The 70,723-nt window shown below is 50.1% G+C and overlaps 2 protein-coding genes across 2 annotated transcripts in view; both read right to left on the reverse strand.

Annotated features, from left to right (window-relative positions):
* The window catches only part of SRXN1 (sulfiredoxin 1), a 7,352-nt gene extending 4,992 nt beyond the window's left edge, over positions 1-2,360 (reverse strand). Inside the window, exon 1 of the mRNA XM_040247637.1 lies at positions 1,913-2,360. Within this exon, the coding sequence (XP_040103571.1) occupies positions 1,913-2,125 (213 nt within the window). The 5' untranslated portion in view covers positions 2,126-2,360. The remainder of the gene's footprint in view (positions 1-1,912) is intronic.
* Positions 2,361-12,989: 10,629 nt separating this feature from the next.
* Positions 12,990-26,718, reverse strand: SCRT2 (scratch family transcriptional repressor 2). Its single transcript, XM_040247635.1, has 2 exons — positions 26,586-26,718; positions 12,990-15,665 (listed from the first exon to the last, which is right to left on the reverse strand). The coding sequence occupies exons 1-2, from the start codon at positions 26,716-26,718 to the stop codon at positions 14,878-14,880; spliced, it is 921 nt and encodes a 306-aa protein (XP_040103569.1). The 3' UTR covers positions 12,990-14,877.
* Positions 26,719-70,723: the final 44,005 nt, after the last annotated feature.

The raw sequence follows: 70,723 nt of genomic DNA on the forward strand, positions 1-70,723 counted from the left end.
CAGGATAACGGCCCCCAAAGATGTCCACATCCTAATCTCCGGAACCTGTGAATATGTTACTCCCAAGGGATAGGAACTTTCCCTTGGAATTAAGGGTATTAAGTTAAAAATTTTGAGATGGGGATATTATCCTGGGTTGTCCAGATGGGCCAAAAGTAATCACCAGAGACCTTAAACATGGAACAGAGAGGAGCAAGAGGAGATCTAATGTTGCTGGCTTCCGAGGTGGAGGAAAGAGGTCATGAGCCAAAAATGTGGGTGGCCTCTAGAAGCTGGGAAAGACAAGAATATGAATTCTCCCCCAGAGGCCCCAGAAAAGAATGCAGCCCTGCTGATACCTTGATTTTAGCCCAGGAGACCCATTCTGGACTTCTGAACTATAGAACTATAAAGTAATAAAATCTTGGCTTTAAGTCACTAAGTTTCTGGAATTTGTTACAGTAGCCCTAGAAAAGTAATACATGCCATAAGCAAAGCCAGGCCTGGTTTTTGCTTCCCAGAAGGTATGGTGCTGGTGTGGAAGACAGGTGTCTGAGGCCATTACACCCTGGTTGTACGGGATCAGAGATGTGCTGACAGGTATGGAGGTGGTTGGGGGCCCACAGGAGGCCCCTAACCTTACAGGGGCTGTCAAGGAAGACACTAACACTGACAGAAGACCAAGAAGGAGTTAGAAACAGTAAAGAAGAGATGAAAGAGTGTCTCTGGCAGGGGGGGAAAAGCTTGTGCAAAGGCCCAGGAGTAGGAGAGAGTATCCTTGGACAGATCTATCACAAACAGCCAGGCACCGTGCTGGTGCTATGACCAGACAAAATCCCAGCTCCTTGGAGTTCAAATGAGATGGGGAGGGGAGACAATAAAACACCAACAAACACACGGATAACATAACTCAGGCGTTATCCTGAATTATGCTTTCAAGGAGAACTACTCAGGTTAATGGGAGACCTAGAGAAGCCAGGGCTGCCGGGAGGCAGGCACCTGACCCAAGCGAGGGACCAGTCCCTGCGGCTCTCTGAGAAGCAGTTCCAGACAGTGGAAGCAGCAGTGTAAACTCTAGGACTGAATCAACAGGCAAGCAGTAGAGAGGTTTGGTGGGGCCTCGGGGTCTCCTGGGGCCACTTCTGAGGGTCTGGGGGCTGCGGACATGATGCTGCGCAGGCCTAACCTGACACTCATGTCCCCTCCCTCCAGGATCATCCCGATCTTCCTGAGCTCTCTCTCTGAGATGTGGCTGACCCCATTCTCTCCCAGTTCCAGTTCAAACAAGGTCTTCCCAGCAGACAGGACACCCCCAGTCCCACTGCCACAGCCAGAAGTGACCACACAGGTTATGTGCTGGCCATGCAGCTGGGCACTGGGGCCAGGCTGTGCCACTTTCTAAAATGCTTGACCTTGGACAAGCTGCTTGGATCCTCTTGGGCCTCATTTCCTTGTCTGTAAGAGGAACAATAGTATTATCTGCCTTACAGGGTTGGTATGAAAAAGCTGCTGCTGCTTAGTCGCTTCAGTCATGTCAGACTCTGTGTGACCCTATGGGGTGCAGCCTGCCAGGCTCCCCTGTCCATGAGATTCTCCAGGCAAGAATGGGTTGCCATGTCCTCCTCCAGGGGGTCTTCCCGACCCAGGGATGGAACCCAGGTCTCCTGCATTGAAGGTAGATTCTTTACCGGGAGCCACCAGGGAAGCCCATATCAAGTGCTACCTTTATAGGAGTCAGAGACAGTTATTTTAATGACCTCCTCCAGTCTCCTTGCTCCATGACGAAATAGAGGCCCAGGGAGGCCCAAACTCTTGCTCAAGGTCACAGAGCAAAGGCTGAGTTCCAACTGACACTGAACTAGACCCTTCTCGCATCCAGCACGACCTCCCTCCTCCGAAGCCTTCCCAGCAGCCGGCTTCCCCGGGGCCTCACCCGGATCGTGTCCACGAGGCTTTGCACCTTGGCCTGGTCCAGCACAGACGGCAGAGGCCGGATGAGCACGCTCAGCGGCACGTTGTGCACGGCGGTGATGCAGCCCGAGTGGATGCTGCCGCCCTGCGCGCCGCCGCTCGGCCCAGGTCCCTCGGGCGCCCCCCGGCCCGCCCCGGCTCTGCCCAGCGCTCCTCCCGCGCGGAGACCCATCATTCCGCCGTCGCCGCCGCCTGGGCCGTCGCGGGACGCGCCACCTCCACCCCCGGGCTTTAACCTCGGCCGGGCCGTACCATTCCGCGCGGGCGGAGGGGGGCGCAGCCGGGGAGCGCGGAGCGTCTCCCTCTCCTGGCCCCAGGGTGGTCCCGCCCACGAGCGAGTGGCCCTGCGGGACCTCTGCTCCGCTCGCCCCCGGCTGCCCGACGCGCGCGGGGCTTCGGCCCTCCGCTGGGGGGCGCCTCGCCGCCTGCCCTCCGCCGCGCGGCGTCCCGGCAGTGGAAGCGGCCGGGCAGGCTGACTCAGGGTGAGTCTGCAGGTCGTGGAGTGGGAGGGGCGCGGGTGACGCACATTCCGGGGTGACTCAGGCCTATGGCGGGGGCACAGGGTAGAGGGGGCCGGACGTGCCCAGCGAGGGTGAGTCGGCATAACTCGGAGCTTGGCCGCCCAGCCCTTGGAGCGCTAGTGGTGATAGCCGCGGAGGTGATACTAATACCAAAGACAGTAATACTAGGAATCTGCTGAATGTGGTGCTGTGTCAGGCACTGTTCTAAACACTTTGCATGTACATTACCTTATTTAAACCTCAAACAACCCTACCAGCTAGGTATGATTATTATTCCCATTTTACAGATGAGGAAACTGAGGCACAGCGAGGTTTAAGTGGTTTTCCCCCAAGGTCAAGGGCCTAGTAAGTGGCTGAACCAGGGTTCCAGGGAACATTTTGTATACATTTATTTGGCTGCTTTGGGTGTTAGTTGCAGCATGCGGAATTTAGTTCCTCAACCAGAGATGGCCGGACCAGGCCCCTGCATTGTGCCCGTGGAGTCCTAGCCACTGAACCACCAGGGAAGTCCCAGGGAGCCTTTTAGAAGAGTGCTGACAGTGTGTGGGCACTGCCCTGAACCTCCACAATAACTGCTTTCATCCCCACAGTGCCTTGAGAAAGTTGACATGGTTGTTGAAGCACTTGTCCAAGGTAGGGCCCTGGAAATGAAATGCTGAGCTCAGAGTCTCAGGCCACTAAACACCTGCTTACAGATCGTGACACCCAGGCTGCAAGGGGTGGTGGTGATGTGAAGTGAAGTGAAAGTCGCCCAGTCATGTCCAACTCTTTGCGACCCCATGGACTATAGAGTCCATGGAATTCTCCAGGCCAGAATACTGGAGTGGGTAGCTGTTCCTTTCTCCAGGGGATCTTCCCAACCCAGGGATAGAACCCAGGTCTCCTGGATTGCAGGTGGATTTTTTACCAGCTGAGCTATCAGGGAAGCCCATGACTTAGGTCCAAACATGCCGACTGCTATCCCCACTCTCTTCTGTTTAAAGCTCTCTATTCCCTTGATCCCAGGTTCAGCACCCAGTGTGCTCTGGAGCCAGAGGGAGGCAGGCAGAGGCTCCTGGTTTTAATCTCTGGTATTTTAGCATCTGTGGCAACATTAAGATTTTGGCACAGACTGGCCTGGGTTCAGATCCCAAATGGCCACTCTCTGGCTATGTGGTCTCAGGCAAGAGGCAAGAGCATCAGCCTTCTCTTTTGTAAAATGATAGTGAGGGAATTGTGAAAACATTTGGAGATAATGGCTGTTAGAGGGCAATGTGCGTGCTAAGTCGCTACAGTCATGGTCGACTCTGCGACCCTGTGGACTGTAGCCTGCCAGGCTCTCTGTCCATGGGATTCTCCAGGCAAGAATAATGCAGTGGGTTGCCATCCCCTCCTCCAGGGGATCTTCCTGACCCAGGGTTTGAACCCGCATCTCCTGCATTACAAGGAGATTCTTTACCACTGAGCCACTGCTGCTGCTGCTGCTGCTAAGCCGATTCAGTCGTATCCAACTCTGTGCGACCCCATAGATGACCTCCTACCAGGCTCCTCTGTCCCTGGGATTCTCCAGGCAAGAACACTGGAGTGGGTTGCCGTTTCCTTCTCCAATGCATGAAAGTGAAAAGTGAAAGTGAAGTCTCTAGGGAAGCCCAAATCAGTGCTTACATAGTGATAATCAAGGAAGATGACAGGTTTCATCACAACACCCAGAGTGCTGAAGGAGAACCAGGAAAGACTTCCTGGAGGAGGGGTTATTCATACTGGAAAGTGGTCTTGGTTCTGGAGAGGGGAAACAGGGAAGAAGCAGGTGATGGTTTAAGATATATGATCTGGAGTCACTTGAATGGGATGGATTTAAGTCCTGGCTCCACCACCGACTAGCCAGTGTGATGTGTGTGTGTGTGTGTGTGTCTGTGGTGGGATACTCAATTTCTCTGTATCTTGGTTTCCTTTCTCAATTGCCAGGGAGAGTAAATGAAAATAACACACAGTGTTTAGGAAGGAATCTGGCACATGTGTGTGTTCACTCACTCAGTCATGTCTGACTCTTTGTGACCCCCATGGATTGTAGCCCATTGCCATTTCCTTCTCCAGGGTGTCTTCCCAACCCAGGGATCAAACCTGAGTCTCTTGTGTCTCCTACACTGGCAAGTGGATTCTTTACTGCTGAGCCACCTTGGGCTTCCCCTCAGCCCCCAAATTACTGGTAATTAGAGAATTTCATCAAGAGGGAAGTTGTTCCCTTAGAACCACTTCCTCCTTTCAGAAAGTAAGAAGAAAGAGGGAACAGCTCCTGGGATGGAAAAGTGGAGAGTTGTCCTGAATCTTTCATCATAGTTTGCCCAGTGAGAACCCCCACTCCTGGCAACAAATTCTGTATGTTGAGATACCTATGGTTCAACTCAAAATTGAATTTTAAGCCTTAAGAAGACTTGTATTTCCACATAATTAAGATTTCTGGAGGCAGGTATATCCATGATTGGTGAAGAGGTAATTGAACAATGTCAGGTTCTTTCCAGCTTTTTGTACCATCATCCTCCGTGTTCTTGTCTTTATCCTCATGCTTGCCCCTCATGGTCCCAAGATGTTTTGCTGTAGCTTCAAGCATCGTATACAGCAGCTTTCAAAGGTGGAAGTTAGGACATTGACATCTCTTTGCCCCTCTTTTTAAGACTGAAGAAGCCTTTAGTAACCATCCTCTGCCTCCGCACCCTTCTGCCCAGGAGTGTTTTCCTCATGTCTCATCATACTTCCATGCCTAAACCAGTCCCTGGAAAGGAGAGTGGAATTACCCTAATTGTGTGCATGCATGCTCAGCTGCTCAGTTGTGTCCAACCCTTTGCAATCCTGTGGACTGTAGCCCACCAGGCTCCTCTGTCCATGGGATTTCCCAAGCAAGAATACTGGAGTGGGTTGCCATTTCCTCCTCCAGGGGATGGCAGGAGGAGGTATCTTCCAGACCCAGGGATTGAACCTGAGTCTCCTGCATTGGATTCTTTACCCCTGGATTCTTTACACCTCGGAAGCCTTACACTGATTGGTTTAGCTTAATTGGTGTTCACCTCTGGGCTCAAGAAGGTTTACCCTCCCCTGAAATTCATGGCCTCTGATCCCTGAACAGAACTGGCAAGGCCTGGTACTTCAACCTTGTTTTCCTATGTGGTTTTGGGGAAGATTCCATAAGAAAGGAGGACTGATGGGGGAAGAGGACCTGGCCAGTCAGCAGTTCCATTATTTTGGCCCATCTATCCCTAAACTATCCATGGCATCACCAATGCAATGGACATGAACTTGGGCAAACTTTGGGAGATGGTGAGGGTCAGGGAAGCCTGGCGTGCTGCAGTCCTTGGGGTCGCAAAGAGTCAGACACGACTGAGTGACTGAACAACATCACCCATAAACTAATGACATGAAGACCTGACCCTTGTGTTGGGATTAAGATCTGGTACCTTCCACTGCGGCTAAGGTAAGCGTGCGACTGGAAGCTGGAGAAATTCTGGGATCTAACGATGTTCTTCTGTTTTAGCTTCAGTTCAGTTCAGTCACTCAGTCGTGTCTGACTCTTTGCGACCCCATGAATCGCAGCACGCCAGGCCTCCCTGTCCATCACCAACTTCCGGAGTTCACTCAGACTCACGTCCATTGAGTCGGTGATGCCATCCAGCCATCTCATCCTCTGTCGTCCCCTTCTCCTCCTGCCCCCAATCCCTCCCAGCATCAGAGTCTTTTCCAATGAGTCAACTCTCCGCATGAGGTGGCCAAAGTACTGGAGCTTCAGCTTCAGCATCATTCCCTCCAAAGAATCCCAGGGCTGATCTCCTTCAGAATGGACTGGTTGGATCTCCTTGCAGTCCAAGGGACTCTCAAGAGTCTTCTCCAACACCACAGTTCAAAAGCATCAATTCTTTGGTGCTCAGCCTTCTTCACAGTCCAACTCTCACTTGGGTTCTCCCAAGAGTAGACTCTGAGACGGACTTGTGTGCAGGTACTTTCTTGGGGAGCTGCTCTAGTTATTATATCACTGTGACACAAACCACTGCAAAATGCAGTGGCATAAAAACGACCATTTTTATTATCTTCACAGATTCTGTGAGTCAAGAATTCAGGCAGGGCACCGTGGGCACTGGTTTTCTTTTCTCTGCAATGTCTGGGCCATCAGCTGAGAGGTGATTCAGTGGCTGGGGGTGACTCGATGGCTGAGGCTAGAATCATCTCGAGGTGTCTTACTCACACATGCACTGGCCCATCCTGCTTGTCAGCCGGAACACCTCCACGGGGACTTTCCGTGTGGCCTGGGCTTCCTCATAGCATGGCAGCTGGCTTTCAAGAATGAGTGTCCCAAGAGAACTTGGCAGAAGCTTCATGGCCTTTCCAGTCTAGTCTTGGAAGTCCCGTGGCATCATTTCTGTGGTGTTCTATTTGTAGGAGCTCTCACACTACCACCCTGCCCCCAACCAGGCTCAAGGGAAGGTACAGAGGTTCCATGTCTTGATGGAAAGAGAAGCAAGGTCCTAAAAGAGCTTGTTCCCACAAACGAGATATTGTTGGGACCATCTTTGGAAGACAATCTGCTGTAGGAAGTGAGCCCAGGAAGGACTGGGGAAGGGAGAAGTGCCAGTATAGAGGACACTGATGAGCAGTTTACATGAGGGTTAACTGGAATCCCTTCTGCTGGAGACCCTGTGAAGAAACATTGTGCATCAGAATCATCCCACCCTCAGGACCAAGTCACCTCCCCAAAGTCCTACCATCAGCTACCAGCACACTAGGGATCAGGCTTCAACATATGGACTTTGGGGGGATATAAACATTCAGTCAGGAAGCAACAGTTAGAACTGGACATAGAACAACAGAATGGTTCCAAATCTGGAAAGGCTTATGTCAAGGCTGTATATTGTCACCCTGCTTATTTAACTTATATGCAGAGTACATCATGAGAAATGATGGGCTGGATGAAGCACAAGCTGACATCAAGATTGCCGGGAGAAATATCAATAACTTCAGCTATTCAGATGACACCACCCTAATGGTAGGAAGCGAAGAGGAACTAAAGAGCCTCTTGATGAAAGTGAAAGAGGAGAGTGAAAAAAAAAAAAAAACGGGCTTAAAACTCAACGTTCAAAAAACTAAGATTATGGCATCTGGTCCCATCACTTCATGGCAAATAGATGGGGAAACAATGGAAACAGTGAGAGATTTTATTTTGCAAAAATTTTTATTTTGAGAGATTTTTATTTTGCAAAATCTCTGCAGATGGTGACTGCAGCCATGAAATTAAAAGACACTTACTCCTTGGAAGAAAAGCTAATGCCAACCTAGACAGAATATTAAAAAGCACAGACATTACTTTACCAACAAAGGTCCATCTAGTCAAAGCTATGGTTTTTCCAGTAGTCATGTATGGATGTGAGAGTTGGGCTATAAAGAAAGCTGAGCGCCCAAGAATTGATGCTTTTGAACTGTGGTGTTGGAGAAGACTCTTGAGAGTCCCTTGGACAGTAAGGAGATCAAAGCAGTCAATCCTAAAGGAAATCAACCCTGAATATTCATTGGAAAGACTGATGCTGAAGCTCCAGTACTTTGGCCATCTGATGCAGAGCTGACTGATTGGAAAACACCCTGATGCTGGGAAAGACTGAGGGCAAAAGGAGAAGAGGATGAGATGGTTGGATGGCCTCACCGACTCAGTGGGCATGAGTTTGAGCAAACTCTAGGAGATAGTGAAGGACGAGAAAGCCTGGCATGGTGTAGTCCATGGGGTCACAAAGAGTCAGACACGACTGAGCAACTGAACAACAACCACCAGGGACGTTACCATGTGCTGAGTTGCTTAAGTATGGGTGCTGGAACCTGTCACCCACTGGGATGACTCTGATTGGGTTGGAGGAGACCAATCAGCCACACCCCTGGGGTCAGCCCCCTTTGAGCCCCCTGGATGGGTTGAGTAATGAATACATGTCTGAACAAATGTGAGCTTTGTGGACCAAAGACCTGGATATCAGTGGCACGTCCCCTTGGCCTACCTTTGATCTCAGCTAAAATTGTGGTGGGAAGTATTGTGCAAATCCAGACTCACCTAGCACGGCTGGCTTCCCAGCCAAGGCTTCCAGTGTCTTCCATATTTTCCATCCCTGTGGGAGTCTCCTAGAGATGTTGAGGTGTTCACCAGTGGCAACGAGAGCTGGTGAGTAAAAGTGTCTTACGTTGTCACAGGTAGAGAATTGTGAGAAACATTCCAGACCGTTTGGACCTTTTTTGGATCCTTCTCAGAAAATAGCAGTACCAGACCCATTGCTACAGCAACAACCCCACTAACACACCGTCTGTCTCATTCTTCTTGCCCCTGCACTCCTGCTTCCTGAAATCACCTCCCAAATAAACTACCTGCACTCAAGACTTTGCTACTGGGAAGTCAAAACTAAGGCAAAGGGGGAATTTCATGGATCATCTTCAATAGTTCTGAACCTTGCCTGTGTTAAAATTATACTTGTTAGACGACCGTGGACCAGGCACCTGTCTGTGCCTTAGTTTCCTAACTTTCAAAATGGCCTTCATAATGGTGCCTAACTTGTAGAGTTGTTGAAAGAATAAAGAGATGATATAAGTAAGTTCCTTAGAACAGTGCCCAACGCACTGTAAGTACTCAATAAATATGATATGTCGGTATCATATTGTCAAATATCAAATCAAATATGTTTGATAACATTTTAAATTTATAATAGATCTCAAAGGTCTCTCTGTGTTGGCACTTCTAGACTAGTCCCAACGTATTAGCCCAGGCTCTTGTTTGCAGGTGTAGAAAGCCAGCATGAATCAGCTTAATGAATTGGAACACTTGGCTACTCCCTTGACTGTAGAAACTAGGCCTCAAAGAAAAGTGGGTTCAGAGACTTTTTTCTGTCTCTCCCTTGGCAGAGGGATTGCCTCCATGTGATAGGAACGCGGCTACCAGCAGGGGTTATCTTTGGCTTTTAGTAATAGAAACTTGACAAGAGAGGCTTAAAATGCCCCAACATGTTTCCTCTCAGGAAAGAGAATCTGGAAGCAGGAAGTCCAGGACTGGGGTGGTTCCACTGTCACTAGAGGCACAGGCCCTTTCTGTCAACTCCATCATTTTAGAGTAGGGTCACCTCCTAGTTCAAGGGTGCTCCTGAAATGCCAGCCTGGAAGAAGGTGAAAGGGAAAGGATATGACCCCCTCCTTTTTCGGGGGTTGTCTCAGAAGTTCCATATAACACTCTCCCTTGTGTGTCATTGACCAGAATTTGATCACATGGCCACCGCTGGCAGCAGGGGCAGCTGGGATATGTAATCTTCATTCAGTGTGGCAATGTGCTCAGCTAACAGTGCAGTTCTCTTACTAAGGAAGGAGAGGATGGATATTGATAAGTAGTTAGCAATCTGAGCCACAGCTCTCAAGTTACAGGTCTTATGATTTGGAGAGAAGGAGAGAGGAAATTTCCAAGTTCTAGTCAGATGCCCAAATCTGAACCAATCATCTATGGCCATAAGGGAACAAGACTCTTTACAAAAAAAAAAAAAAAAAAGCATGCTGCTGCTGCTGCCAAGTCACTTCAGTCGTGTCTGACTCTGTGCAACCCCATAGATGGCAGCCCACCAGGCTCCCCTGTCCCTGGGATTCTCCAGGCAAGAACACTGGAGTGGGTTGCCATTTCCTTCTCCAATGCATGAAAGTGAAAAGTTAAAGTGAAGTTGCTCAGTTGTGTCTGACTCTTAGAGACCCCATGGACTGCAGCCTACCAGGCTCCTCCATCCATGAGATTTTCCAGGCAAGAGTACTGGAGTGGGGTGCCATTTATTGATTATGACTTAAATGTGTGTAGTTCATTTAAAAAAATTACTGGTTAGGTGCTATTGGCTAGGTACTGTGGTAGACCCAGGAAATTTAATGACAAGCAAAAAGACTGTCAGTCATTTTCCCATAAAGCTTCTAATCTAATGGGGGATACAGAGAATAGCCAGACACCACAGTAATTAATGGAAAAGTGTACATTATTGGTACGTGCTGTGAACCAAGATCATGTGGTCCTTGAGGAAGAAGAACTCCCATCAAGCTGGGAGATGAAGACTGAAAAGAAATAACTAGTCAACAGTGGTGGTATTGGCATTGCAAATGAAGTATGTTACTGGTGGTCAGAACAGCTTATGCAAAGGCCCTGTGGCAGTGGGGAAAGCAGAATTGCTAAACAGAGGTGGCTGTAACTCAAACAGCAAAGGGTCTTATGTCTGGAGATTCAGGCTAGAGTGATGGAAAGAGTCAGACTGGGTAGGTCTTTGAAAACAGGTTCTTCTCACCACCCCCCACAGTGAGAAATCACTGCAGCATTCAAACATAGAAGAGGAACAGGAGTGACATAATCGATCTGCATTTAAAAAAAGATCCCTGTGGTCACTACAGAGAGAGGAAGAGAGGTAGAGAGAGGAAGAGAGTTGGAGGCAGAATGGATCCAGGGTCACCGGTAAGAAGGTAAGAGATGATGGTAGCTATGGTCTAGGGTGGAGACTGAGAAGACAAAGAGGAAAAAATAAACAGAACCTGATGGATTAGAGGGAAGGGAAAAGGAGACAGATGCAGGAGAGAACCACATCATGGCTTCAGACTTGGGCTGGTCTGTGGTACTCTGGGGATATCCATGTGGAGGTGGTTTGCAGGGAGATGTGGATTTGCAACTCAGAGAGGTCAGAATTGAAAATGTAAATTTGCAAGTCATCTGCATGTGGGTGAAAATTGAAGCTGTGGGTGTGATGAGATTGCTTCATGAGAATACACAGTGAGAAGAGGAGTCTAGGAGAGACCTTGAGGAGCACAGACCAGGACAGAAGAGGGAACAGGAAGTGGGTTCCTTACTTAGGCACAGGAAGATGAGTCTGCAATGTCACTAAGGGGAGCAGCCAGACAGGGCAGAGGAGAGCCAGAGTTGTATCCCAGAGGACTTCTTTTGAGAGGACTGTGAAAAGCAGACTGGACATATGCTAATTGAGGTGCTCTGGGCTGTAGGTGGAGAAGGCAATGGCACCCCACTCCAGTACTCTTGCCTGGAAAATCCCATGGGCGGAGGAGCCTGGTAGGCTGCAGTCCATGGGGTCACAAAGAGTCGGATACGACTGAGCGACTTCACTTTCACTTTTCACTTTCATGCATTGGAGAAGGAAATGGCAACCCACTCCAGTGTTCTTGCCTGGAGAATCCCAGAGACGGGGAGTCTGGTGGGCTACCGTCTATGGGGTCGCACAGAGTCGGACACGACTGAAGCGACTTAGCAGCAGCAGCAGGGCTGCAGGTGATGGGGACATGGGCTTTCCCATGTCTGTTCTGCTATCCAGGCTGTGGGCTTCATGTAAGGCTGGTTCCCTTTAAGGTCCCTTAAAGGTTCCCTTTAAGATGATACATTAGATGCTTATTAATAAAAATGATATCTAGAGTGGGTTCTGGTCCCTGGACCTGAAACAAATGTAGCGAATGCAGTAACCAGTCAGGAGCAGTGTGGATGGCCAGGGAAGGCGTCAGGGGCCTGGGCCAGTCAGACTCCCTTTGGAAACTTTGTGGGGGATTTCCATACTGCTGTCATTGCTGAAGATACCTAGCACATAGCTCAGGATGCAGTCAGCCTGTCCAGAGGTGTTTGAAAGGAAAGGTGGACAGGCACCAGGTTAAGGGTATAAAATTTGAGCGCCCTGTCTATATAAGGAAGAAAACTGAAAGGTGACTCAAAGGGAGATGCAGTTCCAGCCTACAATCCCAAGCCCCCAGCCTGGCATTGGGTCCTCAGAGCACACCCCCACCCTGTGAGTCTGTGCTGGGGGTTGGAGTTAAATGGCACGATGCTAGTGGTCCCCAGTGAAGTTGTTTAGTAAGGTGAGGAGAGATTTGCATTTTGAAAGCTCACCAATCCAGCTGGCAAGTGGAATGGACTGGTGCTCCACTGGCTTACTGAACACTTTTGGTGACAGGTAGCCCACAAGCTCTAGGGGCAGCTCCTAGCTTTGGGACAACGTTGCTGAGCCAAAGTCAACCTTTTTGCATGCCTGCATTTGCCACTTGTATGACCAATAGGACTGGCCAGAACCCCTCCTCCCCACCCTCCCAGAGAGAAGGGTGAAAGTGGGGAAGAATATAGGGGTTGTAAACTGGCTGTCAAGGGACAAATCTGGTCCACAGTTGTATTTGTTTGAGAGGTGCAGTTAATTTGAATTGCAATGCTTTAAGGTGAAACATGCTGTTTTCAGGTGCTAGCATCCCCTAATGTCTTAGGGCAGCCTGCCTCATTCACTTATGTTATTAATCTGGGTCTTGAACCCTTTCAGTTTGCAACCCCTTTAGATGAGGACCATTTAGGACTGAGGATGCCTGGAACCTTGTGGATTTCAAAAGAATCCTTGAGCTGTGTTACTGCTGGGGACAGCTACAGGCTGGTCCGGCTGGTGGGGCGGGGAAGGGATTGAGTGGAACAAAAATCTGGCTGCTTCTTAGATGTCCCTCCACCCCACCTGTCCCCATCACAAGGTCTAGAGGCACTGATGAGTGGCCAAAGTCCCTTTAATATCCCTGAATTGCCTTACAAGTAATACTGCTGAAGGTGAGGAAGGGATGGGAGTCTGGGGTGGGAGATGGGGGAGGAGAAGGGAGGGAGAGCGCCAAGCGCTCATACAAAATATGGCCAAAAGGCTTAGCATGCATGGAAAATTATTGCTGTCGGAAGTTCCTATTTACAGGATCAACACCCTCCTTAGTTGCTTCTGCACCCCCTCTCCCTCCCCTCGTCCCTGCCGCCTCCCTTCCCAGGTGGGCCTGGAGCTGGGAAGCCCTAGAGAAGTGCACCTGCTCCCGGTGGGGGCCCCCCTCCAGGCTCCACCCTCATTTGCGGCGTAGGGAAGAGGGCGGAGGGTCAGAGATTCTGTGACTCCTGCCCCGGAGCTGGGCGCCTAGAGATGGGGCAGAGGCGTGTGCTTAAAGCAGACGGGGCCAGGGCCCGCGAGCATGGAGGTGTGTGCTTCGGTCCTCGCCCGGGCATGCAAAAGCGCGGCGGGGGAGGTAGTGGCGGCCAATGGGGGGCTGCTGGGAGCCCCGGCCCCTCTGCCCGGGAGAGTTGCATAGACGTGGCGGGAGGGAGCGCTTCCTCCCGGGGAGCGGAGCGGAGCGGGCCGGAAGCCCCAGCGGGTCCGGGGCTCAGTCGGTCCCTGGAACTTGGGGTTCCTCAAGAAGAGGAATGAACAGGAAACATATCGGGGAGGCTCCTCTCTCCTGTCTCCCTGCAGTGGGAATAGAAGGCTCAGGAGGGCGGGGACCTGCCCCAAGACTGACCTCCCGATGTTCCCCCCACCCCCGCCCAGTTGAGGGTCAGCAGGCTGTCCCTCCCATTCTCACGCCCCCTTCCCCAGCAAGTTCAGGCTCTGATGAGGGTAGGGCTTCTCCCCACTCCCCGAAATGGGGTGTGTTGGGGTGGGGGACAGCCCTCTATGGCCTTTGCTGTCCCTCTCTTTGCCTGGCTCCCTGACCTCCCAGTCCAGCTGGGGAAGCCAGACCATTACTGGGTGAGGGCAAAAGATTAATTAGAATAATAAATAGATAAATAAATACACAAATAAATACACTGGAGAGGCCCAGCCGGATGGGGAGAAGGGCATTTGAGAGGTGCCCCAGACCTCCCCCCAATACATAAAGAGGGTACCTGTAGTCCTGTGGGTAGGGAAAGTGCTCAGAGAATCTGCCGGAGAGGCTGGAAGCCCAAGGAGGGGCTGTCTCAGGGTGAGAGAGGGGCTACATTAGGTGGCCAAGCCCTGAACTGGCCCTCATGTCTGCCCCAGGTCAGGTGAACTCAGAGGGTTGAGAGCTGCTAGTGGGATGAGGGGTCTGGAGAGAGTAGGGGGTGGGAATGAGTGAGAAGGTCCCCCAGAGGATGAAGAAGGTGGTGGGTAAATGGCTAGACTAAGGCCAAGGTATGGGCAGGCTGGGGCCTCCGAAAGTGAAGATTAGATTCCTAAGGCCTGCGTCCTGGTGTGGATGGGGAATCCAGGGCAGGCGTGAGTCAAGGGGAGGTTTAAGCCTTAAGAGTTGGGGGCTCCAGTAGAGAACAGGCCTGAAACGCAGTTGGGAAGTGAGAGGAAAGGTCTGCAAGTTAGGGAGGCTGCAGGGCATGGACGGGGGAAAATTCCGGCTAGGGGGCCCGGCAAACGTGCGGACCTGGTGCCTGAGTTGGGAGCCTTGAGGGCGCGGACAGCGGGTCAAGGTCCGAATCTTGGTAGCCGGTATGGACGAGGAGGGTCGCGATGTACTTGGGGAAGACAGTGGTGAAAGCGAGTTCTGGGTTTGGGGGTCGGAGAGAAAAGTTCCGGTCTGGGAGCAGGGTCCCCAGGAGGGCCGTGGGCAGGGGGACACAGCTGGGGGACCCGGGAGCGCGATGGGAGGCTCAGCTGGTGGGGCCGGCGGGCGGCGGCGGCGGCGGGGGTGGCTCGGCCCCCTTGACGCAGGCGGCCTCGCAGTGCTTGTGGAGGTAGGACTTGAGCGCGAAGCTCTTGTCGCACTGGCGGCAGCGGTAGTGCTTGAAGGCCGAGTGCGTCTGCATGTGCGCGCGCAGGTTGGAGCGGTCGGCGAAGGCCTTGCCGCAGTGCGCGCAGCCGAACGGCTTCTCGCCGGTGTGCGAGCGCATGTGGCCCTGCAGCAGCCAGGGCCGCGAGAAGGCCTTGCCGCACACGCCGCACTTGTGGCGCAGGTTGTGCGTGAGCACATGCATGGCCAGCGCGGGCATGGACACGTACGCCTTGCCGCACGTCGGACACTTGCGCGCCAGCTGGCTGTCCAGGCTGCGGTGCGTCTGCTTGTGGCGGCTCAGGTTCGACGACGTGGCGTACGTCTTGCCGCACTCTGCGCACGCGTGCCGGTGCCCGCCGCCCGCCGGCGTCCCCGCGCGCCCCGCGCGCCCCCCGCCGCTCCCAGCGTCCCCCGCGCCGCTCGCGTCCCCTCCGCGCCGCCGCCGCGAGCGCCCGTCCGAGATGAAGAAGGCGTCCATGGAATAGCTGTCGGTCACGGCCGCCTCCCCGCGGAAGTAGCGCGCCGACAGGCTGGACTGAGGGCTCTCGGGGTCGCTGTACTCTTCCGGGGCCGCCGGCGGGTACGCGGGCTCGGCCGGCGCCAGCTCCAGGCCTGGCTTCTGGTCCGCATCGTAGCTGCTGGGGGGCAGGCAGTGTGGCGCGTAACCTGGAGGGGATGAGACAAGGGCGAGGAAGGTGAGGCGCCCAGGAGGCGTCCCCGTGGCCTCTCTTGGGGAACTGAAGTCTGCTTGTATAGCAGCAGTCGCTGTCCTGCTTCTGTGCTTCTGGGGTCAGGATGCCCGGGTTCAGATCCTAACTCCGTGGGCCGCAATAAAAACCACCAACTCCATCCTTGTGGAGCACGGTGAGGTCAAATTCTACTAATTTGGTGTTAACTATCTTCTTAAGTGCGCAAGGCCACGCAGGGAAGATATTGTTGTATGATCTGTAGAGAGAGAAACTGAGGTATATAGTCCAAGCCCACAAATATTTGGTGGAGCCGGGATCCAAACCTTGGCAGCCTGATCCCGAAACCCAGACTTTGTTTCTTCCAGCAGCATTCTGCCATTCCAGTCCTTTGACTCATCTGAATCTCAGCTTCCTCATTTGCAAAATGGAGCTTATGATCGGACACTCCTTCCCAGGGTCTTTGGAAGGACTAAGTGATGAAAAGAGCCATGCATTAATTGTTCCTGTGCACCAAGCTCCACCTCCATGCTTTACTCTTGTTAACTCATTTAGTCATCACTGACCCTATGAAGTAGATCCTGTTTTAATTCCCATTTTACATATAAGGAAGTAAAAAAAGAGCACACAGCAATTGCTATATAAATGTTAGCTGTTACAATTATGCTTTTTACTTGCTTGAAAAAGCGACTTCGCTGAAGATTGTTCAATTGCCCCCGCCCCCCAGGGTGAGATCTGTGTGCCCAGCACTTGCCTGGTTCAAAGGAGGTGTACAAAGAATAGACATTGCATGAAGGAATCACAGTCCTGTTAAACCCATCTCCCAGGGTTGCTGGGGGATTTAAAAGAGGTCAAGTATGTGGCATGTAATAAATGCTCTAAGAAGGGCATGTCCTTGTAACTTGTTCCCAGGTGCGTTTTGCTCCCTGCTCCACTGGAAGATTTCTGGAGTCCCCTTGTGAGATTCATCCCCGCTCTGAGCCCCTCTTTCCTCTCTAGAGTTGGACCAGAAATCCTGTCCATTTCAGGATCTAGTGACTGTTGGGTGGGTGGGCTGGCACCCTCCCAGGACATTCTACAAGGGCTTTCCAAGGGCAGGCACCACTCTGATTTGATTCTGCCTCCCTGGGCCTTGCCTGGTCCCAGCACCTTCCCTGAGGGCCCTGGGGCCTGGGCTCCCAGGAGAGTTTCTGGCAGATATTATACAAACTTACCAACCTGGCACTGAAATACCAAGTATTTCCCTTGTCCTTTGATTGCAAAAAACAGTGGGGGTTAGGCTTCTTTACCCAGAGTGGCAAAGCTGGAAATATGACCCTCCACCACCCCCAGCGTCCTTGATTCAAATGAGCAGGTGGAAGAGGGCTTTGTAAGCAGGGAACTGGATTCAGAGCTTTCATCCCCTGAGATAACCTGCCTGATTCAACCTTCGTGCTTTTGCCTCTCATCTGGCCTTTGGGATGGTCACAGGGTGAAGTCTGTGCAGAAGGCACCCTGGCCCAGAAGGTGTACCTTTATTTTTTAACCCTGTCCCTTCAGCTGCCCAACAGGGACCTCTACACACAATGACTTGGGGTTGTGGAGGTGGAAGACTCAGTAGAGAGGGCACTGGTCAGATGCAGAGAGGGCAGTGGTGGTGGCAGTTTTATAATGGGACAGGTGTGCAGCCTCTCAGCACCCCATTCTCCCCTCTTGTCTGCCTTTGATCAGGAGATTCCCCTTCCTCCCTCTCCAGGAATCAGGCCTGGTACTAAAGCCCCGAAAACTTTCAAGGAGTGTTGTTTCAGACTGAGTCAAATACCTGTTAGGCATGCCTAGACTCCCTCTTTCTTCTGTGTTTCTTCCTATTGTGATTATTGATGATAATACTAGCTGATATTTACTGAGCACTTACTAAGTACCAAGCTCTGTGCTGAGTGCTTCACTCCCATCATCTTGCTGAATCACCACAAAAATACCTGTGTTACAGATAAAGAAACTGAGGGGCAGAGTGGCGGCGGTGCTTGCTCAAGGGTGGGACAAGAGTTGAACCCACTGCACTGCTCCTCTTCCACACGCCGGGAGGAAGGGGCATGGCTGGGTTGTTCATCTACTGGCGGAGCCCCAGCTAGTGAGCACTTGATAAGTATTTGTGAAATGGGTGGTGAATGGGTGATAAAGATTTGCTAGGCCAGTCTCAATCCCTAACGCAGCAGGGTCTGCCAGGACCATTCTGTCTACCAGATCTTGGGACAGCTTGATTTCCTGACACTGATTCTAGCTGGGTGACCTAGAGCAAGTTGTATGTCTTCTTGCATCTCTGCTCTGTTCTCTGGGTATGGGGATAGTATAGAATCCATTTGGATGGGGTCACTGATCATGTGACCTTGGATGTGCTATTATTAAGGAACAATGGCATATTGGTTAAGAGCACAATTTTGGTCCCAGACTACCAGGATTGAGTTCCAGCTTTACTGTTCCTGGCTGTGTGATCTTAGACAAAGTGTTTGACCTCTCTATGCCTCTGTTTCCCCAGCTGTGAAGTAGGGGAAAATAAAAGCACCTAACTCACACAGTTTGTAGTACAGAGTCCCTGAATAAACAAACAGTAAGTGAAAAGTGAACAAATAATAACCAACATTCCCAGAGGACTTTTGTGTCTGATACAGTTTAAAGATTTTAAACACAAATGCATCCCACCTTCATGGCTCTGAGGTTGGTACCATCTTACAGATGAGGAAACCGAGGCATAAAGCAGTTCTTAAGCAACATGCCCAGGGTTGTGCAGCTAATAACTTACAGCAAGAATTCCAACCCAGTGCCTGGCATGATACATGTTGGCTGTTGCTCTGAACAATAACAATCTCCCCAGGTGGGTTTCTGTGCTGGAAACCCACAGTTTTCTTGGCATCCGCACAGACATATCTTGCACCTCCAGCCTGGGCCACTGTTTCCTCACCCAAGATGTGTAGGTTCTGGCTCACACTCTGATGAGAAAACTGGTGATCCAGAAAATTGGTAGCAGCTCAATGGTCTGGGCAGTCCTCGCCCTAGCGGGACTCTCTTTCTGTGGTGCCCTCTGGTGGTGACTTGCAGTACTGCAGCACTCCGGTAGCTGGGGGTCTCTATATAGAAATACTGGCACCTCAAAGGCTGAGCCTCCGCTTAGGGACAGATGTGGAATTGCCTTCCGGTCAGGAATTGTGGGGCCAGACATGGTGGCCAGCAGCTGCAGAGTTTGGCATGAATTGTGGGGTGGGGGTGGAGGGTTGTATGAGAGTTTATGTGGTCATCTTGGTGGAGGTGGTTCTAACTTGCTTTGTGATCGTGATCAGGTTGCCTAACCTCTCTGGACTCTGTCTCTACCTGTAGAAGGTTGACTGAGATGCTCGAAAGACCCTTGTTGCATCATGGCTGAACCAACCCCTCAATGATGCCCATTGTCCTGTCCCCTACCCCCCAATCCTTATCAGCTCCATCTCATTCTCCTCAGACTCACAGACCTCTCCCTAGCTATGTGACTTTGAAAGTGAAAGTCGCTCAGTCATGTCCGACTCTTTGTGACCCCATGGACTATACAGTCCATGGAATTCTCCAGGCCAGAATACTGGAGTGGGTAGCTGTTCCCTTCTCCAGGGGATCTTCCCAACCCAGGGATCAAACCCAGGTCTCCCGCACTGCAGGCGGATTCTTTACCAGCTGAGCCGCCAGGGAAGCCCATCTGACCTTGGGCAAGGTATTAACCCTTTTTGTGCTGCATCTGGATAAAGGAACTTATAAAAGGACTGACTGAATTAATGGTGCATAATGCTTAGTACAATGCCTGGCACACAGTAGCCTCTCAAGCTGTTATTTAATTGTCATTATTATTGTTCCTACATTTTCTAGTGATACCCTCTAATCTGCTAAAGAGTGAAGGGGACACACATGGGTCATCTCAGGCTGCTGTGTTCCCTTGGGCAAACCACCTCACTTCTCTGGACCTCAAGCCTGGAGAATCCTTTAGGACACTATAGGCAGCGCTTTTCTGATTCTGTGCATGGAACTCACACAGGTTTTAGATGCCTTCCTCTGTCCTTCAGGTGACTATAGAAGGATGAGTTACCTGTCTCCCTGCTGACAGGGTGAGATAGGCCTCTCTTGTTTGGAAACAGAGGCAGGGAGGGCCAGGGACCCAGGGAGAAAAGACTGACTCTTACTCATATTCCAGCTGTGTGACCATGGGTAAGTCACAAAGCCTCTCTGGGCTCCAGTGCCCCATTTGAGGGATAGAACAGAGCCCCTCCAGTCACATGGGGCTATAAGGAAGGCTCAGAAACACTTAGGAGAAGTGGAGATGTCATGTACATCACCCAAGAATGACTTCGGATTTTCCCTGCTCAAGAGTTTTGATATTTTAGACTGAAGGTCCAGAATACATTTAAAAAAAAATTTGCAAGGGAATTTTATGAGAAATCAGGTACTGGGCATTTCACAAACATTGTCTCTTCCAGTTGTCTGACCCCCTGGGATGAGGGTGGGGGATTCTCTGAGAAGCACTACTGCTTCCAGCTACCGGTGTGCCCACCCCCTTTGCCAGGCACTGCACTAAGTCCAGAGGCCTGGAGAGGGCAGAGGACTTGCTCAAGGTCACTGGAGGAGGAGAGTAAGGCTTGAAAGCCTCCAGAATCTGTTTTTTTCCCCAAACCCCTGAGCAGGCATGGAGACCTGTTGAGGGAGGGAAGCTTTTCAACTGGTGGGAGGCAGGGGCAGCGAGTTTCTTCAAATACCACCACCTAGTTGGCCTGTGTCTGATGTAATGATGGGGTATTGGGGGTGGGGAGAAGCTATTCTTCTAGAAAATTCACCAGCCCTTTGTGAACCTTTGTAAATAATTAATAAAAGTAATGACTAACCCTGCTTGAGCACTTACTGTGTACAAGACACCCTGCTCGGTATTTTATGTCTGTTAGCTCGTGTCTAAGGGAACGTAGTGGTCACTTGCTCCAGTGCCCTACTTCTGAGGAAGCTGAAGCCCAGAGAGGGGCCTTTACCAGGCCACAAAGCAAGTTCCCACCGGAGCTAGGCTGGCCTTCTGCCTCCCAGGCCAGTGCTCTTTTTCCCAGTCTCCCTCAGGTTCCCAGTGTCCCAGACTTCCTCCAGGGAATCTCCAGTCCAAATCCCACTTCCCTGTCTCTAGTTGGGTAGAAGAGAGGGGCCTAGTGATGGGCCAGTTTCCCAGGTAGCCCACTTTGCCGAGGAGGGCTGGGCCCTGCAAGGTGGGGGGCTGGAGGGGCTGCTGCATGAATATATTTAGAGCTGCGTCTTGCTGTGCCAGGGCCTCGGGCCTTGAGAATCAGCTCCAGCCAGCTGAGCAGAAAGCCAGGTCTGTCAGCAGCAAAGCGGGATAAAAATAGTTTCTCCTGTCTGCTCACAGAGCTGGGCAAAGGGGCTGGAGCCTCCCCCTCCCCTTATTATAGCATCTTTGTTCGCAGTTCCCCGGGCACTGGACCAGAAATGACACCCACCTCCTCCAAGGGCCTGGCAGCTGGTACACCTGCCCACTGGGGAGGGGGCCCCTGAGTCCAGATGAGTGGGAGACAGAGTGGGGTCTGGCCCAACATGACCAGGGCTGTAGGGTGTGGGGCTCGTGCCCGCTGACTCGTGCCCAGGGAATGTTGAGAGCACTCCAGAGCCTCTCCCCACTGTCCCTGCCTCCTGAAACCCCCCATATTCTGGTTTCTCCTGACTGTGACCCAATTCCTGTGGCCCACAGGGAGGTCCACAGCTCTGCAGGAATCAATAGGAAAGATTTTTCAAGGGGTTGTGGAAATAGGCCTGGTGGCTGAGGGTCTGGAGTTACTCAGCACTGGTTGGTGGAGCAGCCTCCCGCTCCCTCCTGGGCATCTCTGGGGCCCTTTCTGGGCCTCCTTCTGGAGACCTGGTGTCTTGTATAATGTACGTTGTCTCTCTGGGCCTCCTGTTTCCTGCCCTACCCTCTCTGTGCCCCAGAAGAGGCAGAGGGCCCATTCCAACCTCCCTTCTTAGCCAAAGGCTGGCAGCGGCTACTCCATCCCAGGGGAGACCACAGCTGGAAGGAAGCCAAGAGTTCCGGGGCCTCATCTCTCCCAGCAGCATCTCACAGCGGCGCCCCCCCCCCCCCGCCCCGGCCCGAGAGCGCCTCTAGGCTGAGGGGGTCCCAGGAACATGTATGAAGCACCCACTTGGGAGGGGTGATGCAGTGCACCACTTATGCCCTTGTCATCGCAGGCAAGTCACCTCTCCAGTCTCAGCTGTGCCTCTGGAGGTTGAAGCTAACCTTCGCCTGCACTCTGCGCTTGCTGCCCTGCGCCCACTCTGTGTGTGTATGCGTGTGTGTTTCGGATGTATAAATTGCTATGCTGCCTTAGGGACTTGATATACTCTCCTGACCTCTATCAGGAGCCAAAAACAGGCTGTCTGAAGAGTGGATGTTCAGCCTGGGTCCTTCATGTCCCCCTTGTGAGCCCAGGCTTAAGGTGGGGCATGGACCCTAGATTCCGTATCCTGTATTCAGTATCCCATCCCTTTTATTGCACATTCCCGCTGACAGGTTTTTAAGAAAATCGAGTTTTGGGTCCCTGAAAGGCCAGAGCTGAAAGAGATCAAGTTTGGCTGCTTATTTTTCTAAGAGGGAAACTGAGGTTCGGGTAGGGGAAGGTTAGTTCAGAGCTTCAGAGGAAGCTGGCTCTAAGTCTTGAACTGGCCAGCCTTGAGAATGGACCTGGACATGACCTTGGACTAGAAATTGGATCTGGATCCGGATTGGGATCCTGGAGCATGAATGTTGACTTGGACATGGATTGAAACTTGAATTTGGACATGGATTTGTTCTGAATTTTGAAGGGAGCCTGTAACCTGGGACACTGACCTTGGAACTAGACTTCAGACCTTGTCCTAGAATGAAGGTTGGACATGGGCTTTGAACCTGAACCTCTGCCATGTCTCTAATCTTGGCCTTGGACCTGGACCAAGACCAAGATGCCAGGGGCAGAGGTGGTTAAAACACTCAGGCGGGCCTGCTCTGTGTCCTTTGACCCCTCCACAGCCCTCTCTGAGCTCCCTCTGCAAGGGACCGGGGCTACCCTTTTGCATCCCTGCACCCCAGAAAGGCTTTCTAAAGTGTGGGGTAGACGTGTGCCAACTGGGGACTTTGAGCAGATTCCCAGGCCTGGGCTGGGGCGACTCCTCGGCGCCATCAGAGGGAGTGAGCGGAAGCGGGTGTTGGTATAATGTGGTCAACTAGAGAAGCCCATGGGCAGAAGTAGGAGCACTTCCTCAGCTGCTGGGGAGGCTTAATGTAGCTGTGGAGGGCAGACAACTGCGTTATTGGATTGGCATTGATCCCTCATCTGCCTGGGTCAGATGCACTCTGAAGGAGTATGAGGGCAGGACGTGGTGGGGGTTAAGAGGATGGAGGACCTGGCATCCAGCTGGAGTTCAGAGTTAGGGTGTGTGGAGAGGTCGATACTCCGGGGCCAGTGAAGATGTCCACAGGTCCATGGAGACCACTGGTGTGCAGCTGGGTGGGCAGCTTTCTTCTCTGAGATGAATGAGTCCCTAGCATTCCCCAGGATGGGGACCAGGCCTGGGAAGGGGTTTGATGGAGTTGGAGGATGAGGTTCTGAGAGGGTTGGGAGGATGTGAATTGCCATCTCATTGAGGGACTGAATCTGTGCTCAGAATCACCCAGGGGAAAGGAGGGGAAGGGAGGGCTCCACGGAGGCAGAAAGCAGTGGAGAAGCAAGAGGGGGAGAAAAGAGGCATAACATTGGAGAGGATGGTGAAATTAGATCTGCTCTCCCTTCTTTGGGGAGCGCTGCAGAGAAGTCTGGAACTTGCCCTGTTGTGGGGCTTCTTCCCTATTTAGGTGCATTCCGGGGGAGCCTGGAGCCCAGATGTACCTGCCACACCCTCTGCCGGGCCCACAGAGGCTGCTGTTTTGTGTGTGTGTGCCTGTGTGTGTGTGTGGAGGAGGAGGAGTCCTCCAGGAATTCTCCAGCACTCCCAAGCTTTCCCTGGGCTGGGGGTACTCTTTAATTTGGAGTCTTGCATCTTCATCAATCAGGAGCCTGTGGTTCCCCTGACCTCCACATTCACAGGCTCCCTTCCTACCCCCCACCGCCACCCCAGATTCCCCTCCCGTTGGTCTCACCCTGACCCTGCAGCCGTTGTTGCTGCAGGAATGGCTTGTAAGAGGATCTTTCTAATAACTGGAACTATCTCCAGCCCCAGGCTCTCCCCCTTTCCCTCCCTCCTTTCTCCTCCCCCCCGCCTCCTCTCCCTCACTCTCCTCTCCTCCCCACCTCCTCTCTTTCTCCTTGTTTACCCAGCACACTTACACACGCTGGGAGAGAAAAACGTCAGCTCAGCAATTTTTCACACTTCCCTCAAATGCTCAGCAAGGTTATTTCCGGCAGAGCGGAGACAACGGACCACTAGATGCCGGCAGGCTCTCTGAGGACCCCCAGCACCCCTACCCACCCGTGGGATGAGGGAGCCTTCATTTCCCAGTCTGGCCACACCCCAGGGATGGAAGAGCCCCTCTGCCCCGTAACAGAATAAGGCAGACTCTGTGTTTCCCAGCTGTACTCAGCCTTGAAGGGTCACCCCTTGGTCTGTGGCACTAACCATTTACTGCAGACACTGCCAGGGCAGCCAGGGTAGAGTACCTGTCCTCAGCCCGGGGCTGCCTGCAGAGACTGAAGCCAAGAAAAGTGCTTGGCCTCAGAAACTCTGCCACCTTCAGCCAGACGTCGAATGGTAAACAGAGCCCTACAGAAGAAACCCCGACAATGGCCCCACGCATTCTGTTAGACCCTCATCCAGTCATCTCCAGTGCCTCCCACCCCACACTTGACCTTCACAGAAACTGAGCTTATAAAGTTGGAAGGATGCTTAGATCATGCCATCCAAATTCTTTCACTGTTGAGATGGAGGATCAGAGAAGGAAAGGCACTTGCCCAAGGTCACATAGTAAGTCAGAGACCTAGAGCCCAGGCTTCCCAGAGTTCCAGGCCAGATATCAAACTGTCAGGACAGCCTCACGATTCCCCAGAAGGAGCTGGTCTGGAGCCCTTTAGGGAAAGGGCCAAGGACAGGGTGGTTCTAGGGGGTTAAAGCTGGTAGAACATCCCTGCTGATGGCTTGGACCTTACCTTGCTTCCCACTATTTGCTCAGAGGCTCCTTTCAAAGCTTTTTTGGACTGAATTCAAGGCAAGGCATTCCTGCCTCCCTCCCGAGGAACAGTCTGCAGTTTTGGCTGTGCATGAGAAATTCTCTGGGCTTCTCTGGGTTTCCTCAGCTGGCCTGGGACAGGACCAAGGGGCCCTCAGTGGGCAGGAACCCAGGGCTTTGTGTCCATCCTCCAAGGGATCCACATTTCAGGCTTGCAGGCATTTCCATTTCTACTGAGGTCCCTAGCCCTGGCATGGACCCAGGTCCACCCTCTGTCCTGCCAGCACTCAGATAAGCCCAGCCATATCCCTAGGATTCAGTCCTCAACCACAAGAGGCCCTGGGGTCAAGAAAGAGGACAGTAGAATAAGAAACGTGGGGCAAAGAAAAGGGGGTTTGTTCTCTTGGGGATCTGGGGGAGGTCAGGGGGTGAGGGGCTGGAGCTGTATCCCTGTTCGCTCCCTAATTTCTTTGACCTTGATGAGGTCACAGAGCATTTTACCCAGCACCCTCTTGCTACCTGGCTTGGTGGAGTGATGGAATGTGGGTGAAGTGCTTGGAAATCCCTGAGGCAGAAGCTCCCACCCTCCTGCCTTTGCCATCTCAGCTACCCCCTCATCTTCAATCCTTTCTTTTCTCCTTTTTCTCTCCTCTCCTCTTTCCTTCCCACTTAGACACACACACACAACACACACACACACACACACACCACACACACACGCACACCCCAAAGGTGATGCCACATGTGATGTCAGATTTCTTACTGCCAAAGGGATGCCTCCTCTTCAGACACCTGTCCTGGTGGGGACCATCAGAGGAGAACCCTTTTGTGATCCCCTTGATGGGGAATGGGGTCCACAGAACCAGTCTCTAATTTTTCCCCACAACCTCCAGAGATCACCCCTTTTGGGGCCTGAATGACCTCTCTTGTCCCCCAAACACTTGTCACTATAGGAACTTGCTCTGAAAAGAAATAGAGTGTGTTGGGGGTGGGGGACTGGCAAAAAACAGCAGGGCTGGCTCTAGAGGAGTGTGAGAAGCTGGAGGGGGGAAGAGGGTGCGACCTAGGAGACCAAGAGCCACCTTGGGGGAAGCCCTCCTAGAAATTCCCTCTTCCTCTCAGTCTCCAGGACAGGCCCAGCCTTTGGCAGGCATATGGCTGAGGGTAACAAAAGAGTTGCTGAGAGAGGGGGCTGAGAAGACTTGTCTGGCATCACCAGGGGGAGCAGACTTGAAGGGAAAGAGGGTGCCCCCAGCTACCCCTAGGGAGCCAACCCTCTCTCCCCAGGGATTGGTGGTCCAGGCCAGTTTACCTTCCCCATCGAGGGAGCACTCTCGGACAACCAACCTCCTTCCTTCAACCAGGAAGAGGGGACCCTTAGAACGCCTTGTGCATTAGCCCCCCAACACTAACCCTTAATGGACACCACTCTCTCTCTCTCCATTCTCTCACCATCCCTCACTCCAGTTCCAATCTAGGGTCACAACTTTCAAAGTCCAGGCTGACGCTCGCTCGGCGGCGGGATGGGCCGACCCTGCGACTTTCCCTTTGTACAGACCTGGCCCATGCCCCGCCTGCCTGGCCCTCAGGAAGCCCGGGAGGCGCACACAGCCAAGGAAATCTCCTCCCGGGGTTCCCTGCCGCGCGCACCCCTCCTCGTGGCCCGAGTCGGGGAGGGCCCGAACTCCCCTCCCCTCTTCTTCCCCCCCGCCGGGTCCCACTCACCGTTGTCCCCGGAAGGCCCCCGGGCTCCAGGCAGCACGTAGGCGGTCTCCAAGGGGTGATAGGTGGGGGCCGGCACCCCGCTGCACTGGAAGCCGTCGCCTTTGATCTTCTTTACCAGGAAGGAGCGGGGCATGGTGCGACTGGCGTGGGACTCGGCGGGGGCACTTGCGAGGGGCCCTGGTCGGGGGGAGGAGGCCAGCCGGGCGCGATTGGCTGTCGGCGCGGGGTTTCAGCACTGGACAGCTCCCAGCGGGCGACGGGCGGGCGGCAGCGCGGAGCCGGCACCCGTGGCGGCGGCCCCGGCTGTAGCTCTGGCTCCCGCTCGGGCTTGGCGGCGGCGGCGGCGGCGGCGGCTCTCAGACAGGCGATCGCTGGAGCTGTGCTCAGCACTCCGGCTGCCGGCTTTATATGGGACGCAGGCTGGAGGAGATCAGGTGGTCCCCTAGCAATGGAACTGTTCAGCGCTCTAATCCATCAAATGTCCCCCAGGACAATCGCTCCGCACACGTTCCCCTGAACCGGCGGCGGTGGGGGCAGGCCAGGCGCAGGGAGCAGCGGGCAGGCAGGAGGGGAGAAAGTGAGGGCGAGAAAAGCAGAGATATAGAGAGACGGAGAAAGGGGGGGGGCGGGGGGGAACAAGGGGGAGAGAGAGAGAAAGAGAGAGCGGAGATGAGATACACAGAGAAAGACAGAAAGAGACATACAGAAAAAGAGAGACACATACACAGTGAAAGATAGAAATAGGAGCAGAGACCAAGATAAGGACAAAAAGACGAGAGAGAGAGAGAGAGAGAGAAGAAAGGCAGAGACGGAGAGAAGTAACAACACACACCCACGGGAGAAAAAGAGACCTCCAGATACACAAAAAGAAAGCACCCCAGGGATGCAAAGAAAGGGGAAGAGAAGTGCAAGACAGAAGGAAAGAGGACAGGAGGTTCGGTCTGAGCAGGCGGGGTTCAGGCACATGGGGACACAAGGAAGGGAATGCAGAAAAGAGTATGAGCTCGCCAGCGGCGGACCGCCCCCCCTGCCTCCAGCCCCCTCCCTGTCCCCTAGTTTTGAAGGGGTCAGTTTGGACACTCAGCTTTAACTAGGGGAAGTCATCCCCCCTCCCCAGCTTGTCTTCCCACTGAAGCTCCATGTTGGGTTTGGGGTTCAACTTTCTTCTTCCAGAACTGATGAGGGGAGCAAGTCCCCCATGCTGATGCCCAGCCTAGCTCAGCCAGTCCTGTTCCGGTGCCTAGCTCAGGCGGGCGCTGCAAGAGGAAGTGAAAATCGTCCAGTAATTAATTTCCCTGCTGCCGGGGGGTGGTGGTTTTGACACATCCGAGGCTGTGTCTTTCCCTGAAGCGGGGAGCAGACAATAGAGACACGTGGACTGGGAAGGGAGAGGGGGGAAGGGAGGGGGAGCGGGGCTCCCGCTGGAACTCTTTGCAGGTCAGCTCCTTTGTCTCCAGGAGGATCTCAGCAGACCCCCCCCCCACCTCCAATCCAGCCAAAACCTAGGGGAGCTTCATATCTGGGTAGGACCAAGGAGCAGGAGAATGCAAACCCCTGCCCAGAGAGGCTGCTTGGCAAAGTGCCATGGTGGTGAGCTGGCCTTAGCAAGTATGTGATGTCCAGAGCACAAGAGTCCCGGAATCAGACTCTAGGAATGTCAAGATCTCATTGGTTAACAGCATTCTGTTTATGGTATGCTCGACTGATGGAGTGGGGTTGTGCTTTTGGGACTGGGTCACCTAATACCAGTTGGGAGACTAAGACCCTTGAAGACTAAGAGAGGCCACAGAGGTGCCCAGGGTCCCAACAGGGAGTCAACAGAAATTTCCAGAGACTCTTGTGGTCCTTTGGGACCTCACGCAAATTTTGAGGTGTTGCTTAGAAATTTTAGAATAAAATTTGGACCCCTGATCTTGCCAAGGTCCTGAATGATATGGAGGGTCCTGCCCATCTTCTCAGAGATATTGTCCCACATTTTGCCCTCTGGGACTTTTTTTAACCTCAGTCACAGAGGGTTGAGGTGACCACACCCCTGGACTCATGACGCACTCAGTATTCCCTACTTCAGCCACACAAGCCAACTTCTCGTCTTGCAGACTTATTACTCTCTCCTTGGCCTCTGCTCTGGTTCTTCTGTTCAGAGAAACCCTGCATTGGCATAGCTGAGGCATCACTTCTTCTGGGAAGTGTCCCTGACTTCCTGCATGGTAGACTGGGCCAGCTTGCCTATTGGCCCCTGAGCTGTGTGACTCTGTCCTGTGTTTGGCTCAGCATACTCTTGCAACGTGCAGTAGGATATCCCAGGTCCTCTACTTACTAGCCATGAGAGCTTAAGCAAGTTATTCAACTTCTCTGTGCCTCAGTTTCCCATCTCATAAAATGGGCTTGCACATAGAAGGTGAAGGTGAAGTCGCTCAGTCGTGTCCGACTCTTTGCGACCCCGTGGACTGTAACCTACTAGGCTTCTCCGTCCAGGCAAGAATTGCCAAGAAGGAATTGCCATTTCCTTCTCCAAGGGATCTTCCCAACCCAGGGATCGAACTCGGGTCTCCCGCATTGGAGGCAGACGCTTTAACCTCTGAGTCACCAGAGGTATGTAAACCTGCTGATGAGCACTTACCTATAGTAGGTGCGCATTCTGTGTGTGTTCTATAAGTACAGTTGCGCTGGGAGAACCCAGGATTCATCTAACGCGTTTGTGGGGTTCTACATAATAGGTGGTAACCTCAACAGTCCCAGTCCCTGGTCTCCTTGGAGGTGACATTCAAGGGACATAAAATTGGGTGAGCAATAGAGGGTGCTGGTTCCTAGACAGGGTGGCCAGCAAGGGTCTCCTGGAAGAGGGGATAGCTAAGCAGAGACTTGAGTGATGAGATGGAGCCAGCCATGGAAGGAGCCAGAGAAAGAGAGCTCCAGCCAGAGACTTCACAAGTTCAAAGATTCTGAGACAAAAATGAGCTTGGGCCAGTTCAGGAACAATAAGGAGTGGGAGGATATGAGGTCAGAAAGTTGGCAGGGCCAGAACCCAGAAGGTGTTCAATAAATCATGAGTGAATGACTATGGGGTAGGTTGTTGTTGTTCAGTTGCTAAATCATGTCTGACTCTTTTTGACCCCATGGATTGCAGCATGCTAGGCTCCCCTATCCTTCACTATCTCCCAGAGTTTGCTCAAAGTCATGTACATTGGTCGATTATGCTATGCAACCATCTCATCCTCTGTCACCCTCCTATCCTTTGGCTCTCAATCTTTCCCAGCATCAGAGTCTTTTCCAATGAGTCTGCTTTTTGCATCAAATGGCCAAAACATTGGAGCTTCAGCTTTAGCATCGGTCCTTCCAATGAATATTCAGGGTTGATTTCCTTTAGGATTGACTGGTTTGATCTCTTTGGAATCCAAGGGACTTTCAAGAGTCTTCTCCAGCATCACGATTCAAAAACAGCAATTCTTTGGCACTCAGCCTTCTTTATGATCCAACTCTCACATCCATACATGACTCCTGGAAAAAACCATAACACTGACTATACGGACCTTTGTTGGCAAAGTGATGCCTCTGCTTTTTAATATGCTGTTTAGGTTTGTCATAGTTTCCCTTCCAAGGAGCAAGTGTCTTTAATTTCATGGCTGCAGTCACCATCAGCAGTGATTTTGGAACCCAAGAAAATAAAGATGGTCACTGTTTCTACTTTTTCCCCTTCTATTTGTCATGAAGTGATGGGACCAGATGCCATGATCTTAGTTTTTTGAATGTTGAGTTTTAAGCCAGTTTTTTCACTCTCCTCTTTTACCCTCATCAAGAGGTTCTTTAGTTCCTTTTCACTCTCTGTCATTAAGAGTGGTATCATTTGCATATCTGAGGTTGTTGATATTTCTCCCGGCAATCTTGATTCCAGCTTGTGATTCATCCAGCCTGGCATTTCACATGGTGTACTCTGCATATAAATTAAATAAGCAGGGTGACAATATACAGCCTTGAGAAACTCTTGTCTCAATTTTTCATTGTTCCATGTCTGATTCTAACTGTTGCTTCTTGACTTGCATACAGGTTTCTCAGGAGGCAGCTTAGGTTGTCTGGTATTCCCATCTCTAAAAATTTTCTACAGTTTATTGTGATCCACACAGTGGAAGGCTTTAGCATAGTCAATGAAGCAGAAGTAGATGTTTTTCTAAAATTCCCTTGCTTTCTCTATGATCCAAAAATTGTTGGCAACTTGATTTCTGGTTCTTGGGTGAGATTCAGCCCTAAAAGGTGGACCTATTCAAAGGTAGATCTTTAAAATTGGAGAACAACGTTTCACTGCTCACATAGAAGTTGTTAATAGTTATTGGTGGGGTAGCCATATTTTCTTGACTTTGTACTAGGTACTGGGATCTCTGTCCCTTCAGTTCAGTTCAGTTCAGTTCAGTCGCTCAGTCATGTCCAACTCTTTGCGACCCCATGAATCGCAGCATGCCAGGCCTCCCTGTCTGTCACCAACTCCCGGAGTTCACTCAGACTCACGTCCTTAGTGGTACTTAATACAACGGAGTAAATAATGCACATGGGCACCCTTGAGTTCACTTCTACCTGCCTCACAATCCTACCATTCCAACCTTTTACATAAGAGATGGTAAAACTGAGCCCAGAGAGCTTCCCAGGACAGTGAGGGTCCAACAGTGAATTAGGCATAGAACTGGACTGAGACTGGACTCTCCCTCATCAGATCTTCTCAGGGGGCAGGGTGGAGAGGTAATCCCCCCTTGAACTGACAGAGAGAGGCCCACAGAGTGATGTATCCAAGGTCCATAGTTCACTATTGTCGGGTTGAAGATCAGATCCCAAGTCTCTGACCTCTGGCTAGTAGGTGGTGTGGGCGGGCAGGCACCTTTAGCAGATGGAAGAAACCCTCAGCCCAGAAGTTGAAGTTCAAAAATACCCACGGGGTCGGGTGTCCTTAAGCAAGGATGAAATACACAACCTCTGGCATGGTTTCAGCACTAGGACACCATGGAGGGCCTTCTGTCTCCCAAACTTCCCCCCAATACTGGCTTACTGGTTTCAGAAAAGCCATGTTTAGGAATTCATTTCTCCAAGTCACATCAAATAAGGAAAGAATTTTAATCCCAGGCATGCTTGCTACAGCATCAGAGACCAGAATAAAACCCTCAAGTTGGAGAAAATGGGGAAGAGCTGTGAAGAAAACATTCCCTTGATGGAATATTCTGCAGCCATTAAAAATTATCATATGGAGGAAGACCTTGTCTTTCAATGAAAGATGCAAAATCTTGAAATCTCTTACAGCACATTTGCAACTTGGGTCAAAATAAAGATAAACGTGCAGAGAAAAGTGAAAGAAGGATGGTGGAACTATGGGTGTTTCTCCACCTTCTTTTTTGTGTTTTCCAAAAAGACTATAAAATGTTTCGGTTCAAGAAACATTTATCTTGAGTACTTGCTAACTTCTCCCTTACTTCTGAAGAGAAGAAATGATAAAATTTCAAAAAACATGTCAGGAAACTCATTTTTCTGACTTTTGAGAAGATAGCATTGCCTATGGCAAATTTCTCCAATGACAACAATAATTATTACTATATCAACAGTGGCTTCACGTGTCTGGCACTGTTCTAAACATCTACCCTTCACAGAAACTGGCCTTGCCAGAGGCTTTCTGTAGAGGGATTTGGAATCAGCCTGTTTTCAGTTCTAACCCATGCTCTGTCATTTCCCAGCTTTGCTTCTCCGTACCTCCATTTCCTCATCTGTAAAATGGAGATTTTAAAAGGGATTATCCCCAGTGTTGTGTAGGTGCATGCTCGGTTGCTCAATCATGTCCGACGCTGTGATCCAAGGGACTTTAGCCTGCCAGGCTCCTCTGTCCATGAGATTTCCTAGGCAAGAATACTGGAGTGGGTTGCCATTTCCTTCTCCCAGGGATCGAACCTGCATCTTCTGTGTCTCCTGCATTGGCAAGTGGATTCTTTACCGCTGAGCCACCTGGGAAGCCCATCTCCAGTGTTGCAGTGAGGATTAAATGATAATGTATCTGTAAAGGGTTTAGAGCAGTGCCTGGCACACAATCGTTTGACTTGAAAATTGTTGACTGTACTTTTGTTATCATTTCTCATCTAAGCCTCACCATGTCCTCATGGGAGAAGGCTCTTTCACTGACCTGTTGACAGATGAGGGTAAAATGACTGGTCCAAGGCCATATGGTTATTGTGGGGAAGAGCTGGGGAGGGTCTCACATCCCTCTGGTCTACTGCCTGCCTCTCCAGGAGTCCCAGGCTTGGCATAACTGGTTTAGCTGGTGAAGGCTGCAGGCTCTGCCCTTTCTGCCTTACCGATCTGCTCTGGTATCCTTCAGATTTCAACCCTGTCTTGCCCATCACGAAGGAGGGGAGCTACTAGTGTCTGGGTGTGACTCAGTGCTGTGTAACCCCAGGTAGCTGGCAGTGCCACCTGAACCTCACTCTGGACAAATGTAAAGAGGGGACCAGGCATTATATTCAGGCTTCACTCCATGGTATTAGAAAGGAGCACTGCTCTGGGAGTCAGGAGCCTGATTCTTCTCTCTCTGCTCCTCCTCTGGGCTCCAGCCTTCTGGTCTGTCAAATGGGCATGGGACAAGCTGGTCCCTGAGCTGCTCTCCAGCGCCAATAATGGAATTCTGTATGAATTCCAAGGAGGAGAGTGGCTACAAATACATCCACTTGATGTTGATGGGGCTTTTTCTCTGGTAAGCTTCCTTAGTCTGCCTGTTTCTCCAGTGTACTTCTCCAGGCCCTCCCTCTTCTGAGCCTAAGGAAAGAGGCTAGGAGAAGCCTGAAACTGACTTTCCACAGCTCTGTACTCCAGGACTCGGAGACAATGGCCCAAGGCCCTGCGGGGGTGGGACCTCTGGAATCTGATCCCTGCTATATTCTCTCTCTGGTCAATTTGGTCCCTGGAAGCAGATTTAAAAACCAAGATGGAAGTGCAACTTATGGGGCTAACACCTGCAAGAAAAAGAGGTGCGCCTTCAGACTAGGGCGCAAGTCTGACATCTGTGAAAGGAGAGGAGACTGGGCAAGAGGAGGCAGTGGTGCAGCTCAAAGGAAGTCTGGCCAGAGCCACAGGGAGCTCTGGGCCCAAGACTTCCTGCAGAGGAGTCTTATGCTGGGTGGAATACCAGGCCCTGGTTCCCCATGGTGCCCAGTCATCAGCCGAGCGTCCCGGAAGGAGGGTGGCCTCAGCTCAGACACTGTGGCCGACTGAGAGGGCACTGCAGTGGGAGACTCTCAGGGACTGCAGTCCAGAGCGGCGGGCACCTCCCTTCGGCTGCTGCATGTTTTTCTTGATTCATTTAATAAACACAGCTCTGGGCTATGTGCCAGATACTCATCTACACGCTTTACAAATATCACCTTAGTTAATCCTCACACTCGCCTTCTGACTCGTCAGTATCGTGAGCCCCATTTTCAGGTGAGGAGCCTGAGCCCAGAGAGGTTAAGTAACTTGTCCAAGGCTTTACAGCCAGTAGGTGGTGAGCCATGGGTCCAGTCCAGACAGCCTGCCCCAGAGGCTGTGGTCTCACCACTCTGCCACGCCACCGCCTCTCCTGGGAACCTTTCCATTCTCATTCCTCATTGGCTTCGGAGCTCAGAGCCTCAGCAGACTTCAGGAAAGGGCCTGACTAGTGTAGCTGAGTGTGTGGCAGGGTCCCACATGCTCCTGGAGCTTCTACCCTGTTCCTCAAAGCCTCCCACCTCAGGCCTTTGCAGATACTGTTTCTGCTGCCCAGAGAATGCTTTCCCTCCCTCTTTGCCTAGTTAACCCCTCCTCCACTGCTGCCCTGCTTGACTCCAAGATCTAGCCCAGGACAGAGATGATATGCAGTGGGAAGGAGCGTGTTTTAAAGACACAGATGATAATAATGCTAGCTGACATTTATTGAGCACTTCTTATGTGCCAGGAGCCAAATCCAACCCTTTCTGTGGACTACCTCATTTAATCATCACAACAGTCTTTGAAGTGGGGGCCCACAGCTATCCCCACTTTACAGATGAAGAAACCAAGGCTCAGAGAGGCAAAGGGACTTGCACACGGAGACCCAGCTAGGTGTCAGGATTCAAACCCTGATCTTAAATATACAATCCCTCTTTCTAACAGGGCCAGAGGTGCCAAAGGGAGTCTCCCTCCCCCGCACCCCCCAGGGCTGACTGCTCCTTAATGGGGGTGGGGGCCCATATCTCTTCCATTCGCTGCCACACTCTTATCACCTACATAGTGGTGGGCAAATAATAAGTGCTCAATAAATATGTATCTTAAATGAATGAATAAACTGACTGGAAAAACCTCCTTGTGATCCATCTCCCCAATTCACCTTGATCCTTTTTGGCCTGAGCTTGGGTTAGTTCATCAACACTCAAGGTTTTCCTCTCCTTTGGGAGATAATTGAGTCCTTATCCTGACTACCACAGTCCTTGACCTTCTCCCATTAAAGTATCTTTCCTTCCAAATTTGAGATGTTCCTGACCATGGCAAGGTCACCCTTTAAGCAACTCCCTGAAACCTCTGAAAAGGACTGGTTGCAAGAATCTGATCACTGGGCTCCCTGCCAGGTCAGGGGGCCTTGGGACAAGCCCTCAGCATGTGTCAGGGATGGAGAGGCTAAACAGCTCCTCACAAGAGCCTCACACTGAAGCAAGTGAGATAGCTCAGAGTTTGGGCCTGGGTCACCCTGAGCCAAGTGTTAATCCCAGCTGTGCCTCTTCAGGCTGTGTAATTTTAGGCAAGTCACTTTGCCTCTATGTGCCTCTGTGTCAACTTTGTAAACTGAGGCTAAATAGGGCTCTATGAGGCCTGGAGCATAATCAGTACTTGATAAATAGAAGCTCTACTTGAACAGCCTTCAGGATATCAGCATCATTCTCTGCCTATTCCTGTTTGGCAGCTGGGGAAACTGAGGCACGGAACAAGCAAGTGCCTTCTTTGGGACTTGCAGGCTGCTGCCTGCCAGATCAAGGCTGGCTCCTTCACCCCACGGTGGCCTCTCCTGCCTCCATCTCTTCCCCACCAGCCGAGCTGAGAACCATCCTTGGCAGATGCTAAGGCGGCTGCCGAAGCTGCAGAGTTGGCATTTCTGGGCTCCCAGGGCTCCTGGCACAGAGGATTCAACCCTTCTCTGCACCCTCTAGCTCTGCCTCCTGCTTTTGCCACTGCTCATATACCAGCTGGGACCCATCAGCTTCTGGAGAAAGTCAGACGGCGGCCCAGGTGCATGGAGGCAGGGGGCTGTCAATATTGACCTGTGCCTGACCCCAGACTAGTGGACAGACTCCTAAGAAGTCAGAACACCCACAGGCTCCAAGCACACACCTTCACAGCCTCCCCTCTCTCTCACTCTGGCTGTAGAGGGTCAGGGGAGCAGAAAGGTTAAAAGCATGGATGGCCTGGGTTTCAGCTCCCTCCTCTGCTGCTTACTCATGAGTTATCTACCCTGGGCAACTTACCTATCCTCTTTGTACCTCCGTCTCTTCAGCTGTCAAAGGAGGATGCTAATGGTACCTCCTTCACAGAGCAGGTGGGAATCCAGTGAGATGTTAGGATGCTCGTTCACACACAGTTGGTACTCAGTAACACCAGCCATTTTGAATGTGGAGTTCACTCTCTCTGTTGACCTCTTAAACCTTTCAGCCCCAAGGAGTATCTCCTGTCGACTCCTGAGGCTCTACTGATCAAGGCCCTGCAGTGAAATCCCACTGACCTGGCACATGGTAGGGGCTCATTAAAAGGTCTTGGCTGTGACACAGGAGCTTCCCTGGTGGCTCAGAGGGTAAAGAACCTGCCTGCAGTGCAGGAGACCTGGTTCGATCCCTGGGGCAGCAAGATCCCCTGGAGAAGAAAATGGCAACCCACTCCAGTATTCTTGCCTGGACAATTTAGAGGAGCCTGGTGGGCTACAGTCCATGGGGTCGCAAAGAGCTGGACACGACTGAGCAACTTCTCATCCTCCTCGGCTGTGATACAGCATGAACTCATGGAATTTTCTTGACCGCTTTTGGAGGTTGTATGATGACACTCATGTTATAAAGGACCACATAGGCACAGAGAAGTTAAGAAATTGCCTAAGGGCTCACAGCTCGTAAGTCTGCAGATATTTACTGAGCATCTACTCTGTGCCAGGCGCTGTGCTCAGAACTAGGATGCAGCAGTGGACAGAACAAAGACCTGCTTTCAGGCAGCTCATGTCCACCCTACTGTGCTGACAGATAATAATAAACAGGTAGATACGCCAGCTTCCTATTTACAAAGTGCCAGGAAAACAAGTAACGTGGGGCAGAGATAGAATGGGGCTGTTGTAGATAGGGTGGGTAAGGAACCTCTCTGAAGAGATGACTTCTGCATAGAGTCCAGAAGGCAGCAGGTACTTGGTTGGGACACAGGGAATCCACACTTGCGTTGGCCATGGCAGGTGCAGTCTGTAGTCCTAGAGATGCCAGGTCTGGGGGCGCTTAGAACTCACCTGTTTGGGTTTGCTTCAAAGTGGATAGTGATTCCCTCTGCTTCAGCTGGCCCACCTCTGTGAAGGAGTGAAAAGAACAGGCAAATGACTTAATTTCTCTGGGCCTCACTTTTCTTACCTGTCAAATGTGCATTGATAAGCACATCACACACTGGGGAGAGAGGAGATGCTTAACAGAGACAATCCAAGGAAAGTGCTGAGCACAGGTGGGCACAGCAGAGGAACCCAACCCTTGGTGACTGGTGTGGACAGGTGACCTTCCTTTCAATTGCCCAGAACCTTCCAACTACCTGGTCTGATGAGTCCCCTCCTCCTACTAGCAGAGTCGGTACTGACCTCCCCCATGTCTTCTGTAGCCAGGGGCAGTCATATCGTCAGCCCTAGGCCCATGACACACTGGCTAGAGTATGTCAGCCTCTACACTGAGTGTCCAAAAGCACCAGGGACAAAGATCAGGGACTCAGCCTCCAGCGTTGGCCTTGGGGCCCATTTAGCAGGGACATCTCCTTCAGGCCAGGCCTCTGACCTATTTTTTTCTTCTTTTTTATTTTGGACACAAGAAGCCTCTTATCCTGGTGTCTGACCCTCTTGGAGATTCTTCAAGCTTGTTTGCTATCATGGATCCTTGATGACTCAGCAGCCATTGTCTGGAAACTCCAATGTGCATGCTGAGTTGCTTCAACTGTGTCCGACTCTTTGCGACCCTGTGGACTGTAGCCTGCCAGGCTCCTCTGTCCATGGGATTTTCAGGTAAGAATGCTGGAGTGGATTTCTGTGCCCTCCTCCAGGGGATCTTCCCAACCCAGGGATCAAACCCTGAGTCTCTAATGTCTCCTGCACTGGGAGGTGGGTTACCACTAGTGCCAGCTGGGAAGCCAGAAACTCCAGTAGTAATATTTTTCCCAGATTGAGTGGAATACCACAAGTTCCAGCCTTCTGGTCCAGAATGGCTCCTCAGGGATAGGAAGACACCTAGTTCTTTCCAAGTTTACTCCAAGGGCAGTGGCCTGGGGCTGCTCCTATTGGTGTTCCCAACTCCCAGCACAAGGTGACTCAGAGGAAAGTCTTAGTACCTGTTCGTGGTGAGAAAATTAGTGGCACAGGATATGCTTTCCACATATCTGCCCATCCTGGTTGCTTCCCTCAACCACGTTCCAGTTTTTCGATGTTTTTCTGAGAATGTGGGGCCCAGAACGGAACACAGAACTCCCCAAAATATCTAAGCAGAGCTGAGCAGAAAGGGCCTGTCGCCTTCCTTACTCTAGATATTGGACTCCTAATGACTTGTCCAGTATTTCATAAGCTTTTTGGTGACCGTTTGCCCTGCTGATGTACATTAGGCTGCTCTGCTTTTATGCCTGCTCCCTGTACTGTTGCTGTTGTTCACTCACTCAGTCATGTCCAACTCTTTGGGACCCCATGGACTGCAGCACACTAGGTTCCCCTGTCCTTCACTATCTCCTGGAGTTTGCTCGAACTCATGTCCATTGAGTCAATGTTGCCGTCCAATCATTTCATCCTCTGTTGCCCCTTCTCCTCCTGCCCTCAGTCTTTCCCAGCATCAGGGTTCTTTTCCAATGAGTCGGCTCTTCGCATCAGGTGGCCAAAGTACTGGAGCTTCAGCTTCAGCACCAGTCCTTCCAATGAATATTCAAGGTTGATTTCCTTTAGGATTGACTGGTTTGATCTCCTTGCTGTTGATCTCCTGTACAATGGACTCTTGAGAGTCTTCTCCAGCACTACAGTGTGAAAGCATCAGTTGTTCGGCGCTCAGCCTTCTTTATGGTCCAACTCTCACATCCGTACGTGACTGCTGGAAAAACCATAGCTTCAGAAGGACCTTTGTTGGCAAAGTAATGTCTCTGCTTTTTAATGCGCTATTGCTCTTTAATACGCTGTTGCTGTGCTGTCCTGCACTGTTGCTCGGCCTCATTTTACTGCCTCTTTGCCCTTAATCTCATTCTGACAATGGCATTGCCCACTCCCCTCCCCAAGGAATGGCAAATTGACTCCAGCTTAAGAACCCATGTTGATTGGTTGGTAGCTGTAGCCCAAAGCATAATGTTGAGATAGATTTTGGAACTGAGTTTGGGCTCAGTGTGGGAGACTGCTCTAATTGATTAATGATATCTGCCAAGATACAGGAATGGACATGTTAGTTTACTTGAGATACACTTGTCATTCCCCATCACAGATGCTCCTAACCTCGGGTCCATAGAAATAATACAGGAGGTCCACCATTAACTGAGATAGAAAAAGGATTGCACCTTCAATTTCACTAGCTTCTTTCTGAAATTTATCATTCCTTCTATAATGAATGCAGGCCACAGATCCTAGTGGCATTAACAGGGCCTGTAACATTGTCACTAATAGAAATCACAGATATTTTCTTGTCACATTACAGATGTTCCAGATAACTTGAAATACCATTTACACTCATCCTGACTTAGAAATTGCAACAGTTTTTTGCTAAATCCTTGTGCTATTAATGCATGATCAAGAAGCATACGTATTACCGTAATGTAGATTTATTTTGAATATTTTGATAACTTTCAACATAATTGGTTTCCTTGGTAATGCTATATATTTTATGAATTTAAAGACATTATTCTGAGAGAGATCCATAGGCTTCACCAGATAAAAAAGGGTTTCATGAACTGGACCTTCGGGTTTTAGGAGCTCCCTGCCTTTCCAAGGGAAGCTTTACTGAGTTCCCTTCAGTATCCTGGGTCTATGAGGGGAGCAGGAGGGTGAGATGAAGCTCTTCAGACCAGGAGAAACTGACCATATAGTCAGCTCCTGGGTCAGTCTCCTTGAGGTGCTGTGAGAGGTGATGGACCAGCAGAGGTGGTGGGAGGTGATGTAGGAAGTGAAAGAGAAGAGGTTGTGCAGGTGACTTCCTGGCCAAGGATGGGCTATCTTGTCTCAGGGAGGAGAAGCTTGTGTTTGCCAAGGTGATGAGAGGGAAAGAGCCTGAGCCTGACCTTCTAGAAGGGGAGGGAAGTTTTAGCCTTAGAGAAGTCTTAGATCATCCTCCCTTATGAGCTCAGAGGCCCTGGACTGCAGGAACCTGTAGCCTGGGAGGGGGGAGGCCCTTGTCACAGGGGAAAGGGGGTTCAAATCCCTTCATGCAGCACAGACAGCTTACCAGTCATCAACTTCATTCATTCACTTATTCATTCATTCACTCACTCATGTAAGTGAACTGGTAACATGCCAGGACCTAGGCTGGGCACTAGGCAAAGGGACATGTATGCGGCTCAGTCCTCCCCTCATAAGACACAAGCAAAGCCAGTGACAACATAGAGGCTTGATGCTTTGATGGGTCCATGAGGTTCCCTCACACAGCCTGGAGGGATTAGGGAAGGGTCTCTGGAGGAGGTGGTCTCTCAAGTGAGTAGACATGAACAGGGTCTGTGGATGCTCAGGAAAGGTTCTCAGGAAGCGGGGGCAGCAGCATGTGCAGAGGAGGTGAGGAAGAAAGAGGAAGAGGACACAGGGGCATTCTGTGTGGGGGTTGGAGCTGGTGAGAGATGGCTGGAGAGGTCACGTAGGGAGCCTGGAAGCCATGCGGACAGCTCCCTGGCTGTGGTAAGGAAGGTGTGTGGGCCCCTGCTGCCCCATCTGTCAGTGGCAATGAGCTGTGACTTCTGTGGCCTGGGGAAGTTCAAGGTCACCGTCTGGGGTAGCAGAGGTGGGGGAACTAGGGGCCATCATCTCACCAGGGCTGGCAAAGCCAACTGGGAAGCTGGGGCCCATGCCTGCCCCACACTGCAGCCTCCGTGAAGGTCCTTCTGCTCCGAAGGCCTGAGTGGGCCCTGTTCCTTTATTTATGGGCTGCATGAGCAATTTGCTCCTTGCTGGCCGGCTGGCTGGGTGTGTGATGTGGGGATTACTCACGCCCCAGTTGTGGTCCGGCCTCTGCAGGCTGCGGGGTAATGAGTGAGGTAATTAAGTGTAAAAGACAGGAGCAGGCAGGGGAGGGCTGAGGGGGGCGAGCAGTCACTGGTTCTTTTCAGGAGCAGGGGAGTGAGATAATGTAGGATAAATAGCTCAGCCAGGCCCTGCCCAGGCAGCCTGGCCTGTGCGGAGAGGTGCCCCCCAAACAGCCAAGACAATTCAGCTTTTTCAGGGGAAATGGGGGGGCTTGGGTAGGGCCTGGCTCCCGGGGACAGCTGTATGGAAATGACAGCGCCTCTCCTTGGATCTGTCCTGTGTTGGCTGAGGGTGCAGAGCCGGTGCCTTTGGCTGGGGTTGAGGCTAAGAAGAAGTGGCTAGGACCAGGAAAGTAGATGAGTCAAGATGAAGGGGCCACATGGGGCTGGGAGACTGCGCTGTGTGTGGAGAGAGAAGAGATGTGCTGAGAGGTGAGGTTGTTGGTGGCTCCAGAGTCTGACTCACTGGATGGGAACTGTGGCTTTATCATTGATTAGCTGTGTGACATCAGCCTATTGTGTTTCCTCTCTGGGCCTCAGGGCTGTCATCTGTAAAGTGGGGGCGTCCAAACAGTCCTTACCTCATGGGCGTTTGGAGGATTAGCAAGATGATGCATAGCACTTAGCACATAGTGAATGGTCCCTTCGTGCTTGAGACTCAAGTCCACAACCAGAGGGTGTTGGTCATTCTTTTAGTGAGTACGTATGTACTGAGTGCCTGACATAGTCTGATGGTTCTGGATGCTGGGAAAACAGTGATGAATAGAGCAGAGTCCCTGGACTTCTTTGGTGGTCCAGTGGTTAAGTATCCACCTGCCGATACAGGTGTCATGGGTTCAATCCCTGGTCTGGGAAGATGCCACATACTAAGTGGAGCATCTAAGCCTGCAAACCACAGGTACTGAGCCCATGCTCTGGGGCTCATGTTCTGCAGCAAGAGAAGCCACCGTATTGAGAAGCCCATGCATCACAATGAAGAGCCTGCATGCCCCAACTGGAGGACGCCCGCGGCTGCAATGAAGACCCAGCTCAGCCGGGGGAAAAATAAAGAACAGAGTCCCTTTCTTCTTGGAGCTGACATTCTAAGAGGGGAGACCTTTCATCATTAAACACATAAATATATAAGGTCACACCAATGATCCCACTTCTGAAAATGTATTCTGTGGATGTGTATGGACACATGTGAAATGAATACTTTCAAGGTTATTCACTGCAGTCTTGTTTAGCTCAGTTTAGTCTTGTTTCACCTCAGATGCAGTCTAAATGTCTGTCATTTAAATAAAGTTAAATGAGGTTAAATGAAGTGTGGACTAGCCAGAGGAAGACTATACAACTACAAAAAGGGTGAGGTCACTTTTTATGTACTGATACAGAAAGATCTCCAAGATATATTGACAAATAAAAGGGATATCAGGAATACTTTGGATAAAAGAGGGGGGAAATAAAAAATATTTTAATACCAGCTTGTGTATATAACAAACTAATAATAATGTTAGCTGTGGACAGGACCAGGATTGGAATGAGATGGGTGAGAGGGAGATTTTTCACTATGTTCTTTTCTACAGTTTTAATTTTTGTACTAGTTCAAAAAAAATTTTTTTTTAATTTCAGCTTCCTCTTTCCTCCTTTCCCTTTTCCAATATTTGTTGCAGGTGGTGGGCGGGACGTGGGACCAGTCATGGAAAAGCAGCTGAGTGAGGACGGGTCAGAGAAGGGAATCACAGATATGGAAATGGGAAAGGCTAGTGTGAACCCCGTGGTGCTGGGGCAATCAGTGTGAGCTAATGGCATTAGATAAGTGTAGACAGATATGCATAGATGTAAATGTGTGTGTCTATACCCCAGACATGTGTTTCTCAGCTCTATCCACAAAGAGAGCCTAGGAGCACTAATACCCGCATAGCAATGTGTACTCATAACACCAAATCTTGGTTGCTAAACGTAGCATTGTCCCCTGAAAGGAACCAGGAATCCTTGGGAAAATGACTGACTTGAGAGCTGGGCCAAGGAAAGTACACAGTAAGCCTGGAACATCTACTTTGTGCTATAAAATAAGTAGAAGTGCTCAAGTAATGCTGGGGACATGTCAACAGAGCCTAGGAGCTGCTGGGATGATTTGAGCATCAGAAAAAATGATGACAGTAAATAAATGATTACAACACACTGGATAAAAATAGGGTTCTATGGAGATTTCCCTGGTGGTCCAGTGGCTAAGACTCCAAGCTCCTAAAGCAGGGGCACTGGTTCAATCCTTGGTCAGGGAACTAGATCCTGCATGCCACAACTGGGGATCCCACAGGCTGCAACTAAGACCTGGCGTGCGTGCGTACTAAGTCGCTCAGTCATGTCTGACTCTTTGCGACCGCGTGGACGGTAGCCTACTAGGCTGTGCTGTGCATGGGATTTCCCAGGCAAAAATACTGGAGTGAGTTACCATTTCCTTTTCCTGGGGATCTTCCTGACCCAGGGATTGATTTAGTGGCTGAAAACAAGATCCGTTTAGCTCTCACCTCTGTGAGTCCCAAGTCTGGCACAGTCAGTTCCGTTCAGTCGCTCAGTCACATCTGACTCTTTGCGACCCCATGGACTGCAGCATGCCAGGCCTCCCTGTCCATCACCAACTCTCAGAGTTTACTCAAACTTATGTCCATTGAGTCAGTGATGCCATCCAGCCATCTCATCACACAGTCAGCTATGCCGTATAACCTAACCTAATCATGGGAGTGAACTCCATCATAGTCACAGTCCAGGGGATTATTCTGAACAGGCATACCTAGGGGGTTGGAAATCTTGGGTGCCATCTTAGAATGTTTCCTGCCATGGTGGGAGTTGAGGAACAAGGAAACCAGTGGGGCAATACAAGAGTGAGCAAGGCGAGGAGGAGTGGGAGACAGCCGAGTATCTCAGGTGGGAAGACACACAAGTACCATAGAGACCACTGGGAGACTGAGGTCTAGAAAGTGACCCTGGGTATTTTTGCTCCTGAATAAGGCGAGGGCCATACCAGTTCCGCATGGACCCACTTGAGATACAGAGCAACCCTGAGGTTCGACCCAAAAGATGATTTAAATCAAAAGGATACAGGCCTAAAGTAGCCATTAGGGAATCAGTGCACTGCTGGGCATAGGTGATGAAGGGGTCTGCTCTATGCCTTTGACCTGGAAGGGGTAATGCAAGAAGCCACAGGGTCCTGAAACCTATAAAAGTTGACTGGAAACATATTTTCAAAACTTCCCAGGGACTTCCTTGTTGGTTCAGCAGTTAAGACTCTGAGCTTCCAAAGCAGGAGCCCAGGTTTGATCCCTGGTCAGGGAACTAGACCCTGCGTGCCACAGCTGAGATACCACATGCCACAGTTAAGACCCAGCACAGCCAAATAAAAAATAATGAAAACTTTCTAAAATTCAAAGCAATAAAGTTTAATTATGTGTCTACAAAGCAGCATTATGTCAACGGTGATCAACAACAGATTGGAATCACCTAATAGTTACATTGGTGTTGTATTTAATATGATTGCATTTTGTTTCCATTTTTTAATTACTGTATTTATTTCCCCATAGGATCATATACAGCATACAAAATAAAAAGGTACAGAAGGGGATGGAATGAAAAGAAATCTCTCCTGTTGACGGCTAGCCACTCCTCCTCCTCCACGGACGCCAGTTTTCTGGGCTCAGAGGTATTTTCTGCACACAAGTGAATGCACGTTTACACACTTTACAAGGGTAGCTGCTCTGCCTGCTTTCTTCCCCTTGGCAGTGTATCTTAGAGATGCTTCTGATGACTTCGTATCAAGCTGTCTTTTGTACAGCAGCGGAGTGGTCTGTGAGCCAGCTCTGCCTGCAAACCTACCACTTCTCCCAACACCCTAAGCACTCTTGGCCTCTCCCTGGCCCCTGGGAGAGTCACGGAAGCTCCCGCTCATCTCACTACTTCCACTCAGTTGTTGAGTCTGAGATCTGCTTGCCCATCCATGGCTGCCCAACAAGGCTGAAGGCTGAATCACACCACCCAGAATTGTGCAGGAGTTAGGGCCCAGTCCCAGGGCAAATGAAACAAAAGAAAGCCAGAAGGCAGGGTAGAAGGGAGATGAATTCATCAGGTGCTTTAGGCATCTTTGGCTCAGATGGTAAACAATCTGCCTGCAATGTGGGAAATAGGGGTTCAACCCCTAGGTCAGGAAGACCCCCGGAGAAAGGAATGGCAATCCGCTCCAGTAGTATTGCCTGGAGAATCCCATGGACAGAGGAGCCTGGTGAGCTATAGTCCATGGGGTCACAAAGAGTCAGATACAACTGAGCGACTGATGCTTTCACTTTGAAAGGCAGGAGGCTGAGGGCTCAGTCCTGCCAACCTGAACATCATTGCCCACTTTTCCTGTGCACAGGTATGTTTCTCTAGAATGTATCCAGGAATGGGATTGCTGGGTTGTAGAGTAAGTGCAGAATAATGACAAGTTGTTCTCCAAAGTTGTACAGATTGACCCCCCTAAAACCAGTGTCAAGGAGCTTTCCTTATTCCATGCAAGTGATCACATTTGGATTTGTTCAGCCTTTTAGGTTTTGCCGATCTAGTGGACATGAAATGAGCTTTTAATTTGGATTTCCTGAATTACTAAGAGGTTGAGCATCTTTTCATATGCTCACTGGCTGTTCATGTTTTCTATTTTGTGTTTGTTCAAATTTTCAGCTTATTTTTCTTTTTGATTGTCTTTGTCTTGTTGATTTGTAGGAACTCTTTATCTAATCTTTGTCAGATTGTTACAAACATTTTCCAGTTTGTGGCTTATTTTTTCAGTTTTTTATGGTGAACTTTGAACAGTCTTAATTCTAATGTAGATTAGTTTATTAATATTTGCCTTTTATGGTTTGGACTTTTTGCTTCTTGTCTGAGAAATTTTCTCCAATACAAATCCATCCTAATCTTTCTACAGTACATTTGTACATATATTAAAAATAAGACATATTGTATGTCCTATTTTATAGCTACTTTTCTACTTATGGGCCCTTCCCTGGTGGCTCAGATGGTAAAGAGTATCTCCTTCTTGCAATGCAGGAGATACGGGTTCTATCCCTGGGTCGGGAAGATCCCATGGAGAAGGAATTGGCAACCCACTCCAGTAGTCTTGCCTGGAAAATCCCATGGAAGGAGGAGCTTTGCGGGCTATGGTCCATGGAGTTGCAAAGAGTCAAATACGACTGAGTGATTAATACTTTCTACTTAAGAATATAACCTGAACATTTTTCTATGTCTAAAATTCTGCAGCATTATTGGTAAATGGTTGCATAGTTTTATTGCATGAAACATACTATTTACTGAATCCCCTATGCATGTTTTCATCTCCTGTGTTGTTTTCAGCTTTTCATTATTATCAACAGATTTGCCAACAACATCCTGCAGCTATTTGGTCTACATTCATGGTGATTTCTCGTAGATAAAGTCCTAGGAGAGAAATTGCCCCTCCAATTAAAGATTTCTGATCCATTGTACCAAATTTGCCAGAGGTCTTACTTGATTCACTTCCCAGAACAACATGACATTGTATTAAATTGCCCTTCCCAAGAGTCTAGAATCAGCAAAGTGGATGGATGGCACCAGGTAGGGGGTCCTGGAGACTGTGTTTTGAGCTGAGAGTACTTAGGAGGTGGGTTTGGTTACAGGCATGGAGATGGTCCCTCTACAGGAAGACTTTACCCCTCTCCTTCCCACTCCCCTCACAGATAAGACACCTTTATTAGCTGGTATTGAACAAAAAGAGCCAAGAAATACCTGTTGAGACTGGCCTGGGTGTGTTACTTCTCTGCTAACTAATTGTATGTATTTCTTTCTTTCTTTCACCACGTTGCATGCCTTGTGGAATCTTAACTCCCCGATCAGGGATCAAACCTGTACCCTGAGCAGTAGAAGCTTGGCATCCTAATCACTGGACTGCCAAAAAAGTCTCTAACTAATTGTATTTTGAACGGTGTGAGTGGCTGCCCCAACTAGTCTTTCTGTGTGCTGAGAACTGGTAACAGTGTCACTTAGAGTTGCTGCCAACTGCGACTGGGTAAGCAAGTTTCTCATGAAATATTTTTCCAGTGAACCGAAAAATAAAAAAGTCCCCCAGAGAATGCTCAGCTTGGGAACTTTAAAACCTTAGAATAGGACCCTCATCTTGCTAGGAGCATCAAACTTTTAATAGATAAGTATTTATGTTAGCAAATATCAACATATATTTAAAATTATTAATTGATACTAAATTTTGTTTAGGGCAGTGGTGTAAAGTTTTCCACTAGTGTGAACTGGCTTTATTTATTAATTTTTTTAATGAGACAATTTAAAGAAAAATATTGAGTATATGAAATACAAACAGAAAGAAAGTAAGAGTTGGTGGGGGGAGGTGGTATAGTTGTGTCGAAACTTTGAGAAACTCTGCCTTGATGGAAACCCCCTTCTTCGAAGAACTCTAAGACACAGCTGGGTTGGGCCAGGGAACAGCAAAGCCTCACTCTAGGGAGGACTCTGGGCAGCTCCAGAAGATGGAGATATCCTATTCAGAGGAGGGGCAAGTCATTCTTTATGTTACTGAAAACATATGTAGGGACTAACAAGTGTCTTTCCCTCTTCATTGTCACTTAATACTTGCAGCAACTTTGTGCAGTTTCAGGCTATGGGGGAGGTTACCCCATTGCTTTACAGAGAGGAATGGAGGCCTGGAGGGAAGAAGCAATTTGCCTGTGAAAATCCCATGGATGGAGGAGCCTGGTAGGCTGCAGTCCATGAGGCTGCTAAGAGTCGGACACGACTGAGCGACTTCACTTTCACTTTTCACTTTCATGCATTGGAGAAGGAAATGGCAACCCACTCCAGTGTTCTTGCCTGGAGAATCCCAGGGACAGGGGAGCCTGGTGGGCTGCCATCTATGGGGTCGTGTAGAGTCGGACATGAGTGAAGTGACTTAGCAGCAGCAGCTCATGGGATGAGCAGGCGTCCCTGGTGGCTCAGATGGTAAGAATCTGCCTGCAATGTGGGAGACCCAGGTTCAGTCCCTGGGTTGGGAAGTTAGGGAAGATCCCCTGGAGAAGGGAATGGCAACCCACTCCAGTATTCTTGCCTGGAGAATCCCATGGGCAGAGGAGCCTGGCAGACTACAGTCCAAGGAGTCACAAAGAGTTGGACATGACTGAGTGACTAACACACACACAGATACACACACATACACGCGCGCACACACATGCTCACGGGCTGAATACATGGGAGAGGAGGACTTGGCTCTAGTGGTGGCTTTGGAATTTGTGAAGAAGTATATCAGGACTTGGATCTCTGGGGCCAGGACACCCACAACCCTTTGATGACAACAGCAACAACGATAACCATTAGCATTTATTGAGTGCCTGCTGTGTGCTGGCTCTCTGCTAAGCAACCTTGGCTGTCTCCACGAACACTTTACACTCACCCTCTGGCGTCGGATCCATCACTTCCCAGAAAGTGTCGAGGGAGAAGTTATCAATTCATGGTGCCTGCTCTTGTAGAAACTTGAATTCCAGTAAGGCAAAAGTAAGGCAGAAAGCAGTAAGGCAAAAAACAACCACAGAAAGACATACACGAATGAGGGAATTTCACATAATGATAACTGCTATGGAGAAAACCAACAGGGCAAAAAGATATGCTTTCTGGAGGTAAGGAAAGGACTGTGCCACGTGAGGTCATCAGGAGAGGCTTCTCCGAGGAGGTGACATTGAAGCTGGCACCATGAGTGAACTGGATTTGTACCCAGCCCTACTCGTGACCTCAGACCTATGCCACTTCAGTCTCAGCTGGCTCACAGGCGCCTCTGCCAGAGTCACCTGGCTCCCTTGTTAAGTGTCCTAGAGTTGTGGCTTATGGGCAGGAGTGTCTGGGACCTAGGAACGGAAGGATGATAAGACACTCGAGCTGGAAGAGCTTGTACCCATGGGACTGCCCTGTCCAGTTCTAGGGCCTCTGTGTTCGAGGAGTTGTACAATACCCAGAGGTCTCTCCAGGTGATCCCTCTGGCCAGAAAGGTGACCGAGCCCCAAAGGGGAGATGGGCCATGCTTACAGTTGTGCAAGTGCTGGGCTCAAGGGTACGCAGCTAAGAGGGTAAGCTAAGAGGCCACCTAGCACCAGGAAGAGGGAGTGGCTGTTTCTAGTTCACACAAAGGGATGCTGTGGGCTAGTGGTGACCCTGAGCTTGGTGGGTTATGAGGGTAGAGACTGGCCCATGTTGCTTGCCCTTCTCTCTGCTTTGAGGCTTTGCCCCTGCCAGCCCAGGAGGCTAGAATAGAAGGCTCAGGAGGTAGAATATCACCACTATTTGAGGATTGCAGTCCTTCTGAATGATTATAGTGAGGGGGGCTTCACAAGCTCATCACAGGCATTCTGGGGCAGGGAAGGGGAAGGCCTGGGACTACCTGGGGTCTTTGTGGAGCTGACAGGCTGAGGAGTGGGCAGGGCCTGGGGCGGGGGTGGCCCAGAGGAGATAAGCCCCTCTGGGCCAGTGTCAGCTCAGGTCCCCAGCCTGTGGTACAGGCTGGAGCTGCCAGCCTGAGACTAGGGACCACAGCGAATTTGCATTTATATTGGAGACTTCTGTTTCCAGGGCCTGGGGGGAGGAGGGTAGCCACCATGGTCAACTGAGCAAGAGGCAGAGAGGAGGGGCCTCCAGCCTTGTCCTGCCAGGGACACGGGAAGTGGCTGGTGGGCTGGGCCTGCCTGGCCGAGGAACAGTGGCACAGAAGGTTCTCTGGGCACAAGGCCGGCCCTGACAGCCTGCCGGTCCACCCTCCTAGCTGCTTGCCAATGTCAGCTGGGAGTTGGCTCTGCCCCATGGGCCTGGGAGAAAGGTCAGAGGCCTGTGCCAGCAAGGGACGGGTGGAGACAGAGTCCTCCTGGGACTGGGCACAGTGGGCACAACTGTGTTGTTCTGTCCCACCCTCTTCTCAACCTGTGAAGTGGTTTCAGCCAAGAAAACCAGGGCTCAGAGGCACTGAGCGATTAGGCCAAGGCGATCCGGCTCATAATCCAGGGCCCCTGAAGCTGCCTTCTAGTAACACTCAGGGTACTCATGTGCTCTGGGAGATGCCCTCCGACTCTGGGGTAGAGAAGACTTGGCAGATACAGTATCTGATTTGGGGAGAGTTGAAGGAGCTCATCACAGACTCGTGACACCCTTAGGACTGGCTTTGTGATGGCTCAGCAGACATGCTTCATTTTATGAAGAAGTCCATGGTCATGACCAGGTTCGGACCAGATTGACCCTTGCCTTTGGGGAATGTAGCTTCTCCCTGTGAGATTTCATAAGGGGGAAGGAATGCCAGAAAGGCAAGAAGGAGGGAGAGAGGAAAAGAGGGAAGCGTGGAAATAAGGCATGGAAGAAAGGATAGAAGGAAGCATGGAAGGAGGGCTGGCTGGAAATAAGAAAGGAAGGAAGGGAAAGAGAGCAGTTGAGAAGAGGAGCCAAGGCCAGCAGCGCCCCACCGGCAGTGGGACCACCCCCTGGCAGTGTGCTGCCTCCCTTACGCACCTGGAACTGTGGTGAGTCCCCTCCTGGCTGCGGTATGGAGTGGTGCTCCCTCCCCATCCTCCTGCTCCTCCCATTACACCGAGTCCTCCTGGCTTCCAGTGGCAGGCTGAGTCCTGCTCCAGGTGGGGGACCAGTGACCGTCTGGTGGATGCTCCAGGGAACAGAGGTCAGAGCCCCCCTGTGATCTTGAGGCTCAGTTCTGGAGACCCAGGCTTTATCTTCATCCCTTAGTGCTTTGCTGCCTCTGGATGGGGGTTCTGTCTTGTTCTTTGGGCTCTCTTCACTGCCCCCTCCCCCATCCCTCCAGACGGAGGTCTTGGCCCCCTTCCCCAAGCCTGTGACTGTGGGCTTGCAGCTGACAAACCTCCTGGTCCTGGCTCTCCATCCAGTAGCACAAGCCCTCCCTGTCTGTCACCAAACAGTCAGGATGGCCTGTTCCACCTGGCAGGCTGGCTAGTGCCCAGCTTCGTCTTGGGAAACGAGGACCAACTCTGACAACCTGCTGCTCAGCTCTGACAACCTGCTGCCTAGGTTCAAATCCTGACTGTGCCTCTTCCTAGCTGTGTGGGCTCGGGCAAGACCCTTCGCTTGTCTGGTATGAAGGTACTAGTCGCTCAGTTGTGTCCGACTCTTTGAGACACCATGGACTGTAGCCCACCAGGCTCCTCTATCCCTGGCATTCTCCATGCAAGAATACTAGAGTGGGTTGCCATTCCCCTCTCCAGGGGATCTTCCTGAGTCAGGGATTGAACCTTCATCTCTCATGCTCCTGCATTGGCAGGCAGATTCTTTGCCACTAGCACCACTGGGAAGCCCTCACTTCTCTGAGCCCTGGCTATTCATCAGTAAATGGGTGGGAAGCTAAGACCTGCCAGTTCAGTTGCTATGTGGACTATGTAAGATCATGCATGGAAAGTACTTGGCTCAGTGCCTGCCATCTAGTAAGCACTCAATACCTATTAGCTCTTATTATCCAAACTCTTTCAGCCTAGTGGGGGTGTTAGGTTCCAGGGAGCTGTTTCTGTGCCTCCTCCATTAACTTTTTTATGCCTAGTGTCTTATGGCTATTTCAGTATATACAGAATTGAACCCTGCCACTATTTCACTACTGCCACTTCTTCCAGCTAACACTGAATGTGTAGCTACACATTGTTCAAGCATTTAAAAAAATATGGCTCCAAATTCCTTGACTCTCTTCCTGTCAAGGGGTGAGGTCTATGACCCCTCCTGTGATGGTTTCTAGAAATAAAATATGGCTGAAGTGACACTGTGTAGACTTCTGAGGATAGGTTAGATGTGGCCATAATCACTTGTGCTTGGGTCTCAGGGGACACTCGCTCTTGGAACCCAGCTGCCATACTATGAGGAAGCTCACGACCCAAGGAGAGGCCACATACAGCTGTTCCAGCTAATAGCCTCAGCTGAGCTAGGCTTGGCTGCAGACATGTAAGGGCAGACTCCTTTTGATGATTCTGGTGCCTGGTCTTCAGTTCTTTCCAGCTGAGGCCCCAGGTACTGTAGAATGGAAAGAAGCCATCTCCCATGTGCTCTGTCTGAATTCTTGACCCATACGAATCTGTGAGCTTAAGAAACTGGTTAACAACACTGTATTTGGGGTGGGTTGTTACTCAACAGTCAATAATTGGAACCCTTGCATTGACTCAGGAAGTAGTTGTTATAATCATCTCCATTTCACAGAGGAGGAAATTAAACCCAAGATGCTTCAATGAGTTCCTCAAAGTTACAGAGCATCTAAGAGAGGGGATTTGTCCTCATGAGTCTCATTCAAAGTTGTGCACCATCCTCAAGGACACGGTGGGCCAGAGAGGAGATTAGATGTCAAACTGAAGGCCTTGGGGGGCTGCAGGAGGGTGCTGCGGTGGAATCTGAGAGTTTGGGAAAGGGCACTAAGGAGGGTGCCATGTGGAGAGGCTGAGAGGCCGAGAAGGGGCTTGAAGTGGCCACTGGGATGGACAGTGCCATCCTGCCATTGTCTACTATCTTCTCTCTGCCCTGCCTCTCAGCGCTGTGAAGCTCTGAGAAGCCCTTCTCTCTGAAGGACTCAGTAGGAGTCCTGATCTTAGTTCCTCATGAGCTTAGTTCCTCAGTTGTGCTGACCTGGGCTGTGCCTTTGGACAGGCAGAGCTTGGCTGCAAAGGCCAGAGGCTTCAGGGCCAATATGAGCAGAAGAAAGACCCAGGTGAGTTCTCTGCTCTGTGTACCTCAAGACAGGCCACAGTGCTCCAAGATCACCTGTGCCAACTGCATCTGTTTTAGAGTTGCCTGTGAATGGAAGAGAACTCCAAAGAAGAGTGCCTTAAAGGAGACAAACACTGATTTCTCTTTCTCATAAACAGTCCAGAGGCCGGCAGTCCTAAGCTAGCAAGATGGCTCTTTGGTCCACAGGGCCCCAGATTCCTTCTATCTTTCTGTTCTACACTCCTCAACACCTCATGGCCCAAAATAGCTGCTCATTCTCTAGTCATCATATTTACATCCCGGCCAGAGGGAAGGGGGAAGAGGCAAAGAATGCTCTGCCTCTCTTTAAGGACCTCTTTCAGAAATTGCACGTGGTATTCTTCTTTCCTCCTCTTGGCCAGGATGGAGACACATGGCATACCTAACTGTAAGAAGCTAGGAAGTGTGGTCTCTATTCTAGTGTCCATGTGTTCAGCAATGTCTACAGGGCCCTAATACTAAGGGAAAGGGAGACCGTAGGCTTGGAGACCGCCAGTAAGCCCAGCCATACCAGAGTGAGTGCTTTTAAACTCAGGTCATCTTGTTTCCCTGGTTTAAAGCATCCTGTAGCTCCCCGTGCTCCCACTATAAAGGCTAACTCCTTATCCAGCTCTCAGGACTGCCTGATCTTATCCTGACCTTGGACCTCTGCTGCCTCATCCTCCCCAGCCCGCCCCCAACGCTGAACTCAAACCACACCCACACCCACTTTCACCCTCAGTCTCCTCTGTGCTCCGATGATTTGGGAAATCCATAATCAGGATCAGCCACAGAGGCAGTTAAAGACTTTAAGGGCTGTGGTTGTAAAAGTCCCTACCATTTGCCAGGTACATACATAACATTTTCCCATCTCAGTCCCACCTCAATGCCCTGTTAGGTTGGTACCCTTAGGACTCCCTTCTATAGATAAGAAACAAACATGCTGGGTAGAGGCGTGCCATGATCTCCTTGCTGCACTGCCTTGCTGATGAGAAATGACAGCTGTGGGCATGGTACACAGGGCTCCCTTCTGTCATCTTGTGGCAGTCCTCACAGCTACTGTGTCCCTTTTGCAAATGAGGAAATGGAGGCTCAGAGAGGAACAGGGACTCCCCCAAGGCCATGCAGCCAGGTAATAGCCATGTCCTGATTGGAACCCAGGTTTCTCTGCCCCTTGCCTCCTGGGGCTTATCCTGGCAGATTTCAGGCCCTATTCCCTGGAGCTCCACCAGCTGCCCCGTTTGCCTCCCCAGGGAGGAATGAGGACAGATTGCACTCTCCCTTCTGTGGTCCTGGTGAAGGTGGCAGGGATTCCAAAGTCCAGGCTTCAGATGAGGAGATGGAGATGGAGGTCCCCAGAAGGAAGGAACTTGCCCAGGATCCTACCCACCATTGAGGGCATTACTGGCAAGGAAGCCAGGTCTCCTGGCTTCCAGTACAGGGATCTTACACACTCAGCTCATTCATGCGTTAACATTTATTGAACACCTACTGTGTGCCAGGCACAGTGCTAGCCTCTGGGAATCACAGAGATGACAAAAACAGGCATAAATGCCTGTACCCGCCGCCCCCCACCGCCTGTCCCCCGCCCACCATGGAGCTAACACTCTAGGGCAGAGTTGGGGAGGGGGAGGTGGTGGAAACTAACCAAATAAATCTTCAGCAGCCACTGTCTTCCCTCTTTATTTCTTTCCTTCAACAAATATTTATTGAGAACTATATTTCTATAAGACAGACATGGTCCTGACTCTCTTGGAGTGAGGGTCTAGTGGTGGAGACAGGCACTAAATGAGGAGACACATAAATAAACAAGATAAATTCAGATTGTAACAATGGCAGAGAAGACATCAAGGTTAAGTGCTAGGGAGTAAGGGGGAGGGGAAGCAGAGCTTTGGAGGGTGTGGTCAGGGAAGGTTTGAGGGCTGGAGCTGAGATCTGAAGGGCACGAAGCAGCCAAGCAGGGTGTTCCAGTTGGAGGAAACAGCACGTGCAAAGGGGCCAGGTAGGACTGAGCTTGGAGGTGTGGGGGAGGAGCAGAGAGAAAGCCAGGTGGCTGGAGCAGGGTTAGAGGTGGCAGGTCAGACAAGGACGCAAGAAGGACCAGGGTGCCATTGAGGGATACTGAATCGAGAGAGCGATGACTAGACCCACAGGGGGCACCGCTCGGGCAGGCCAGTCGTCCCTACATCTGGGGGTTTCCCAGCCAGACCCCCGAGGGGGAGTGCTGAGCACCTGCTGGCCTGGCACTGTCTGCCTCTGCAGAGATAAAGCCCCACAGCCCCCTGCAGTGGAGCCCCCCTGGGCAGTTGCTCCACCTGCACAGCCAGCCAGGGCATTGTGTGCTGGCTCTGACAGGCACACCTGGTGCTCTCACTAGCCTGCTGTCTGTCCTGATTTAGGGGCTCATCCTGGCTGGTTTCAGGGCCTGTTCCCCAAGGTCCACCAGCTGGGATGAGGCTGGCTGAGGAGGAGGAAGCAGGCTCTGATAGTAACCCGGGTAGAAAGCATGTCTCACCCTGGCAAGCCCATTGGACCCAGAGAGAAGTAGTCCTGGGCACCTATGAAACTCCAGACTTCCCTTTTCTGTTCACCTTTCCCCAGATGGCAAAGAGCCTGGGGCTCATGCAGGAAGCAAGGTTCAAGTGCCAGTTTAGCTGTGATGCTTAGAAATTTTCAGTCTCCCTCTCTGGGCCTCACTATCCTCATCTGTACAATGGAAGGGTTGACTTGACTAAATTCAATGTAGAGTCTAGAGATAGACTGTCTGAATCTTCACTTTACCATGTAGTGGCTATTTGAACCTAGGTAAATTGTTTTCAGTGCCTCAGTTTACTCATCTATAAAATGGGAGTATAATAATAGCATCTATTTCAAAGGTTGTCTGAAGACTGAGTTATGTGTGCTTAGAAGACTGGGCCTGGTGCTGAGAACACTGCTTGTCCCATGGTAAGTGCTATATTTAACTCTGATTGGTATTATTATTCAAATCTTTAGAGAACATTGAACTGGAAAGACTTAGAAAGACTCTAAGATAATCGAGTCTGTTTGTTTGCAAACTTTTTGGTCTTTGTTTTTAACAAGAGGCTCTGCATTGCTCAAGAGAAATTTTACTCAGAAGCCCAGCTGTTCAAGGGGATAGAGGGAGGGGGTGCCTGCCCCACCTGCTTCCCCGTCTCTGTGTCTGCAGCCCTCAAGGGGGATACTGGAGCATAATTTGAGAACTCCTGCTCAGTTTGTCTCCTTCAGCTCACAGTCAGGGAAACTGAGACTCAAGAGAAGGACAGGGACCAGCCCAGGTCCCACAGGGCTTGAATGGCTCAGCCTAGCCTAGAACCAAGATACCCTGGTTTTCTCAAAGCAAGACAAGGGGCAGGAGCTGGGAGAAAAGCAAGGACCAGAAGCCACTTAGGGGACTGGGTGCATTGTGGCGTCAAGTTATTAGCATGTAAATTACATGCAAATAGATGCAAAACAGCATGTTTTATGCTAATTTGCAGAGTCGAGAGCTACGACATTTTTGGTAATAGGGCAGCAGCCCTGGTCCCTGGGCATTGCCGAACACGCGTCCCTTTTTTCTTTCTTTCTTTCATTATTATGATCGGGCCCATAAATCTTGGCTTGGCTGTAATCCCGCCCCTTCTCGCCTGCAAGCCTGGCTCTTGTCACCCTCAAGGGTTTCCTCTCCAGTCTCCTGGTCCTGCCTGGGCTCAGGGACAGGCCTGGGCAACGGATCAGAGAACCAGGATTCAGGAGCCACTAGTCAGCTCCAGGGCGTGGAAGCTGCTTCTTGAGGAGGGGGTCTGGGTGGAAATCTGATGGGGCTCGGGTCATGGCTGCCACTCCTCTGTGCCAGTTGTCCTGGGCAGCTGGGGCATGTCCACCATGCCTTCCCAAAGCCAGCCCTAAGCCCAGGTTTGGCACCTCTGCTGTCCTCCCATGGCCACTGTGGTATTCCTGCTATTGTCTGCGGTTGGCCAGCCTTGCAGGATGACCCACTCTGGGAGGGCAGGGCCTGTTCCTTTTCTTGTACACCCAGTACCTGGGACACAGGTTTTGGATGTATCTGGTGTTGGAGAACTGAAGCAGTACACAGAGATCTGGCTGTGCACGTGGGTGAGCTCGCAGTTTCTGAAACCATATTGCTTGAATTCAAATCCTGACACCTCTCGTTTCTGAGAAAATGCTAGCACTCATACTAACAGGAATGATGCAACTACCACGATCCAGGTGGTTTGCTTGGCGCTTACTGTTTAGGCTCTCACTGATAATAATACAGTAAGTCCCCCACATACAAACTTGAAGTTAGAAACTTTCAAAGACATGAACGTGCCCTGTATGCCAGTTGCTGTACTGTACCACTGTACTTTTCAAGATACTGTACTGTAAGATTTAAAATGGTTTATTTTTTTTTTTATGTATTATTTGTGTGAAAAGTATTATAAACCTAGTACAGTATTATATAGCCAGGTGTGTTAGCTGGGTACCTAGGGTGACTTTGTTGTACTTACGAACAAACTGGACTTACCAACACGCTCTTGGAAAGGAACTTGTTGATATGTGGGGGACTTACTGTGTCTTATAGGGTGGGTATTTTATTACGGCTCCCATTGTATGAGGAGAGGTCAAATGAGTTGCCCAAGGTCACAACCCCAGGGGAGCTGACTAAAGGGGCATTTATATTTATTGAGGACGAGTGCCTCACAAGGCAGTGGTTCTAAACCACTCAGCAAAGCTGCTGTCACGGGAAATCAGAGCTTCTACCTTACCATCTGCCAACCTTTTGACAATGTTAAACTTTACCTGTGCCATAGAAAATAAGGATGGTTAAGAAATCTCCTCAACCTTTTGTTTTTTTGCAGTCCCTCTACCCATTTTGTTCTGGTAAATAGGCTTCCCTGGTGGCTCAGAGGTTAAAGCGTCTGCCTCCAATGCGGGAGACCCGGGTTCGATCCCTGGGTTGGGAAGATCCCCTGGAGAAGGAAATGGCAATCCACTCCAGTATTCTTGCCTGGAGAATCCCATGGACGGAGAAGCCTAGTAGGTTACAGTCCACGGGGTTGCAGAGTCGGACACGACTGAGCGACTTCACATTCAAGCCACCACCATAATACTCCACCACTCCATAATACTTAGGTAAGACTCTATCCATCTTTCTCATGGCTCCCCTAAGATTGGACTCCCCTTGTTTGTCTGTGACCTTTTCCCTTTTGCCTGAGCCTTCTAAGGCCAAACAAAGACCTTTCCATTCTTTGTCTCCTGGTTGATTAGCTGAGGTTAGAACTGTTTGCGCCATCTGAAACTAGACACAGAGATAAACATTTCCTGTTCAGCTGGTTGAGACGACTTCCCCTGATTGTAAAACATCCCCCACCTGTAACCTGTCTACTCCACCCTATAAAAGTCAGGCAAACCGGTCCAGCCCAGACACCGTGGTCTTGGGCTCGCGGGTGCTTCTCCATTGCAGGAGCTTGAAAAAAAAAAATCACTTCTCCCATTGTCTGATGTAGTTTGTCTTTGACACTCTTCCACTGTGCCGTTTTTCAGCTAAGTCTCCCGAGCCTTTTTAGAGCCCCGCGTGTGACCTTGGATCACTTCCTAAGCGTCTCTGGGCTCCGGGCTCCTCTGCTGCAAAACGTGATCACCGTCCCTACCTCCTCAGGTTGAGAGTGGAGATCATGCCCGGAAACGCTTGGCGCAGAGCCGGGCCGGAGTGAACGCTCCAGAAATGTCAACCTTTGTGTTTGAAGGAAAGGCGAGCGGCGCTTGGGACACTCGGCCGGCGGAAGTGGAGGAGTGGAACTCGCGTCTCCAGACCTCTTCCCCTGCTCCGGCGCTGGGGACTGTCCTGGGTCCCCTCCCCCGGCGCCCCCCGGGATCGCAGTCTGGGTCGAGGGTCGGGGGGAGCATACTCCCCCCTCCCGCCCTCACCGCCGCCCGCCTTTGATTACGGCTAGCAGCGAATCGCCGAGCAAATTAACTTTTTGCACACTTCATTATGCGCCGCCCCGCGTCCCCCCGGGGCCGCGGCCCCGCCCCCGCCCCGCGCCGACAACTTGATTGGGCAATTAATCTTCGCGGTCCCCCCAGCCCCCCGCGCCCGGCCTGGGCCTTTGTGCGCTTGCACGCGGGCCGCCGGCGCCCGCCCGGACGGCTGGTCTGCTAGCGCTGATAAGGCGCGCGCGCCGCCCGGCCCCCGCCTTTGTCCGCGCGCGGGGAGGCGCGGCCGTCGCTGCCGTCTAGCACCCCGTCAGCGCGCCCCCGCCCCCTCGGCTCGGTCCATCTGTTTGAGCTGCGCAATCCTCCAGCGGCCTGGCGGGGGAGGGGTCTCGCTCTTGGGCCGGGAGCCAGCACCCCCTCCACCCAGTCGCTCCATGTGTAGGAGTGACGCCCCCCAGCCCCAGAGAAACACACACACGCACACACGCGCACACACACACGGCGCCCAATTAAGCAGCGCGGTAGTAATTAAGAAGTGGGGGGCGTGAGGCACAGCAGCAGTCTAAGGAATGGAGGGGTTTCCGAGCTGTGTCCAAAAAAAGAAGGAGCTCTGCCACCCATTCTGTACCCGGGAGTGTAACCTCTGGTTACACGCTTGGGGCTCTGCAGACTCGGGTGGCTGCGGTTGGGGTAGGAGGAGAGAAGGAGAGGCCCTGGAAATTTGTCTGATAAGTCTAGCTTCTTTGTGCATTTTTTTCTGGTGTTTTGCCAGCAGTTGACCCAGCCTCAAAAAGGCAGCCTGTGATTAGTGAGTGTTGAGAACCCGGGTCCTAAATGGAGGCTAAATGAAGGACGATTGTAGAGACCAATAACAACAAGGTGGTTCAGAAAGGGTTCCCAACTCACTGTGGGAGGCTGTTTCAGGTAACAGCTCTGTGCCCAGGGGTGGTGGAGGCCACGGGCTGTCAGCGCTAGGCATCCAGCATGTGCTAATTCTTGGGATTTTCTCTGGCCTTCCCTGGATGACACAGGACAGGAACTGAAAGCTGATGGGTGAAAGATGATGCTGGAAACAGGCTCTTGAGTTTCCTCCTGCTCCAGGGCCAGTGGGCATGGGTGCAAAGCTTGTGGTCTGTGCAGAGCTTAGGGCTGGTGTGTGTGTGTGTGTGTGTGTTCCCTGGGAAGTGTCTGCACCAGCTTGTGAAGCGTTCGACTTTTGTTTGAGTAAAGGATTCTTAGCCTTCACTAGTGCTCATAATAAGGGTGTGACCGAGTGTGCACAGAATCCCTGAGGAGAGGGCTGGCAAAGCAGCTTCACTGGGGTAATCCACCAGCAATGCTGACTGAACACTCACTGTTTGCAGAGTTCACAAGGGCACCCCTAGATGCTAGAACAGCATGAGCAAAGCAGAGGGGCTTGTCCTCATAGGCTCACAATCTAGTCTGAGAGATGGATGAGAAAGAAGATAAAGAAGTCATGAGATGATAGAGCTGGAGATAAAAACAAAGCGGGACAACTGAGTTGGTGTGTGGGACCCACTTGCTGGACAGCCCCTCGCCACCACCACCAGGATGCCCCGAAGCCCCGGGGAATGAAGCCTGCACTCTGGAATGTAGGGACCTAGGCCGCCCTGACTCTCTGCAACCTCTCTCTCTACTCCCAGGGACCTAAGCCCCCCAGCCAGATCTGTGGCCATCCCAGGGGCAGGGTCCCTGGGATGATGGGCTGGCTCAGTCTGCTGTGGGCTCTCCCCCTTATTTCTGTGCAGGTGGTGGTGGTGGTTCCTTCTGATAATGACAGCCTCCAGTCTTGCATAACGGAAAGGTCTCACGGGTTTATAGTCCAGAAGGGGCCCTGTGAGCAGAAGCTGAATTAAAATGGAGAAATACAGCCTCCCCTTCCTCCCCTCCTTTCCCTCCTCCCGCCCAACTTCCCTCATTCCCACAGCCCCTGAGGCCATGGGTGAATAGTTTTCTTAGTCCATTTGCCTTGCTAAACTGAGTTAGTGAGCTGGGTATATACCTCCCTATGCAAAGAGTCAGACACAACTGAGCGACTGAACTGAACTGATGGGTACTAAAGTTAGGAGACACCCAGAACCAGCAAGTGGAATAAAGAGAATACTATTTGACTCTGAGTGCACCATCCCTCCTCTCCCCAGTACAGACTAAGTTTAGACCCCTTGTCAACTCTAGTCCCTGATTCTAATGTTCTGGCTCTAAACATTCTAAGACTTCAGAGTTGTAGACTCTGACGTTCTAGAATATTAACATCCTATGCATCTTGCATGAACATTGCGGATGTCTATGATTTCTGCCCTTGTGTTCTAGAATTCTGGGACCCCAATATTGATTTTTCTTGGGGACTATTCATTGAAGTAACAAAGGAGAAAGACCATGCAGAGTCACATGATTTGTCATCATGATAGCAACTAACAGTCTTTCAATTATGCTTTTATTCAACAGTTATTTTTGTTGTTGTTATTTAAAAAATCTTTTAAGTGCCAGACACTGTTCTTGGATTATACAAATAAATAAATTTAAATATTAATAAATAGACAAATGCACAATTTGTTAGAAGATGACAGGTGCAGGAGAGAGGGGTAGGCAGTGAGGGAGCACAATTCAAATTGATGGTCAAGGTAGGACATACTAAGAAGGTAATATTTGATTTTCTATTTGTTCTTTCATTTTTTGAAATTTGAAATCTCAGTGTATAACTATGGATTTGTTTCTCCTTGGAGGTCTACCAGCTTTTGCTGTACATATTTTAGATCTCTGCCATTAGGAGTATAAACATTTTAAATTGTTTTATGCTCTTAATTAATCAATCCCTTACTTATTATGAAATGACCTTATCTATCCCTGGTAAGATTCTTTGCTCTGAAATGAACTTTGTCTGATATTAACCTAACCACTCTAGTGTTCTTCTAATTAGTGTTAGTATGGTATATCTTTTTCTATCCTTGTACTTTTAACTTGTGTCTTTATATCTGAAATGGATGTGTGGTTTTTTTTCTGTTTTGGTAGATGGCATGTATTTGGGTCTTTATAAAAATTCAACCTGACAATCTCTGCTTTTTAATTGGGAGTGTTTAGACCATTTACATTTAATGTGATTATTGATATGATTCTATTTAACCCTATTATCTCATATTTTCTTTGTCCCATTTGCTCTTTCCTTTTCTTCTTTTTCTGCCTCATTTCTTTCTTTCTTTTTTGATGTGGACCATTTTTTAAAGTCTTTATTAAATTTGTTACAATATTGCTTCTGTTTTATGTTTTGATTTTTTGGCCCTGAGGCATGTGGGATCTTAGTTCCCTGACCAGGGATCAAACCCACACCCTCTGCATTAGAAAGCAAAGTCCTAACCAGTGGACTGTCAGGATAGTCTCCCTTTTTGCCTCATTTCTGATTAACTGAGCGCTTTTCATTATTCCATTTTCCCTCCTTTATTGGCTTATTATCTATGATTCCTCATTCTGTTATTTCAGCTGTTGCATTAGAATTTATGGTATATGTCTTTAACTTGTCAGTCTACTGTCAAGTGATATTATACCACTTCATATGTAGTGTAAGAACCTTCTAATAGTATACTTCCATTTCTCTCTTCCTGACTTTAATGCTATTATTGTCATGCATTTTACTTATGGAGATGTTACAAATGCCACCAAATATTATTATTTTTGTCTAAACAGCAAATTACCTTTTAAGGACAACTAAATGATAATATAGAATCTTATGTATTTACTCATGTAGTTACCATTTTTTCCTTTGCTCTTTATTCCTCTATAGATTCAGATTTCTGTCTGGTATCATTTTTCTTCTGCCTGAAAAGACATGTGCAGGAGAGAGGTGCATTTATCATTTTTTGTAGTGCAGATCTGTTGGTAAAGAATTCTTTCAGCTTTTGTATGTCTGAAGACATCTTATTTCACTTTCATGTTTGAAAGATATATTAACAGGAAACAGAAATCTATGTTGACCTGTTTATTTTTCTTTCAGTAAGTTAAGGTGTGGCTCTACTATTTTCTCCCTTCCATGTGTCCAATAAGAAATTTGCCATTATCCTTATCTTTGTTCCTCTGTATTTAACATACCTTTTTGTTTTGACAGTTTAAAAAATATTTTCCTCTTTGTCACCAGTTTTGAGCCATTTGATCATGATAGGTAATTTTCTGTTTTTTTTGTGTGTGTGCTTGAGGTTTGTTAAACTTCTTGCATCTGTGAGTTTACATCAGATTTGGAATATATTCAACCATTCTTTATGGACAGAGGCGCCTGGTAGGTTGCAGTCCATGGGGTCACTAAGAGTCGGACACAACTGAGTGACTTCACTTTCCCTTTTCACTTTCATGCATTGGAGAAGGAAATGGCAACCCACTCCAGTGTTCTTGCCTGGAGAATCCCAGGGACGGAGGAGCCTGGTGGGCTGCCGTCTCTGGGGTCGCACAGAGTTGGACACGACTGAAGTGACTTAGCAGCAGCAGCAGCAACCATTCTTTTTCAAATTTTCCTTTCCTTTGGGGAACTCAGTTTCACATATATTAGACTATTTGACAGAGAAGGTGATGGCAGCCCACTCCAGTACTCTTGCCTGGCAAATCTCGTGGACGGAGGAGCCTGGTAGGCTGCAGTCCATGGGGTAGCTAAGAGTTGGACACAACTGAGCGACTTCCCTTTCACTTTTCACTTTCATGCATTGGAGAAGGAAATGGCAACCCACTCCCGTGTTCTTGCCTGAAGAATCCCAGGGACGGGGCAGCCTTGTGGGCTGCCGTCTATGGGGTCACACAGAGTCGGACACGACTGAAGTGACTTAGCAGCAGCAGACTATTTGAAGTTGTTCCACATTTCTTGATACTTTTCTCATTTTTATTAAAGAACTTTTTCCCCCTCTACATGTTCCATTTTGGATGATTTTTCTTTGCTGTGTCTGCAAATTCATTAATCTTTTCTTCTGCCGTGTTTAGTCAGCCATTAATTCTAGCATATTTTTCATTTCTGATATTGTAATTTTCATCTCTAAAAGTTTGATTTGGATCTTTTTATATCTTCCACTTGTCTCTTTCACTTAGGAACATATAGAATACAGTTTTTAAAATTGTTTTAATATTCTTATCCACCACTTCTGTGTGAGTTCTGGGTCAGTTTCAACTGATTCATTATTGTCCTCACTATGGACCAAGTTTTCTTGCCTCTTTGCATGCCTGTAATCTTCATTTGGATGCCAGACATTGTGAATTTTACCTTTGGTGGATGCTATAGATTTTTATATTTCTATAAAAGACACTTGCTTCTTGGAAGAAAAGCTATGATCAACATAGACAGCATATTTAAAAGCAGAGACATTACTTTGCCAACAAAGGTCCATCTCGTCAAAGCTATGGTTTTCCCAGTAGTTGAGTATGAATGTGAGAGTTGGACTATAAAGAAAGCTGAGTGCCAAAGAATTGGTGCTTTGAACTGTGGTGTTGGAGAAGACTCCTGAGAGTCCCTTGGACTGCAAGGAGATGCAACCAGTCCATCCTAAAGGAAATCAGTCCTGAATATTCATTGGAAGGACTGATGCTGAAGCTGAAACTTTAATACTTTGGCCACCTGATGGGAAGAACTGACTCATTTGAAAAGACCCTGAAGGCAGGAGAAGGGAATGACAAAGGATGGGATGGTTGGATGGCATGAGTTTGAGTAAGCTCCGGGAGTTGGGGAGTTGGTGATAGACAGGGAAGCCTGGCGAGCTGCATTCCATGGGGTTGCAAAGATTCGGACACAACTGAGCAACTGAACTGAACTGATAAATCTTGAGTTTTGCTCTGAGATTCAATTAGGTTGCTTGGAAATACTTTGATCCTTTCAAGTCTTGCTATTATGATTTGTTGACTGTGTCCAGAGCAGTGCTCTGTTAAAGGCTAATTCTGTACCAATACTGAGAGACGACCTTCCTGATTACTCTAACGATTACCCCATGAATTATGAATTTTCTCTGTTTGGCACTATATTTGGTCCTGTTTGACTGCTAGGCACTGCTCTCTATTCTTTAACCGTGTTTTTCCCAGCCCAGAGTAGTTTTGTTACACAAAAGCACCAACCGGTACTCAGTGTAAATATTCTAGGGTGGGGGAACTTCCTGAAGAGTTCTAGAATTCTCATTTTGTGCAGCTCTCTCCTGATGTGAAAGTGAAAGTGTTAGTTGCTCAGTAGTAGCCTGCCAGGCTCCCCTGTCCATAGAATTCTCCAGGCAAGAATACTGGAGTGGGTAGCCATTCTCTTTTCCAGGGTATCTTCCCTATCCCAGCATTGAACCTGGATCTCCCGCATTGCAGGCGGATTCTTTACCACTGAAGCCACCAGGGAAAACTCTGCTTTCCTTGGTCTTCGTGGACTCTCAGCTGCATTTCCTTAACTCAGAGTGTCTGCTGGGCATCACCTCCTTCCTATACTAGGATCTGTAAACTCCTCCCAGGCAGTAAACCTGAGTAATCACAGGGCTCATACTGCTTGCTTCTCCTCACTCAGGAATCACTGTTCTTCATTGCCTGATACCCACTGCCTTGAAAACTGTCATTTCATGTCTTTTGTCTTGGTTTTTTTTTTTTTTGGTTGGTTTTTGTTCTTTCAAGTGGGAGAGTAAATTCAGTTCCTGTTACTCCATCTTGGGTGGGAGCAGGCATCAGAATGGAACCTTCACAGACTTGAAGGGGGTGATTATAGAGTTAACCATGGCGATATGGGTGTAAGGGGGAAGAAGATGATTCCATCCAGATAATGGGGCCAGACAAGTACAATGGTCCTATGCATGTGTTCCTGAGAGTGTTTGAGGAACAGAAAGGAGCCAGTGTGCCTGGAGCAGGGGATGCTGACGGAAGGGGGGTGACTTGGGAGAGGAGATGAGGTGCCAGCTTGTGTAGGACCTTGCAGGCCATGGTAAGAACTGTGCCTTTTATAATAAGTGAAATGGGAACTATGGGAGGGTTTGGGCAGACAAAGGAAAATCTTTTGACGTACACTTTACAGGATCTTTGAATTGACTAAATTAACCAAATTAACCAAGAGAGGCAAGAGTGAACACTTGAGACAGCCAGGAACTGGTGCACTGAACCAGGAGAGAGGGATGGTGACTCAGACATATAAAAGGATACACTGTTGAGGGGGGTATTAATGAGGAAGACTTTGAGGGAGGCTTCTGGGGTGCTCTTAGTGTTCTGTGTCTTGATGGAGGTTACATCATGTGTTGACTGTGTGACAGCTCATTGAACCAGATGTACATATCTGGTTGTGTTCTCATCCACATGAATGTAATATCTCAAATAACAGAATAGGGATGAGGGTGGTTTGGACAAGGCTGTTATCAGTGGAGGTGGAGAGATGTGGGGGCAGATTCTGGATCTCTTTTATAGGTAAATCCAATCAGATTTGAGGATAGATGTAATGTTAGACATGAGGGAAAGAAAAAGGCCCAGGATAACACCATGAGTGGGTTTGCATATCTATTTTTTCATTAGGAGTATAGTTTGTGTGGTGGATGCTGGAGGTACTGATGGTTACCTTTGCTTCTGTGAGGTTACAAACTCCCTGAGAGTGAAAATGATGATGTAGAACTCAAACGAAGTTGGCAGGAGAGACAAGGTCCACACAATAACACATCAGCTCCTGGATCCAGCCATGCCTGAAGTCAGTACTCTGGTCTTCTCAGTTTCAAAAATCAATAGTTCCTTTCTTTTCCTTCCTTTGAGTTGTAACTTAAGAATCCAGACTGATACAACATTTTCACATGCTTTCCTCTGTCTGTACCATCCCAGAGATACTGTATTGAAACTATAGCCTTTCCTTAGCATTTTCAACACCTGCCCTACACTTTCTTTCCTCTGGACTTTTGTTCCTATGGTTCCCTCTTCCCAGAATGACCTTCTTTCCCTTGCTTCCTGCCTTCATATAAAAACTTTCCTCCTGTTCAAATCCATCCTGACTCCACCAGCTGAAAGTTGGAGCTGACAGGGCCCTTAGACACCAACCTTCTACTGCCACTCCCATTTTGTGGATGGGAATACTGAGGTCACTCTGAGATATGGGCAGATTTGGGGGTCAGGACTTCAGTATCCTGACTCTCTCAGAAGCATTTCATGATCCTCCTTGTGCAATTATTCCTGCCCCCATCCTTGCTCAGGGCTGAAACAAACTCTTCACAATGGTTTTCCTTAGTCTGGGATGCCTTATGTCTCCCTGTCCTTCTGGAAAAGTTCCCATTTGAACTTGAAGACTCCACTCAAGGGTCAGACTTCTGGAAGTCTCCTTTTATTACCAGGGTGAGTCAGTGTCCTGCTAGGTACTCCCACAGCTGTCTTTGGTACCTCCATGAACCTGTTCATCCTTCAGTATTGTGAGTGTCTATATCCTATCTGCCTCAACTTTGGGGCAGGCTGTTCTAGCAGAGAAGTTTCCCAACCAGTGTACGTTAATCTACAAACACGGAGTGAGAAAGAGCACTGCTGGGGAGGAAAACCAGCACTGAGCTTGGAGTCAGGAGGGCCAGCTGCTGTCCATCTCCCTCCCCCACCCCAGCTCTGTGGCCTCAGGCAAGTCATGTCCTCTGTTTGAGCCTTGGGTTTTTCATCTGCGAAGGGAGGACATCATAGTGGTTAAAACCTCAGGCAGCCTGAATTTGAATCCTGGCTGTGTGACCTTGAACAGATGACTTAAATTCTCTGGCTTCAGTTTCCTGTCTTGTAAAATCAAGATAATAAATGCACCCACCTTGTATAGAATATTTGTAAACAATGAATAAGTGAATATTTATAAAGTTTTCAGAATTATATTGGCACAACGTATAAAAACCCCAAATGATAATCATTAAGCAAAAAAAGAGTCTCTTGGACAGCAAGAAGATCCAACCAGTCCATCCTAAAGGAAATCGGTCCTGAATATTCATTGGAAGGACCAATGCTGAAGCTGGAACTCCAATACTTGGGCCACCTGATGTGACAAACTGACTCATTTGAAAAGACCCTGATGCTGGGAAAGATCGAAGGTGGGAGGAGAAGGGGACGACAGAGGATGAGATGGTTGGATGGCATCACCGACTCAATGGATGTGAGTTTGAGTAAACTCGGGGAGTTAGTGATGGACAGGGAGGCCTGGTGTGCTGCAGATCATGGGGCCGCAGAGTTGGACATGACTGAGAGACTGAACTGAACTGAACTGAAGCGAAGCAAAAGAAACCCTTGTCTTACTGAGAGAGGATGAGAGCTTGGCAGCCATCAGGTGCTATATGAGTGGACTAGGGTTAGTCTCATTAGGTAAGCTGCCTGGGAAAGGCTGGTCCTGACACTTAACTAGTTATGTGTCCTTGAAGAAATCATATCACCTCTCTGAGCTGCAAACTCCTCATTTATAAAATGAAGGGGGATGTGGTTGGGGAATTCCCTGGGAGGTTAAGACTCCACACTCTCACTGCCAAGGCCTTAGGTTCATTCCCTGGTTAGGGAACTAAGATCCCACAAGCTGCCAGAATAAATAAATAAATGAAATAAATAAAATAAAATGGAGGGGTTGGTCTAGGGCAGTTAGAGTTAAGGTATTAGCCTCTCCGAGGCTCGTGACTGAGTGTGTGGAGTGGGGCTGACAGCTGTATGCCTGTCGTGGGCTTCTGCGGAGGATTATGCAGGGCAGTCCGTGGAGCACATGCCGGCCATGCTGGCAATGCAAGAGTGCTCTGTAAGTCTGCTTGTCCTTTGTTGTTCAGTCTCTAAGTCGTGTCCAATTCTTTTGCAAATCCATGGACTTAATGTAGCCTGCCAAGCTCCTCTGTCCATGAAATTTCCCAGGCAAGAATTTGCCATTTCCTTCTCCAGGGGATCTTCCTGACCCAGGAACCGAACCTGAGTCTCTTGCACTGCAGGTGGATTCTTTATCGCTCAGCCACCTGAGAAGGCCGTGCCTGTCCTTACTGCCACGGTTATTCTGGCTCTAACAGTCCAGGGTTCTCTGAGGGGGTCTAGACAGAGGACGAGCTGGGTACCCATAAAGTATCGCCCTACTTACAGTTGAGAAAAAAGAGAGCAGCTGTGTGACTTATGGCCAGTGTCTGCCTGTCTCTGAGTCTTATGCACTGCGCTGTGGCATGAGCAAGAAGGACGAGGAGCATGCCCACTGGAGAAAGAAGAATGCGGCCCCTCCATGCCATGGGGATAGGCTGTGTCTGCTTTTGTGTGGCCTCTGATCTCCCAGGGCCAGCAATGTCCCTGCCACATGTGTGACCATCTCAGAATTGTCATCTGCCACCTGCTGGGGCCTGGGAGTGGGAGGCTGAGATGGGAGAAGAGAGCAAGGTCCAAATTCTGGCTGTTCCTGTTTCTTATCCTGTGACCTTGAGCAAACCTCTGTGCCTCTCTGTCCCATTTCCTCACGTGTCACGTGGAGATGCTTTGAGTGCTTAGATAGGAGAATACACTCCAGACCTGGGGCTCTGGGGGCCAGTGAAGAGGTAGCGAATGTTGGCCTGGGCTGGGAAGTATGAACTATTCCCCTGGAGCTTTCCCCAGGGTAAGTGAGAAGCAGTCAGGAGCTTAGAGGCCTCTCTCTGTGTCCTGTAGGTAGAGCACAGACTGGCTGGCAGAGGCCCGGGGCTCATCTTGGGATGGAGACAGATTGGCAGACAAAGGGGCAGCAGGCGGGTGGGGCTGGGGTGCCCCTGGGGAGGGAGGGAAGAAGGAGGGGCGAGGAGCAGGAGGGAAGGAGGCAGGGCTATGTGCAGCCTCACAAACCCTGGACCTGTGATGTCTCCAGCTGGAGGCTAGACTGGTCCCTTCCTCAAGTGGGGTGAAGAGGGGTGCTTGTTGGTTCAGCCCTCTGGATTCTGGGAATAAATGAGGGAGGGACTTGGTGGGTAGCAATTGCTGAGACTGTGATAAAATATTCCCTCCTTCCCACAGATCGACCCCCACCTCCAACCCCCCACCGCACTGCCACTGTGATGTCTAAACAATAGCTCTCCTCTCTTCCGGCAGTTCTCAAGGCTGCGTGAGATTGCTGGGACCTACCCCCAGGTCTAGGGTAGGGCCTGAGAATGTGCGTGTCTTACCAGTTCCTGGGCGATGGTGATGCTGTTGGTTCTGATGACACACGTTGAGAACCACTGCTCCACTGAGTGCCCTGTCAGTTCAGGTCCTTTAGGTGCACGTACTGAGATGGATCCAGGAGAGTAAGAAGTTTATTGGGGCTTGATGGCTATGCAAGACGAGGGGCGTGGGGAGCAGAAATGGACAGAGAGAATTTGAGACTGCCACGTGGCAGTCTGGCACTGCCAACCCAACAGGGAGCTCTGGAGAAGAGTCCGCCCATCAGGGAAGCCCCACGCTGAGCAGAAGTCTCCTGCTGGCTCGGACATTGCCTGGGATTGCCCAGGAAGGCTGTGACCTTGGCTCAAAAGCTGAGGTGGGCGCTGAGGTTGCTGCAGCTGGAAGCTGTCGGCTCACTGCTCTCCTGGTACCCAAAAGGCAAGTTCTCCCTTGAAGGGAGAAAAATCACCCTGCCAAGCCTGCTGTGGTGTTTGCCACATGCCAGGCTCTGGGTAGAACATTTACCTGGATGAGTGTAGTTGCAGAACCAGAGCAATCTGACAACTCAAATCTAGTTGTCCCTATTTGAAAGAAAGCAAAAGTGAAAGTCACTCAGTTGTGTCAGACTGTTTGCGATCCCATGGACTATACAATCCATGGAATTCTCCATCTCAGAATACTGGAGTGGGTGGCCTTTCCCTTCTCCAGGGGATCTTCCCAACCCAGGGATTGAACCCAGGTCTCCCGCCTTGCGGGCGGATTCTTTACCAGCTAAGCCACAAGGGAAGCCCAAGAATACTGGAGTAGGTAGCCTATGCCTTCTCCAGCAGATCTTCCCGACCCAGGAATCAAACTGGAGTCTTCTGCATTGCAGGCAGATTCTTTACCAACTGAGCTATGTCCCTATTTAACAGATGAGAAAAGTGAAGCTCTGAGGGATGAAGTCATCTGCCCAGAGTTGGAGCCAGGATTTGAACCCT

The sequence above is a fragment of the Oryx dammah genome, unplaced genomic scaffold, assembly GCF_014754425.2.
Source record: "Oryx dammah isolate SB20612 unplaced genomic scaffold, SCBI_Odam_1.1 HiC_scaffold_10, whole genome shotgun sequence".
Lineage (NCBI taxonomy): Eukaryota > Metazoa > Chordata > Mammalia > Artiodactyla > Bovidae > Oryx > Oryx dammah.

What these genes read in the sequence shown, in the direction of transcription:
- SCRT2 (XM_040247635.1), bottom strand. Translation starts at nt 26,718, where the DNA reads ATGCCCCGCTCCTTCCTGGTAAAGAAGATCAAAGGCGACGGCTTCCAG. An exon ending in GGGGCCTTCCGGGGACAACG is followed by an intron (nt 15,666 to 26,585) that starts GTGAGTGGGACC and finishes CATCCCCTCCAG; the next exon opens with GTTACGCGCCACACTGCCTG.